Below are 72,089 nucleotides of genomic sequence, written 5' to 3'. Positions count from 1 at the left end.
CATCACACCTTCCAGAGCGATTTTGAAGAGTAGGCATGAGAGGCCATTACCTTGTCGCAGTCCCCGGCGAGATTCGAATGAACTAGATAGTTCACCCGAAACCCTTACGCAGTTTTGCACACCATCCATCGTTGCTTTAATCAGTCTAGTCAGCTTCCCAGGAAAGCCGTTTTCGTCCATGATTCTCCATGTTTCGTCCATGATAGCTCTGCGCGGTCGATACTGTCGTATGGCGCCTTGAAGTCAGTGAACAGATAATGTGTTGGGACCTGGTATTCACGGAATTTCTGGAGGATTTGCCGTACGGTAAAGATCTGGTCCGTTGTCGACCGGCCGTCGATGAAGCCGACTTGATAACTTCCCACGAACTCATTTGTTTTAGGTGACAGACGACGGAAGATGATCTGGGATAGCACTTTATAGGCAGCATTCAAAATAGTGATCGCCCTGAAGTTCTCACATTTCAAATGGTCGCCTTTCTTATGAATGGGGCAGATTACCCCTTCCTTCCACTCCTCCGGTAGCTGTTCGGTTTCCCAGATCCTGACTATTAGTCGATGCAGACAGGTGGCCAACTTTTCTGGGCCCATCTTGATGAGTTCAGCTGCGATACCATCCTTACCAGCTGCTTTGTTGGTTTTGAGCTGGTGAATGGCATCCTTAACTTCCCTCAGCGTGGGAGTTGGTTCATTTCCGTCCTCCGCTGCACTGGCGTCGTCGTTTCTTCCGTTGCCGTGGGCTCCCGTGTCTATGTTCTCCACGCCGTTCAGGTGCTGATCGAAGTGCTGCTTCCACCTTTCGATCACCTCACGTCCGTTCGTCAAGAGGCCTCCGTTTTTATCCCTGCATATTTCGGCTCGCGGCCGTTGCGGGATGCGTTGAGCTTCTGATAGAACTTCCGTGTTTCTTGGGAACGGCACAGCAGTTCCATTTCTTCACACTCCGCTTCTTCCAGGCGGCGCTTTTTCTCCCGAAAGAGGCGGGTCTGCTGTTTCCGCTTCTGTTTATAACGTTCCACGTTCTGTCGAGTCCCTAGCTGCAACATTACCGCCCTCGCTGCGTTCTTCTCCTCCAAAGCCGTTCTGCACTCTTCGTCGAACCATTCGTTCCGTCGATTCCTTTCCACGTACCCGATGGTGCTCTCGGCTGCATCGTTGATGGCTGCTTTCACTGTACTCCAGCAGTCCTCTAGAGGCGCCTCATCGAGCTCGCCCTCGTCTGGCAACGAGACTTCGAGGTTCTGCGCGTATGCTGAGGCGACATCCGGTTGCATCAGTCGCTCTAGGTTGTACCGTGGCGGTCGCCGGTACCGTACATTGTTGATGACGGAGAGTTTTGGGCGCAGTTTGACCATCACCAGATAGTGGTCGGAGTCGATGTTGGCGCCACGATAGGTCCTGACGTCGATAATGTCGGAGAAGTGCCGTCCGTCAATCAGAACGTGGTCGATTTGAGATTCCGTCTGCTGTGGTGATCTCCAGGTATAACGATAAGGGAGGCTGTGTTGGAAAAAGGTGCTAAGTATGGCCATATTTTTGGAGGCGGCGAAATCAATGAGTCGTAGGCCGTTTTCGTTCGTCTGCTGGTGGGCGCTGAACTTACCAATCGTCGGTCTGAATTCCTCCTCCTGGCCTACCTGAGCGTTCAAATCACCTTTGATGATCTTGACGTCGTGGCTTGGGCAGCGATCGTACTCGCGTTCGAGCTGCGCGTAAAATGCGTCCTTGTCATCATCAGTACTTCCGGAGTGTGGGCTGTGCACGTTTATTATGCTGAAGTTGAAGAATCAGCCCTTGATCCTCAACCTGCACATTCTTTCGTCGATCGGCCACCAACCGATCACGTGCCTCTGCATATCACCCATCACGATGAAAGCTGTTCCCAGCTCGCGTGTGTTGCCGCAGCTCTGGTAGATGGTATGATTACCTCTAAACGTTCGCACCATGGATCCTGTCCAACACACCTCCTGCAGCGCTACGATGCCAAACCCGCGGTCCTTCAGTAGATCGGCGAGTATGCGGGTGCTCCCAATGAAGTTGAGAGATCGGCAATTCCACGTACCGAGTTTCCAATCGCAAGTCCTTTTTGTTCACTGGGGTCGTTGCCGTTGGTATCCGTTCGTATTATTCTGTTGCTGATTTTCCGTTACAATGTTTTGCCTTTCTCGTACACCAAGGTGTACCGAAAGGCTATATGTTCACTCCAAAAACGAAAATTTGATAGAGCCCCCGGAGGGGTCAAGTGTTATATACCAATCGACTCAGCTCGACGAGTTGAGATGATGTCTGTGTGTATGTATGTGTGTGTGTATGTATGTGTGTGCGTGTGTATGTGTGTGTGTGTGTGTACAAAAAGGTCACCTCATTTTTAGATAGTAAATATGAACCGATTTCAACGATCGATGGTTCATTCGACGGGGTACATTGTCCCATTGTTTCCTATTGAAAATGGTTCAGATCGGTCCAGCCGTTCCGGAGTTATGGTCATTTAGGTGTTCCGGACCGGTACCCCAGGAAGGGGCCAGATATGAAAATGCAACAAACCGATTCATGCGACCCATCAAACCACGGCATTTTCAATTATCTGATGAACGGGATGAAGGAAAATAGTCTCTGACTATATCTGAACCGGTAGTGTTCCGGAACCGGCGCCGGGTGTCCCGCCGGAAGTGGCCAAATAAGAAAGTGAACATAACCCATGCATGCGACACGTCAAATAGCGGATTTTTCGATAACCAGTTGAATGGTAAGCAGGAAAATAGTTTCAGACCATGTTTGAACCGGTAGTATTCCGGAACCGGTTCCGGATGTCCTGCCGGAAGTGGCCAATTAAAAATGTGAACCAAACCCAGGCATGCGACACATCAAAGAGCGGCTTTTTCGATAACCAGATGAACGATAAGCAGGAAAATAGTTTCAGACCATGTTTGATCCGATTGTGTTCCAGAACCGGTTCCGGATGTCCTGTCGGAAGTGGCCAATTAAAAAAGTGAACCAAACCCAGGCATGCGACACATCAAAGAGCGGCTTTTTCGATAACCAGATGAACGGTAAGCAGGAAAATAGTTTCAGACCATGTTTGAACCGGTAGTGTTCCGGAACTGGTTCTGGATATCCTGCCGGAAGTGGTCAATTAAAAAAGTGAACCAAACCCAGGCATGTGACACATGGAAGAGCGGGGTTTTTCGATAACCAGATGAACGGTAAGCAAGAAAACAGTTTCATACCGTATCTAAACCGGTTGTGTTCCGGAACCGGTTCCAGGTGTCCCGTCGGATGTGACCAATTAAAAAACAAAACCAAACCCATGCATGCGAAACATCAAATCATCAAAAATGTTCGTTAACCAGTTACACGGGCAGCAAGAAAATAGTCTCTGACCACACTTAAGATTGCCGGCAGTGTTGCAGAATCAGGGTTGGATCCATTGCTGAAATTACGCAGGTGAACAAAATCGATGCAAGCGATTAATATGTGTAAAAGAACAAAATCTTGATAAAAATTTAAGCGATCTTGTCCAATTACATCATTTTAGATTCCTGAGGCGTCATTTTACAGTAGGATGGATCAACGAATAGAGGTAGAAAACTATAGAGGAAGAATGTCGCTGGCGTCGCTGCCGAAACATCTCTTGCTGGCGGAGATAGGCCGGGCTATAAGTGTCAAAGCGAAAAAGCATGCAGTTTGACAGATATATACCCGACATGTTTGCGAGCGAGAACAAAGGGAACAGCAGCGACATTCGTCCTCTATAGTTTATTAACTCTATTGATCAACGTTGTATGGAAAAATTTAAATTTTATAGCACCAATCCCCTTCTGCGTCTAAAATTACTGCGAACAATTTTGATGCAACTGGTTGAGTCCTCGCGCTCTGTAACACGGTAGAAATTTGAATGGGCTTTAATTGGGGAAATTTCGCTTGCTTGCACTTTTTGCCTTTCTCGTACACCAAGGTGTACCGAAAGGCTATATGTTCACTCCAAAAACGAAAATTAGATAGAGCCCTCGGAGGGGTCAAGTCTTATATACCAATCGACTCAGCTCGACGAGTTGAGATGATGTCTGTGTGTGTGTATGTGTGTGTGTATGTATGTGTGTGCGTATGTGCGTGTGTGTGTGTGTGTACAAAAAGGTCACCTCATTTTTAGATAGTAAATATCAACCGATTTCAACGACCGATGGTTCATTCGACAGGGCATTTTGTCCCATTGTTTCCTATTGAAAATGGTTCAGATCGGTCCAGCCGTTCCGGAGTTATGGCCATTTTGGTGTTCCGGATCGGCACCCCAGGAAGGGGCCAGATATGAAAACGCTACGAACCCATGCATGCGACACATCAAACCACGGCATTTTCGATAACCTGATGAACGGTAAGCAGGAAAATAGTCTCAGATCATATCTGAACCAGTAGTGTTCCGGAACCGGTTCCGGGTGTCCCACCGGAAGTGGCCAAATATGAAAGTGAACTAAACCCAAGCATGCGACACATCAAACAGCGGCTTTTTCAATAACCTGATGAACAGTAGACAGGAAAACATTCTCAGACCATATCTGAACTGGTAGTGTTCCGGAACCGGTTCCGGGTGTCCCGCCGGAAGTGGTCAAATATGAAAGTGAACCAAACCCATGCATGCGAGACATCAAACAGCGGCTTTTTCGATAACCTGATGAACAGTAGGCAGGAAAAATTCTCAGACCATATTTGAACCGGTAGTGTGCTGGAACCGGTTCCGGGTGTCCCGCCGGAAGTGGCCAAATATGAAAGTGAACCAAACCCAGGCATGCGACACATCAAATAGCGGCTTTTTCGATAACCTGATGAACAGTAGGCAGAAAAACATTCTCAGACAAGATCTGAACCGGTAGTGTTACAGAACCGGTTCCAGATGTCCCTCCGGAAGTAGCATAAAAATTAACCCAATCCTTAAATGCGACGCATCAAATCGCTGCTCTTTAGGTAAACTGATGAACGTTTAGCAAGAAAATAGTTTCGTACCATATTGGAAACCACCTATGTGGTCAAATATAGAAGAGAACAAAACCCGGCACATTAAACAGTGGCTTTTTAAATAACATGATGCACGATTAGCGAGAAAATAGGCTCAGACCACATCTAAGATCTTTTTAAAGACTACCGATAGTGTTCCGGATCTAGGGTATCCCACCGGAAGTGGCCAAATGCCAAAAGGAATCAAACCCATGCATGCGACACATCAGATAGCGGATTTTCCGATAACTTGATGAACAGTTAGCAAGAAAATAAGCTCGGACCACATTAAATAATATCGGTAGTGTTCCAGAACCGTTTAAGTTGTTACGCCGGAAGTGGACAAATGCAAAAATGAATTCATGGCTTTTTAGGGAACATGATGAACAGTTGCCAAGAAACTAGTCTCAAACCACATAAGGGACAATCGGTACTGTCCCGTAATCGGTTCCTGGTGTCCCGCCGAAAGTATGCAAATGAAAAAGTGATCCTAACCCATGCATGCGTTAGCAAGAAAATTGGCTCAGACCGCATTCAAAACTACCAGTAGTGCACCGGATTGGGTTTCTCGTATCCTACCGAATGTGGCAAAATACAAAAGTGAACCAAACCGCGGTTTTTTTAATAACCTGAGGAACGATTAGCAAGAAAATTGGCTCAGACCACATTAGAGGCTACCGATAGTGATGCAGAACCAGCATTGGGTGCTCGCAAAAACTACAAAAGTTAACAAAGTCAATACAAGCGATAAATATTTGTAAGAGAACAAAATCTTGACTGAACTAAGGCCACATAAAAACAGGCGTCTCACTATACTCACCCATAGTGCTTGTTTTCAACGGTTGAATCAAATAGGTATAAACTGTTTTTGTCCGTTTGACGTTTACTCACTATCGTTATCAAGCCAGCACCGCACCGGCTTATGAAACGCAACCTGATTAGCATTTGGCGATTATTGTTTCGTGACGAATAAAATAGCAATATGTTCCAAATGATATGTCTGTTTGTCTGTAAAAAAATCTCATCAAATCACACCAAGAGTCACACCATTTCAGATTCCTGAGGTGTAAAAATATATAGTAGGATGGGTCTACGTTACATTGAAAAATGAAAATTATCGCATCAACCCCGGACAAAGTTTTTTCAATCCTCTTTTGCGTCTAAAACTACTGGGAAAATTTTTTATGCTTTTATTATGTACTTGCATTTTTTGTCAAATCTTACAAGAATCTAGTAACCTAAAATAATGAAAGAAGAACCGTAACCGAAGACCGTAAAGTCATCTGTGATTGTGAAAGAAGTGATTCAGTGATAGTGAAGGTTCTCAAGCAGTCAACTGAAAATTATGATATTTTTCAGCTCTGTCTATACTGCCGTGAATCGCAAGTCAGTCCCATATGTAAAAAGTAGGCATTGAGAAAATGGCCTCTGAATTCGATTTCTATATGAAACTCGAAAAAGTCGCCATGAATTGGAAACTTCTGTGATCATCATGAAACTTTCACATATTGTTTCAAACGTGAAAACGTAACAGTGAAAAATAGAAAACTGGCTAAAATAGTGTTAGGTTTTGCACTGGAGGGTGCACAAGTTCGTATGGGGACTGACTTGCGATTACATTTCATTATAGGACAATCTGACTTGGTGTTGTTTTTCATTTGTACTGAACAAACTATATATTTGTTTGCACGCAGCTGAAAGATCATACGAAGAAATCTCGAAAACGACCAATAACTCATTTTTGCCCAAAATGCAGATGGGACTGACTTGCGATTCACGGCAGTATATGTTTAACATAACGTTGGAATATGTTCCATTAATAAGTTTCCCAATTATATTAAAATTATTGCTTTTCTAAATAAAGTATTCTCAGGATTCAGGAACAGTTCAGATTACGTCGATGGAAAGATCATGCTTCGGAATGATGGCTCATGCTCAGAAACTTGCTTAACAAAGCAATAGCGGAAGATTCCATAAACAGGGACCGAGTTCTAGACCACCCGATAGGTAGGAGATTGTCCTCAACACGACGGTTTCAAACCGAACGGACTCAATATATACCAAACTTTCCGTATGACATTTTTGGGTTCAGAAAAGCCATTTTTACTAGGAAACCTTGACCGATCGATCCCTTGAAAGGTCCCAAACGAACCGAAACGTCGGAAAAAATCATAAGCCAACATTCTGAAGCAAAATCATCCCAGTCGTATCCCAACTAAGGAAAGATCATGAGTACATGTTCGACGAGAAAGGCACTATCACCACTAGGTGGATTAATCTGGTTTTTTTTTTGTCAAATTATACATGAATCTTATAACTAATGATAATAAAATATAGGCTAAAGTTGTGCGCAGAAAAAAAATTGCCGAAATGTCTTGATAATGATCGGCATCCAGTGCTAGTGAAGGTGGTCAAGCAGTCAACTGAGAGATTTGATATTTTTCAGCTCGGCCTATATTACCCGTTGCAAGAAAATAGAGAGCGAAAATGGTGCAAAATCGTTAATAGTCCTCCGCTGGTATGTCTAATCGTTATGGTGTCTTCTACAATAAGTGCGCGAATTGGCCAAGGAATACTGCGCCGAAAACACCAAAATGATTTTTCTTACAGGCGGAGATGTATGGGCGCTTGCGCGTACAAATTTTCGCGCAACGCATAATACGTTTACGTTTAACATAGCGTCGGGATATGAGCCATCAATAAGTTTCCAAATTCAATTATGGCTTTGATAAAATTCTTGCTTTTCTGAATAAGGCTGACACAAATTTTGATTTTCTCTTAAGTCCAGAGGGGTCCCCCCTTGGAAATTTTGGTCGGAATTCAATATCTTGAAGAAGTGCACAAATAAATAAACCAATAGATTTATAAATTTTAAAGTGAAATTAGAGTCTTCCAGAAGTTTTTTTTAATCAAAACCGATGAGTTCAGGCGAAACTGGAAGCCTTTCCTCATTTTTTGGTTTTTGATGTACTATTAAATAACGAGGCAATATATTCAAAATCGGTTTTCGTGCACATGTAGAGTGTGGATCAGAGTATCTTCTGATTTTTTTACGCGGTATAAAATGTTTTTCGTTTTTGCAGAAACCATGTTTGAACAAAATTTCACAAAAAATGGTTTCTGCAAAAACGAAAAACATTTTATGCCGCGTAACCAAATCAGAATATACCCTGATCCATACTCAACATGTGCACGAAAACCGATTTTGAAAATATTGCTTCGTTATTTTATAAAAAATCAAAAACCAAAAAAATAGGAAATGCTTCCAGTTTCGCCTTAAGCGGTTTTGCTTATTTTTTTAAGAATTTTTTCATTTATCATTTATCAACTCCACCCCTCAATGACGAGTCAACGAGCACTGTGACAAAAGAAGAAAATGAGATTTATTCCGTTCTAGAGTATTCTCAGGATTCAGGAACACTTCGGCTTATGGCCGGAAAAAATGTTGAGTACATATTCGACGAGAAAGGCACTATCACCACTAGGTGGATTAACCTGGTTTTTTTTTTACGGCTGGCTCGTAGGGCCTGACACCAACCCCCTACTTTCCGGAGCACCATAGTGCACAGTTGAGCTTAGAGTCCTTCCCTGGCACTCGGACGTAGATCAGCCGCCCCTAACATGGGGATCAGACGCTGTTGTGAGCCGCTCCTCCTGGAGAACAGACGCTCAGGTTTACCGAATCAATGTTTCTTAGTTTAAGTTAGTAAATAAATTAGCTTAAGTCGCCTACATCTCACCTTCCCAATTTCAATATTTTGTAATCCTTAACCTCGGAACAGTCGCGAGTACTTGGGCGAGTATTTGAGGCAGTAAAAAACCGTTAGATGTTGAATTAATGTAAATAAAATGAACAAATGATTTTGGCTCAATTATGGCCATGTGGTGCTCGAGCCTTCCAAATAAACGAATAAGTAAAAACCCCGATCAATCAACCTAGTGGTGATAGTGCCTTTCTCGTCGAATCTGTATTCATGATCTTTCCGTCGACATACGCCGAGTTGTTCCTAAGTTATGGACTAGAAATCCAAGAATTTTATCAAAGCCATCATCGAATTGGGAAACTTACAAATAGCACATATTCCGACGTATTGTGCAAATCAGACATCTCAGTTGACTGCTTGACCACCTCCACTATCACTGGAGGCCGATCAATACCAAGACAAAAGTTCAGCTTATTAGACGCAGTGGCTGAATTTCTCCAACAGCGGGGAGGAAAAATATACCAAGACAATAATTACAATCCGTTATATGTATGTTTATTTTTCACAATATCAGATCACATGTCTATGTTTACCCTTTAAAGGCTTGTACCAGTTTGCTGGTGCATCGAAACGTACTGGAAAAAACTTGAGAATTAGAAGACACAGAATGTTGGCAAATTGAGAGATGAAATTGTGAAAAAACCCTAATTAATCCACCTAGCGGTGATGGTGCCTCCCTCGTGCTTTAATATAGCCTTACAACAAAACTCGAGCGACATGTTGATGAAATTGACATAAATACAAAATGAAAACTGCTTGCTAAATCTACTCAATATGGATACATTTTATATTTGCATAACATCCAATATTCAGAAAATATAAGACAACGATCCAAAACTCAAACCAAACAAATGTCATGAAGCCGCAAAATTTTGAATCGTCATTTTAGATTTTCCGGTCATCATTTTATGACTCCGGATATCTACCCCAACTAAACTAACCGCCATCTTGAACATTGAGACACCATCTTGGATGTTCTGGTATTCATTTTTGAACTATGCACTTAAAATTAAATAAAATAGTCACCATTGAATTTTGGCATGTCGTTTATGATTTTCTGGTTACCAGTTTTGGACGAAGACCGGCATTCTTCCCAATTCAAACTAAAGTCATATTGCAGACCTTGTGAAACAGCGCACAGCTTGGATTTTCTGATTACAAATTTTGAATTCTGGACATATTTTCATACAAAATATGCCCATAATGCAAGAATCAAAAATCCTATAAAATAGGCACTAACTTGAATACTGGGCCATTATCTTGGACTTTGGGACCGCTATCTTGGATACTCTGGTGGACTCCGAACATATTTCCCATACCAAACACACTTATTTTACATAGTTTTAGAGCTCAAAATTCCTTAAAACAGCCACCATCTTCTGTTGACGAGATCAAATTCTTATTTTTTCTATTCAACATTGACCCATCCTGCTATAAATTTACACCTTAAGGAATCTGAAATGGTACGATTTGATGAGATCGCTTTAGTTTTGTCTATATTTTGTTCTCATATATGAGAACTTAGACCTATTCGTCACTGTTGTTCATACCTAATGTTTATCAGGCCATTAAACAAAGCCATGATTTAATTTTTCACATGAACGTTGGTTCTGCTACACAACAGCGCTAGTCTCTAATGTGATCTAAGGCTATTTTCTTGCTAACCGTTCATTAGATTATCAAAAAATCTGCGATCTGATGTGTCGTATGTATGGGTTTGGTTCATTTTTATATTTGGTAATTTCCGGTGGGATAGCCGGATCTGATTCCATGAGTCATGGACCATGACACTACCGGTTGTCCCAATTATGGTCTGAAAATATTTTATTGCTATTTATTCACCTTTACCTAATCACCACAATTTGATATATCGCATGAATGGGTTTGCTTCACTTTTACTTCTAACCTGGGGGCTTCGTGGCCGTGCGGCTAGAGGCATCAGTCATCTAGACGTTTCGTAAGCCTCGGAGTGTGGGTTCGATTCCCGCTCCAGTCGGGGAAAACTTTTCGTCAAACGGAAAATTCTCCACTGGGCCACTGGGTGTTATGTGTGTTGTCCGTTGTCATATGTTAGTGCTTGCTCAGTCTGTACATTCTATGGTTGAAGACGGTGTAGTGTCTTTTTTTTAACCACTTTCGAAGCCACAGCTGAACCCGCAACACTACCGGGAATCTAATGTGGTCTTACCCTATTTTTCCATCAGGTTGTCGATAAGTCGTGATCAGTCTTGTTAGAGATCACAGTCATTTGAACCTTTTCGTCGATATTCGGCCTCCTTTGTCTCCGACATTAGCAACACAAGCAATCAAACTACTGTTCGAAACAAAAATGTCAAACGAATGCACTTCACCACGATAGCGGCTTCGGGAGACGGTTCGGCTTTTGTTATTCCTGTCTTCTTCCATAATAAAAGCTATGTTGCCCATCTGTGTGTCGTATTCAATGCAACATGCAATTATAAACTAATATTAACATTCATAATCGGAACTGGCTGGAAATCTATGCGTAAAGCTAGAATTGGACACATGTCATCGTGTCAGATGACATTGATTTGACCCTTTCTTATGTTTATTGATCTTCGTTCTACTGCTCGTGTTGTGTGTAGGTAAGAGGTAACGATAGCGCACGAATGTAACAAAGCCGACTGACACCCGACTGCGGCAACGAAATGAAGGTAGTAAAAAGTGTTGAATGTTTACAAGACTGGTCGTGATTTGATGTACCGCATCCATGGATTTGGTTAAATTTTACATTTTACTACCAGCTGAACCAAATATGGTCTAACATTATTGTCTTGTTAACTGCTCATCGGTTAAACAAAAACGCTGCAAATTGAAGGTGTCACATGCAGGGTTTGGCATAGAGATGGGAAAATGATTCAATTTTGAGTGTGAATCGCTCTCGATTCACTCTCAAAAAAGAGTCGACTCTTTTGATCGCCTCAGCAACTCATTTCCGGGATTTGAAGAAAATGTTGATTTTCGGTGTGAGCTCTCATTTTTGTACGGATCTACCCAGTTTTCGAGAAAATTTAATTGCATGGTATGAATATTGACGATCTGCACAAACATCTGAGCATAACGTAGTGAAATGCAAGATTCGTAGGTTTTCGTTAATTTCTCCGAAGAATCGAATCGCTGGTGCGAGCCGCCCTCATAATATAAGTATGAAAACAAAATTAATTGTCAAGGATTGCAATGTTCTGCGTCGAATCATCATTAGGTGCGCAGTCATACCAACTCTTTTAGCGATCGTAATGAACATCAGCGAATCGTAACTCTTTTGAAAAGAGTCATGGCTCACTCACTCGGTTTCGCGAATCGATTCTTTGAGTCGATTCGCGAGTGAGTTACCCATCTCTAGTTTGGCAATCTCGACGGGACTCTCGGAACCAATTCCGGAACACTACCAGTTGTCTTTAGTGCAAGGATGCCATATATACAGATTTTTCTGTATTATACAGATTTTTCAGCATCAATACAGATAGCGTTTATATGAAATACAGATTTTCTATTTGTACGGGATACAGATTTCTCACTCAAATTTTATATGGGTTACAGATTTTTGAACGAGTGATACAGAAAAACATCTGGCATCTCTGCTTTAGTGTGACGTAAGGCTATTTTCTAGCTAACTGTTCATCAGGTTATCGCAAAAGCCATGATTTGATGTGTCACATGCCTCAATTTGGTTTACTTTTACATTTGGCCTCTTCCGGCCACTCAAAACCGATTCCGAAACACTATTTGATGTGACGCATGTACGGGTTTGTTTCTCTTTCAGATTTAACCACTTCGGCGGGAACCCCGGAACGGGTTCCGGAACACTACTGGTTCAGATATGGTCTGAGATGGTTTCCCTGCTCATTGTCCATCAGGTCATCGAAAATGTCGTGGTTTGATGTGTCGCATGTATGGGTTTGGTTCAATTGTATATTTGGCCACTTCCAGCGGGACGCCCAGAACCGGTTCGGGAACACTACCGATTCAGATATGGTCTGAGACTATTTTCCTGCTTACCGCTCATCAGGTAATTTGATGTGTCTCATGCATGGGTTTGGTTCACTTGAATATTTGACACTTCCGGCGAGACACCCGAAACCGGTTCCGGAACACTACCGGTTCAGATATGGTCTTAGACTATTTTTCTGCTTACCGCTCATCAGGTTATCGAAAATGCCGTGGTTTGATGTGTCGCATGCATAGGTTTGATGCATTTTCATATCTGGTCCCTTCTTGGGGTACCGTTCCGGAACACCTAAATGGCCATATCTCCGGAACGGCTGAACCGATCCGAACCATTTTCAATAGGAAACAATGGGACCAGATTCCGCGTCGAATGAACCGTCGATCATTGAAATCGGATGAGGTTTACTGCCAAAAAGTGATGTGAGTTTTTTGTACACACACATACAGACACACACACACACGCACACACATACACACACACATACACACACACAGACATCACCTCAATTCGTCGAGCTGAGTCGATTGGTATATGTGTTTTGACCCTCCGGGCCTTCTATCAAAAAGTCATTTTTGGAGTGAACATATAGCCTTTCCAGTACACTTAGTGTACGAGAAAGGCAAAAACAGGAATGCAAATTGGAGAGTTAATCTCGTGTATATGTGTATGTGTGTGTGTGTGATATTAGATGAATAAGAAAAAGGATCAGCTTTCCAGTTACAGTTGAACCGACTATCACGTCTTTAGTCAGTACCACATGGTTGCAGCTAGAGGCAGAGATAATCTAGCAGCATGTACTTACAGCGCTTTCAGAGTTGAACACACAGAAATGAACCGCAATAGCTGTGAGAAACTGATAGGGCTAGTTCTTGCGAAGCGTCATTGAAATACATTGGCAAAAATCCAAAAAAAATCATTGCACTATCAACAATTTTACAGTCTTGACATGTGTAGAGCAATTTTCGCTATATGTGTTGTTTGGATGACGAATCCGTGCTTTCAGTATTTGAATGTCAGCCTTTATTTGGCCATATTTGGATTCGATGTTGTTAAAGGCACTGCTCTAATTCTTCAATGAAATTTGGCACAAACATCAAAAATACACCAAAGTGTTTACAGTCAATTTTCTGGCTAATTTTAACGATCCGTTGCAAAGTTACAGTCGTATTTCTTATCAGGGACGATTTCAAACAAGTTCTGGGTAGTTTCAGAGTTTTCAAATTTTTAGAGGTTTCATTGGACTTACAGGGCCGCTTCAAGAGGTTTTAAGAGCGTTGCTGGGTATGGCATCGACCCTGGGTTTTGAAGTGGGTGTCAAATGGACTTTAGGAGGAGTCAGGTAGCAAATTACGGTTCTAAAGACACTTCAGGGAATCTCAGAGGAATTCGAGGGCATTTCTGGGGACGGTTTTAGTGTTGTTCCCAGGGGTGTCTCATGGAATTTCAGGGGGTTTGTGGGGAAATTTTCGAATGTTTCTGGGTAGTTTAAGATACTTTTGTGGTATTTGAGGGTTTTTCAGGGTGTTTTTTGGGATGTCAGAAGCATTTCAGGAGATTTTCAGTGGCATGCTAAGGGGCTCCAGGATGCTTCTGGGGCTTTCAAAAGATTTAAGAGGCATTTTCAAGAGGTTTCAGGGGAGTTGCAGGGAGTCTCAGGGATATCTAGGGGGTTTTGGGCCCCTCCATGTGCCCCTCTAAACACCATTGAAATCTTCTGAAACTATCCAGAAATACCCCAAAGTGACCCAAAAACCTTATTAATTTACATTGGAGTCCCCTTTAAACGGCTCTGAAGCCCCCGGATATTCCTTCCTAACGGACTCTCTGGAAAATTCTGGAACCCTCCATAGACTGGAAACCACCTCGCAAATTGAATCCCGGTAACGATCTTAAGTCCATATAGCGTATCCTATTTTGATACACTTAACTCAAGACAGTGGTCCTCCAGTAATCATTAGCGTTAATAATCAATTCATATCAGCACTAGAAGTGCTATCACGCGTTAGTTCTGCATTATAAATGCAAATAAACACTTCTACAAATTAAGCAATCCGTTGTTAAGTTGTCTGAAAAAATAGTTATCAGAACCTGGTTGCAGGTAGAAGTAGAGACTTTGTAAGTTGAAGAGTTTACAGCAATCTGAAGAGCTTTCCATAGATTATGGTAGTAAAGTCTGGTCTGTAGACTTCAACTAGAGTATAAACTAGATGTCATTGGACATTTACGGCTTCCCGGAAGAAAAACTAGATGTTACTAAAGGTGGATAGTTCAATTTTATTCCACAGTGCCAAAGTCGACGACGAAACCTTGAAATGAGCTTGGTTTTTGTGTTATCGCTTCCACTTCCGATAGCAGAAGCAGAAGTTATATGATAGTTTTATGGAATGCCAAAGGTGCAAAGTAAAAAACTACCACATAAAACTAATGTAGAACAACTAGCTTTTTCACATGCTCGTATAAAACCAGGATAAAACATGAATAAACCTTCAAGGCATGCTGATTGTTACTTGGGATCCCTTCCCATCTGGATATCCTTGGTTGCACTGCGCCAAGAAGTGAAGTGCCCCACAATCTGTGCGGTTTATGCCAATGAAAGCTAATTACCATTGCAACGTACCGGATCTCGCAAACCCGGACAAAAAAACGCCAGGAAATCAATTTCCTGTCGGTGGAAAAAATGAATTTTCCATCGCCTGCCTGTGCGTTTTTGCCATGCTACGCGAATAGAATAATCAATGAACCCGGGCGTCTGCCTGAAATTTGAGTTCCCGATCAACTCAACTCCTGGGAAGAAACTTCCGTCGCCACTCGACATCCGAGCAGAAGAAAGGCAATAATCACCTTTCGGATAAAAGTCTGCGCTCGGATTCCGATAGAAGAACTCTACACTAACTCTCATTAGTGACACCCGGTCCCTGGGTGGAAGAGGTCTCGCATCTCGGGACAAACTTTTGCTCTCTGGTTCTAATGATTCCTCAATGGCGACACCCAACCTACGTCCGTTCTCCCTTAGTCTTGGGGGGATTGATTGCTGGTGAATGGCAAGAAATAAACGCTAAACAACTGCGGCAGTTGCTTGTCGCTTTGGTCACATGATTCCATAGTAACTTAGATTTGAGCATGTGAGTGGTCGTTCAGATACCACGTCGCACAAATTTGTATCGCATTAATGGTGCGTAAATTCATCATAAGAACGCATAATTTAACGTTATTATAACTCTGAAGATTTCTTAATAAGTACGTACAATCCTGATATGTAATATTTCATCGACTCCCGACGTCTGCAACAAACTATCGAAATAAACTTTCGGTTCAGCTCTTCAAGTTTCACCCTCGACTTTGGCGGAACGTGGCAGCAGCAAGTCACACAAAAAAAACGTTTCATTTGTACTGATTTATTTGAGACTGGGACTGGACTGGAGGAGAACCATCAGACTGGGAAAAAGCAACTCTAATCTAACCCTCATTAAGTTTTCTCCGCTCTCTTGGGAGTACACACCACAGCAGCCAGTAGTGGCATGCTGGTGGCAAAAAGCGAATCCTTCTGGGTGGAATGTTGTGGTCCGGCGAGGGATATTGGGAGGATTGGGAAGAAGTGGTGGTCTCACAAAATAAACTCTTTGGGAAGATTTGTTTTCCATGATTTGAACGTACTGGAGTTCTGCAAGAAGAAACAACAAGAACGAGAGCAGCTGAGAATTAACTCACCTTGGACAGAAAAGGCATTATTAGGAATTGTATGAGAAAATATAATAATGACGGTAACTATAGCAAAGGAAGGTTGCAAGAGATACTGGGAGGTCTCAGAGGCCTTTCAAGGGGGTCCCAGGGAGCTTCATGGGATCTCAGAAGTGTTTGTGGGGTTTCAGGATCGTCCCAGAGGGTTTCAGGCGGTTCCAGGGGTATTTTAAGGGGTTTTAGGAGTGCTTCAACCCTTTGAAGCCGGAATTTCTCCAAGCGTTATTATGGGTTTCTTTCTACGTTTTTCTGTAGTTTTGGTGGTCAATAGCATAAAAACGGTAGAGCATTATGAAGAATATTTTTTTCTGGATATCCTAGATCATCCAAAATATTCCTGAGTTTAGATCCTTAAGTCCATGGGTGTAACGGTAACTTCTTTCATTATACAAAGCAATGATTTGTAATTTATCATATCCAGTAAGTCTTCTGAAAGGTTAATAGACAGTATCAGAACAGCCGGTATTTCGTAGGTCATCCAAACTGTTCTTGAGTTGATCCAAAAGTCTATGGGTGTAACGGTAACTTCTATCATTATACAAAGCTATGATTTGTAATTTATCATATCCAGTAAGTCTTCTGAAAGGTAAATAGACAATATCAAATTAGTAGGGATATCCTAGGTCATCCAAACTGGTCTTGAGTTTAGATCCTAAAGTCTACGAGTGTAACGGTAACTTGTTTCATTATACAAAGCTACGATTTGTAATCTATCATGTGCAGTAAGTCTTCTGAAAGGTTAATGAACAATATCAGATCAGTAGGGATAACCTAGGTCATCCAAACTGGTCTTGAGTTTAGATCCTAAAGTCTACGAGTGTAACGGTAACTTCTTTCATTATACAAAGCTAGGATTTGTAATCTATCATGTCCAGTAAGTCTTCTGAAAGTTCAATAGACAGTATCAGATCAGTGGGGATATCCTAGGTCATCCAAACTGTTCTTGAGGTTGAACCTAAAGTCTACAGGTGTACCAGAAACTTCTTTCATTATACGAAGATACGGTTTGTAATCTATCATGTTTAGTAAGTCTTCTGAAAGTTACAGTGGTTGTTTTTATCAACTAAGCTCCATAACAGTGAGGAAGCTCAAAACAGCCCAACAACATATAACAACGCTTATTGTTCCTCTAACTGATTTGGTAAGTACAGTGGATACCATTTCATAACGTAGTGGCAAAAGCTATTATCACAAATGTAGACCTGATGATATGGTCTCCGGAGTAGTTTTGTTGATCTGGATTGTCTCAAAAATATCTTGAAATGACTCATGGTGTGCCGGAGAGATTACAGATAACAGTTTAAAATTCATTGTGAGATGAGCTACTATAACTATCAAGAGCTAAACTTCAGGATAGTTTGAATGACCCTCAATGTCCCAAAGGTTCATAATAATATATAGTAGACTTCAGACTGGTCCAGTCACCGCGATTGATTATGAAACGTCACTCAGTATGACAGATATAGCTGATGTTACGAGTGTAGACCTGAAGTTCTGAACTCAAAGACAGTTTGGCTAACCTGGAACAATCATATAGTGTCTCAAAATGACATTTGAGATTTCAAGAGCTTCACGGATCTCAACAGATCATGCTATGCTATAATGTATGGTGGAAACACATAAAGTTTGTCTTGTAGATTTGAAGGACTTCATTATAGAACAGTTTGGGCGAACCTGATTGTCCAAAGCTTTATAATAGAAAAGTAGACTTCAGATTTCTCCAGTAACTGCGGTTGATTCTGCATCGTTACTCAGTATAACAGATGTGGCTATTGTTACGAGTGTAAACCTGAAGTTCTGATCTCTAAGGTAGTTTTTTTTTTGTTTTTATTTATGTGTATCTCTAAGGTAGTTTGGCTGACCTGGAATATCCCAAATGTGTCTATAAATAACACTGAAGCTGTCAAGAGCTTCACGGATCCCAGTAGGTTATGCAATGCTATTATTTGTGGCGAAAATACATAAAATTATTCTTGTAGATTTGAAGGCCTTTACTAAAGGACAGTTTGGAGCACCTAGAACATCCCAGAATATAAAACACCTTTTGATATTCTTGACGAAGGCTAAATGAATACATACAAACGTAACCCACATACACGTTCAGCTTTTAGAGCAACTGGGACGTCAATTATTTCGTTTTTCCAAATTTCATGGTGTTCAGGATGTTCTAGGTTAATACAAATATTCTCAATTTAGAGGACCCAATTTGCAACAGCTTCGTCGAAGACTTTATTCTGTTTTATCGAATGGGTGATTTTATACAGCCGTTGGGGTTCTATGTTGGGGTCGTATATGACTCCTCCGTTTCCAAAGGGTTAAGAGTAAGTTCCACAGGGTTACAGAGGAGTGCCACAAGGTCTCAGGGGGTCGCAGGGGTTTCAGGGAGCATCAGTATACTTCAGGGGTGTTGCAAGGAGGTTGCATAACGCTTCAGATAGTACCAGGAGGTCTCAGGGACGTTTGAATGAGTCTCATGGGCGTTTCACGGCAGAGAGTGTCAGGGGGGGCCAAAAGGTTTCAGGGGAATGTCAGGGGGACTCAGGCGAATTTCAGGGGCCTCAAGGACGCTTGAAAGGATCTCTGGGGGTCTCAGGAGCGTTCCTGAGATCTCAGGAGCGTTTCAGAGAGTCACAGGGTATGCCAGGGGTCTTCCAGGGGGTCCCAAGGGCGTTTTAAGAGGTTTCTGGGTTTTCAGGAGGTACTTGAAGGCCTCAGGAGATAACAGGGGAGCTCCGTTGCGTCTCTGGGGTGGTTCAGAGATTTTCAATGGAGAATTCGAAGGTCTCATATAAGTTTCAGATTGTTTCAGGGGGTATGGGGGTCTTAGGGGCTTCAGGACGGTTCCACGATTTTACAGAGAGATTCCTGAAGCTCCCACGAGCTTCTCAGAGGATACCTGAAGGTCTAAGGGATGATTGCGGGGGTCTCAGACAATTTATGGGGGTTTCAGAGGGTATCTGTGCCATTTCAGGGGGTCTACGGATGTTTCAGGGGATTTGAGAAGTGTTACAGAGTGTTTCAGAGGATTTCAGGGGATACTAGGGGCTCTAAGGACACTTCGGGCGTTTCAGGGGATCCCGGAGTGTTCCAAAGGGTACCTGGGGTGCTTCAGAGGGTCTTAGGGGCGTTCCATAGAGTCTTAGGGACAATTTAGGGGTCTCAAGTGCATTTCACTTCCTTGAGCGAAAAATATTTTTTTATAGACTGTCCTTTCATTATATAAGGATGTGGAGTACTTACAGGGATTTCTTCTGGAGGATTCCATTACTGTTTCTCTTGTAGTCCAGGGTATTTTTGTGTGGCTTCGTGGCCGTGCGGCAGTGTCACCAAGCACTTAGTCGCATCGTGCTGAGGAGCGTGGGTTCGATTCCAGCCGCAGCTGCCAGGAAAAGTTTTCGGCTGTGCCACTGGGCGTTGCATGCTAGTCCGTTGTCTAGTGTCGTGCTTCCTTCAAAGAGCGAATAGCTCACTGGAAGCATTGAACGTGTCCGTGTCTTTTTGTTTTAGTTTCTAGGGATTTTACTAGGAGCTTCTCCAGCGATCGCTCTGGTAATTTTCCCGACGGTTCCTTCTTCTTGATGTTCCACTAGGTAAACATTCAGGAACATCTTCATTTAGTCCTAACAGAGGTTTTCCATGGAATTTCTCCAGGGATAACGCTTGGAGATTCTTCAGAAATTCCTTCAGCAATTGCTGCAAGGATTTTTCCATAAATGTTTACAAGAACTATTTCAGAAAATCCTCCGAAGTATTTCAGAAGTTCTCCAAGAATTTATTTAAATAAGAAGGCCCCCGATGATTCTAATCCTTGAATTATTTCAATGACTCCTTCAGCAATTTCTTTGAGAATGTTCCAGGAATTCCTCAAGAAGTTCTTCGAAGAGTTCCACCGACCGATTCCAGAAGGAATTTACTCAGGGATTTGTGCAACAAACACTTCAAATATTCGTTAGCGAATCAAAAAGTAATTATTCCAAGAATTCTCGCAAGATTTCCAGCGATGATTCATTCTGGTAAATTTGCAACAATTCCTTCAGCATAACTCCACGGATCCTTTTAAATATTTCTCCAACTATTCAATTAAATATAAATTCAAGAATCCATCTTAAATATTTCTTCAAAGATTTCCCAAGGAATTTCTCCAGGGAGTGTAAAGATTCCCTCAGAAATTTTCCAAAGAAAGTCTGGAAATTTTTCTATAGATTCCTTTAAGAATTTCAAGGGGGTCCCAGGGAGCTTCATGGGATCTCAGCAGTGTTTGAGGGGTCTCATGATCGTCCCAGAGGGTTTCAGTCGGTTCCAGGGGCATTTCAGGGGGTCTAAGAGGTGCTTCAAGAGTACTCAAGGGGTTCCAGAGAAGTTCCACAGGATCTCAGGGGGTTTCAGGGGGTGTCAGAGGGTTTCAGGGGGTATCAGGATATCTCAGGGGTGTAACAAAGGGGTTCCATGACGCTTCAGGTAATATCGAGAGACCTCAGAAGCATTAAAGGGGTCTCATGGTCGTCCATCTTAAATATTTCTTCAAAGATTTCCCAAGGAATTTCTCCAAGGAGTGTAAGGATTTCCTCAGAAATTTTCCAAAGAAAGTCTGGAAATTTTTCTATAGATTCCTTTAAGAATTCCACCTTCAGTAATTGCTCTAAGAATGCTAAACATCATCCAATGATTAATTCCGCAGTAACTGCATGGTATCAACCATGAATAAACCTCAGGATTCCTCAGGGAATTCTTCGAAGATTCCTTTAGGATTCCTCGAAAAACTCGATCAAGAATTTCTGTTAAGATTGCTGAAGAAATTTCTCCATGATTTCAGGAGTTCCTTCAATGATTTTTTTTAGAAAATCATCCAGTGTCCAGTGTCCAGTGTCCAGAAATGTCCTGATGGAATTTTTGAAAAAAAAAAATCTACGGGCGCCCCCTCAGAAAACTTTCAGGAGCTCCTCCAAGAATTCCTTCTGATATTTTTTCATGCTTTCCTCCTGGAAGGTCTCCAAAGATTGCCTTAGAAATTCCGGCAGTGATTGCTTCGGAAATTTCTTCAAGATTATTTCTGGATCACCTTGATCTATTTTATCAAGGATTCCTTCACGGAAAATTATAGGGATTCCTCCAAGAATTTCTCTAGAAACTCTTCCAAGAATTCATCCAAAAATTCCATCAGGCATAGCTGAATTTTTCAGGAAATCCTCCAAAAAATCCATTAGAAATATTCTCATGCATTCTTTAAAGAAATCTCCAAAGATGGCCGAAGTAATTTCTCTCAGTGTTTTTCTTTAAATATTCTCTGGGCAGAACGGACTACCTGCATGGGGTACGTTCACTGTTGACCAGCATGATTGTAATCACTTAATTTTGTGTGGTCCAAAGCACATAAACTCAAATTTTTCTAAGGTAATAGCCTTTCTTGAAAAGTATCTACTAGGCCTTATAGCTTTAGAGCAACCAAATAGTTTATGCAAGACTGTCAGATTTTTATTAGATTTCGGGGGCGTTCCAGCTCCAGGGGTATTCCAGATTGTCTAAGGGGATTTCAAGGGATTACAGGAAGTTTAAAGGGCATTCCAAGAGTATTACAAGGAGTTACATGGGTCTTCCAGGAGATTTACGGGTGATCCAGGGAGTTACAGGGGAGTTCCAGGGGATTTACGGGTGTTTTAGGGAGTTTCAGAGGCGTTCTTGGAGTTTAAATTAAATTTGAGGGACGTTCGAGGGACCTTTATGGCATTTTAACGGCATTTCAGGAGTTTCGAGGGTGCTCCAGAGATTCCAAGAAGTTTCAGGGTTCTTCCAGGATGTTTCAGGGGCGTTATAGGGAGCTTCAGGTGTGTTCCAGGTAGTTTCAAGTACGCTCCAGGGGATTTAAGGGGTTTTAAAGGGGTTTCGAGGGAGTTCTAGGGAATTTCAGTAGTGTTGCAGGAGCGCTCCATGTGGTTTTAGAGGCGTTCCAGAGGTTTTCAAGGAGTTTCAAAGGTGTTCCAGGGTGATTCACCGGCGATAAATGGGGTTTTCAAGGGACTTCAGGAGATTTTTTTATTACTTTTTATTCGTGAATTTTGGCTAATGCTAATTGTTCACACAGTTTCAAGACTGATCCAGAGGATTTAGGGTCGTTTTAGAGGTTTTCAAAGCGATTCAAGGGTCTTGCAGGTGTTTCAGGTGCATTCCAGGGGCTTCAATAGTTTTCAAGGGGTTTGAGGGGTATTCCAGGGGATTTCAATGGCGTTCAAAGGGGTTTTTTGAGGGGTTCCAGGGACGCTCCAGGGGTTTAAAGGGGTATCATAAATGTTCCAAGGGCGTTTCAGAGTCAATCCAAGCAATATCAGGGATGTTCCAGGGGAATTCAGGGAGTTTTCAAGAGGCTCCAGAGGTCTTCCAGGATGTTTCGGAGGCGTTACATGGAGCTTCACGAACGTTCCAGAGGATTTCAGCAGTGTTTCAGGGACTTTAGGGGCTTCAGGGCTGTTTCCGGGGATTTAATGTGCTTTCCATGAGCTTTTGGGGTTTTCAAGGAGTTACAGGGATATTCCAGAGAATTTCACGGGCATTCCAGGGGTTTTCACGAGGTTTCAAGGGTCTGCCTTGATGTTTTAGGGAGCTTCAGGGGCGTTCCAAAGAATTTCAGCGTTGTTCTAGTTTTTTCTTTTTATTCGTGAATTTTGACTTATGCTAATATTTCACACAGTTTCAGGACTGTCTCAGAGGATTTAGAGGTTTTTAATGATATTCAGGGGTCTTCCAGGTGTTTCAGGTGCATTCCAGTGGCTTCAGTAGTTTTCAAGGGATTGGAGGTGGAGGGGTGTTCCAAGGGATTTGTATGGCGTTCAAAGGGGGTTTTCGAGGGGTACCAGGGGCGCTCCAGGGGTTTAAAGGGGTATCAGAGATGTGCCAGATGATTTCCAAGGCGTTTCAGGGTCATTCCAACAACGGATATCAGGGATGTTCCACGGGATTTCAGAAGGTTTTTAAGAGGTTCCAGAGGTCTTCCAGGATGTTTCAGGGGCGTTCCAGAGGATTTCAGCAATGTTTCAGGGGCTTTAAGGGCTTCAGTGGTGTTTCCGGGGATTTAATGTGCTTTCTATGAGCTTTTGGGGTTTTCATGGTGTTACAGGGATGATTCAGAGGATTTCAGGGGCATTCTAGGGATTTGCAAGAGGTTTCAAAGGTCTGCCTTGATGCTTCAGTGGCGTTCCAGAGGATTTCAGCGTTGTTGTAGATTTTTTTTTTAATTTATTTTTATTTATTTATTTATTTATGTTAATGATCCATCCGACAAAAGTCTACATGAATAAGTTAGTTGGTAAAAAAAAAACAAGAAACAATACAATAAAACTTAACGAATTAAAAATTACATCTTCATCTTCTTCTTCGGAGAGCATTGCGTAGCTGGTTTGAACTTCTTCCAAACTCAAACACGGATTCTACCTCCAAAAACGCCCTAATCATCGCTGTCAGTGGCGCATGGTAACCATAGGCAGTACGATGGTACCTGATTTGCAGCAACGAAGAATTCCGTAACCACCTTTGAGGAACTCGGAAGTCCAATTGCGCAAGTATTTCCGGGCAATCTACTTCACCATTCAGGAGCTTTGCTACAAATGTTGCCTGTTGTATCGTCCTCCTACGCTCCAAAGAATCTAAATCCAATAGTAGGCATCTGTCCAAATATGGTGGCAAGTTTATCGGATCTCGCCAGGGAAGATTTCGCAAAGCCATTCTCAGAAATCGCTTTTGTACCCGTTCAAGTCGAAGAATCCACGTGACTTCATACGGACACCAGATAACAGATGCATTCTCAAGTATTGGCCGTACAAGCGAGCAGTAAAGCGACTTTAAGCAATGCGGGTCAGTAAAATCCTTTGCAATTTTTGAAATAAATCCAAGTTGTCGATTCGCTTTAGAAATTATCTCTTGATAGTGTAGACGGAAGTCCAGCTTTGGATCAAGGATGACGCCCAGATCTTTGACCCTGTCAACTCTCTGCAGCGAGACGCCATCAATGTTGTAGTCAAATATGATTGGGTTCTTGATACGATGAAACGTCATTACCACACATTTTGAAATACTGATGGTTAGCTTGTTCCGGCAACACCACTCGACGAACAGGTCCAATAAACGTTGCAATTGATGGCAATCCTCCAGAGTTGATACAACAATATAAAGCTTCAGGTCATCTGCATACACAAGTTTACATCTTGCTCCCAATAAGGCAGCAACATCATTGAAAAACAGAATGAAGAGCAAGGGACCCAAATTGCTCCCCTGAGGCACACCTGATGTACTGGAAAACGGCTCCGAAACACAGGAATCAAGTTGAACGCGTAGAGTTCTATCAGACAGGTATGACTGCAACCAGGCTTTAACTGTCGACGATGCTCCCAGACGAGAGAGCTTGCACAAGAGAATTTTGTGATCAATTTTGTCAAAAGCTGCTTTGAGGTCAGTATATATGACATCAACCTGTACGTTTTGCTCCATTGCAGTTATGCAAGTTTGTGTAAAGTCCAGCAAATTAGAAACTACCGATCTGCCAGGCATAAAACCGTGTTGATCTGAGGAGATGTAACTTCTAGAGCAGGCTAATACAGCTTGACTTATGATTACCGTCAAATGGGGTAACTTGCAACACTTTTCGACTTTGAAGCAATATCATTGAAAATCTAAACATTTCAAACATACTGTAAAGCATCGTGTACACTAATTACCACGAGTAGAATACTATGCAGAACTTCATTTACCAAAATACGTTGCCACCTAAACAGGAGGTGTGAAATACATGCTTGTTGCAAGTTACCCCATATGTGGGGTAACTTGCAACATATGTCATGAAACTAAGTTATCTACCATTTAACTGCACTAACGTTCTAGTTCTTGCTCATATCATAAGTTTTGAAAAATGCTTTGAAAAGATGCACAATAACCAATTTAAATATGATTTTTCATTAAAGGGTTGGTAGTTATCATAAGCGAGAGTATATCGTTTCACAGCAGGTCTTACGTCCCTCAAATATAAAATATTTATTGATCTCATCACTCAGTACAAGTTATAAAATATCAACAACGCTTAAATCAATTTGTTGGAAAGGTAAAGTGAGTCATCTTTAGGTAATTTTTGGTATGATGTGGTGTTTGGCCACTTCAGCTAAAATAACATGATTTAAACACCCATTCAACTATTTACAAAGTTTGAAGCCGTCAATTTTGGCCTTCTATTGGAATAATTTATACCATCTAGGTTCAGAATAGATGTTGGTGATTGTTTTAGAACGTTCATAAACTGAATTATCCTTTCATCAAGTTGAAACATGACTGAAGTTTCAAGATATGGAAGTCTTTTACAATGTTTGAAAATCACTTGCAAAAATGGTAAATTTGAGTTGAAATTTGAAAATGAACACGTCACGTAATTAATAAATGATTCATTTCGATTATTTCTATCCGAAATATCGTGAAATGAAAATAAATTATAGAAAGTTTTATTAATTTCAGCTGTTGCAAGTTACCCCATAGTGGTTGTCGAATATGAAAATGATTTTTTACATTACTTAGTCGATAAGTTTATCAAACTTTAATCGTTGAACTAAGCTTACTATTAGGTACCCTAACTGCAAGCAAGGTCAGCAGACTTATCACAATTACCATAGGAGAGAGGTAAAGCACGATTTTCATACTTGTTTTTATGGCATAAAATGAGCAAACCGTTTAAACAGTGTAACTGAACAATAAACAAAGAAACAAAACTGATTTTTTTGACTAAAATGATCTTTGGTACGCATAATTTTGATAACCGAAGTGGTGAAGCATACTAGCTTTCATTATTATGGGAAAATAGTTCACATTTAACGTATGTCATCGTGTTGCAAGTTACACCGCTGTTGCAAGTAACCCCGTTTGACGGTATCTCAAAAAGCTTAGAAGCTGCAGAAAGACTTGTTATTCCTCGATAGTTATGAACATCTCGACGATCACCGGATTTGAATACGGGAAACATATACGACTCCTTCCACAAAGTTGGAAATTTACCCTGGTTGAATGACCGAGTGAATATCACCGCAAGAGGTTTAGCCAAAGCAGCAGCGCAGTGCCGAAGTATCGCGGCAGGAATACAATCCGGACCAGGTGTGAAGGAGTTTTTCAGCTTCCTCGATGCAGCAATTATCATCTCTTCGGATACCACAAACGTAGTCAGATTTATGGAGTCCTGCGGTACATCACTTGCTGCAGACTGCGCTTCCTGGTCGCTAGTTCGACTCCGTTCGAAGACTGATGCGAAGTGTTCTGCAAATAACTCACATGCTTCCGCAGTACTGGTTGCCTCTCTATCACCAAGTCGCACATTAGAAGGAGTGCTAGAGTTTTTCCTTTTGCTGTTCACGAAACTCCAGAAGCTGCTTGGGTTGCGCCGCAAGTTCCACTGCACTCTGAGAACATGCGATTTATACAATGAACTGTTGAGTCTACAATAGACTGTACTCGCATGTTTGAAGTTCCGCTTATTGTCGGCTGTTTTGTTGTTCCTTAGTTTTCTCTGAGCCGAATTTCTATCTCGTTTCAGTCTACGAAGCAACAGGGTACTCCACGCCGGAGAAAAACGGCGCTTTTTACGTGGAACATTCGATTCCAGCCAATCCTTGATAATCCCACAAAACCGCATGGTCATGTCGTCTACATCAGTGCATTGAAGAACATCGTCCCAGTCTCGGTTAGAGAGGAATTGCGAGAAAATCGCGAAGTCAATCTTACGGAAGTCAAGAGGCCGGACTTCGATGTTCCGCTCAATTTGTGCTGGTTGTGCAAAAGTCGAAGACAGTGACAAAACCAAAGGAGGATGATGACTGTCGATAGGCAAGAGTGAAACCTCAGACTCGTCGATTTCCATGTCGTTTTCCACGCTGTAGAATACCAAATCCAGCGTGCGGCCGAGTTCGTTCCGAACTGCGTTACGTTGGAAATCCATTCCATCCAGAAGAACCGTACTAGCAGCATTGAGTGATGATGATTCGGCTACGCTCACCGAACAATCAGCGGCCGACCAATCCAACCGTGGTTGATTGTAGTCACCACATACCAAAACTCTGTCGGATCTTTCACACAACTCTCTAATGGATGCGATATGTAGTTCCATGGTACTACTATCCCGACTACGGTCAGGTGGGAGATATAAAGAAGCCAGATAGAGTCTACTGCCTTTAATAGTCGCTGAAACGCAGACTTGTTCGAGTTGATCACCATGTTCAACGTTCACAACGGAACTTGGAAAACGCTTTGCCACGGCGATAAGCACTCCACCAAAGCTAGCTTTGTTACTATTGAGGGCGTTGCGATCACAGCGAAAAACGTTGTAGTCCCCTCCGAAAAGCTGAAGAGAGTCGATGCTGCTATCCAGACCAGTTTCGGTTAGGAAGATTATGTCCATGCCGCAATCCGAAGAGGCGAGAAACAAATCATCAATTTTGGTTCGGAGACCCCTAACATTCTGATAATACGCCCAAATACGATCCTCAGACGGGTCAAGCTGCCGGTTTGCAGCCCGTGATGATGGCATATCACAAACATCAAAGCTGCGAATTGAACGGGATTCAGCGCACAAAGAGGCTCTATTATTTGTGTACTTGCCTGAGCGAGCAAGCTGGAAGCCCCCCTCACCGATTCCGAACACAGGAACGGAACGACTTGGATGGCCGGAACAGTCAGCGGATGAATAAAAGCGGCTGAGCTCGACTGTGTCGGGTGGCTTGGGGGCTTCCATCATGCTTCGTGGTGTGCGTTCCGTTGTTGACGACTGAAGACGTTTGCTGACGCTGCTGATGGTACCGTTCGCAGGGCATTCAGTTGGAAGATGGAAGTGAGTAGACATGGCGTGTGCGTTGTCATCATTTGTGCTGGGAATTGGACGGGATTCAACGGACGAAGGAACTCTATTATTTGGGTACTTGCCTGAGTGAGCAAGCTGGAAGCCCTCCTCGCCGATTTCGAACACAGGAACGGAACGACTTGGACGGCCGGAACAATCAGCACTTGAAGAGAAACGGCTGGGCTCGACTGTGTCGAATGGCTTGAGGGCTTCCATCATGCTTTGTGGTGAGCGTTCCGTTGCCGGTGATAAAGGTTGATCTGGACGTTCGCAGTTGATAATACGGTTCGTAGGGCATTCAGATGAACTTTGGAAGCAAGCAGATATGACTTGCGTGATGCCCTCACTTATGCTGGAAATTGAACGGGATTCAGCGGACGAAAAAACTCTATTGTTTCGGTACTTGCCTGAGCGAGCAAGCTGGAAGCCCCCCTCGCCGATTCCGAGCACAGGAACGGAACGACTTGGACGGCCGGAACAATCAACACTGGGAGAAAAGCGGCTGAGCTCGACTGTGTCGGATGGCTTGGGGGCTTCCATCATGCTTCGTGATGTGCGTTCCGTTGTCGAGGATTGAGGGCGTTCCGGATATTCGCTGCTGGTGCTGCTGGTAGTACTGTTTGTCGGGCATTCGGTTGAACATTGGAAGCAAGTAGATGTGGCTTGCGTGATGTCATCATGTGTGCTAAGAATTGGACGGGATTCAACGGACGAAGAAACTCTATTATTTGGATACTTGCCTGAGTGAGCAAGCTGGAAGCCCTCCTCGCCGATTTCGAACACAGGAACTGAACGACTTGGACGGCCGGAACAATCAGCACTTGAAGAAAAACGGCTGGGCTCGACTGTGTCGAATGGCTTGAGGGCTTCCATCATGCTTTATGATGTGCGTTCCGTTATAGGCGTAGTTTTTATTGCAAGGGTGTTGAACGATCGGGTGAAGAGGAGACGACCATCGGTGTCCCCGTAACCAATTGTATACCGTCGTCGATCCGAGGGATTTTCGCAGGTCCCCAAAAATCCCGTTCATTAGACACATTCTCAAATTCTCGGAAATATACTCCTTTTGGCCAAACAGTGGGGTCAAGAGCAGTATTCTTCAGCTTCACATCCACGCCTACTTTGAATGAAATGAACGCAAACTGTGCTAGATCAGCACCTTTGCGTACCAGTTTTCTTACTTCAATCGAGTCTTCGTGAAATGCTATTGTTCCTACAGTTTCAAAACTGTTCCAGAGGTTCAGGGGTCTTGCAGGTGATTCAGGTGCGTTCCACGGGCTCCGATAGTTTTCAAGGGATTGAAGGGGTATTCCAGCGGATTTCTATCATTCCAGGGGTGCTCCAGGGGTTGAAAAAGGTTTCAGGGGTTTTCAAAAGGATTCAGAGGTCTTCCAGGATGGCTCAGGGGCGTTTCAGAGGATTTAGGCGGGGTTTCTGGGGCTTCTTGCGGGTTTCGTGGGTTTCTTATGGGGTTACTGGGATGTTCCTGAGGATTTCAGGGGCATGTCAGGGGTTTTAAGAGGTTTCAAGGGTCTGCTTTTGTGTTTCGAATGCGTTAGTGGGTGCTTCAGGGCTATTCCAGAGGATCACACCGGTGTTCTTGGGTCTTCAGGGGTGTTCCCGAGGATTTAATGTAATTTATAGGAGCTTCAGGGGTTATCATGGGTTAACAGGGATGTTTCAGAGGATTTCAGGGGCATTCCAGGGGTTTTCAATAGGTTTCAAGGGTCTCCCTTAATGCTTTAGGAGCGTTATAGGAAGCTTTAAGGGCGTTCCACAGGATTTCAGGGGTGTTCTAGATTTTTTTATTTATTTTATTCGTAATTAGTAAAATTGCTGATTGTTTACGAAGACTGTTCCAGTGGATTTAGGAGTGTTTTAAAGGTTTTCATGGAGATTTAGGGGTCTTTCCGGTGTTTCAAAAGCGTTCCAGGGGCTTCAGTAGTTTTCAAGGGGTTTGAGGGGTATTCCAGGAGATTTATATGGCGTTCAAAAAGAGTTTTGAGGGGTTCCAGGGGGTTTTAGGAGTGTTCCAGAGGATTTAAGGGGCGTTTCAGGAGTTTTCAAGGAATTCCTGCGGTCTTCTAAGCGTGTCAGAGGTTTTTTAGGATTTTTAGGGTTTTCAGGGATGTTCCATGGGATTCCAGGGGTTTTGAAGAGGTTGCAGTGGTTTTTCCAGTTGTTTCAGGGGCGTTAGAGGGAGCTTCGGGGGCGTTCCAGGGGATTTCAGAATTGTTCTAGGGGCTTCAGCGGTGATCCAGGGGGTTTCAGGTGCTTTCCGGGGGGTTTAGGGGTTTTAATGGGGTTACAGGGTGTTCAAGGAGTTTCAAAGGTGTTCTAGGGTGTTTCAGAGGCGATAGATGGAGTTTTCAAGGGGTTTCAGGGATGTCATGAGGAAGTATCGTTTCAGGAGTTTTCAAGGAGTTTTAGAGGTCTTCTATACGTTTCAAAGGCATAACATGGGATCATAGGGGCGTTCTGGCGGCTGTTCAAGAGGTTTCAGGGGAGTTTCAGGAGATTTCAGCGTTGTTTCATGGGTTTTCATGGGGTTTCAACAGTGTTCAAATTCTTCTGTCATTTTCTTCTGCCAAGGTCGGGTTGTTAATCCATCCAGTTTTTTTTAAAGCAAGCCACTGTAATCCAAAACAACATCGATCACGTTAGCTTTACCTATACTAATACTTCTCATCAAGAAACATACTGGTTAGAGCGAACAGGGTAGTCCAGCTTCAAACCCACCCACTCCAAATAAACTGCTATTATTTGTTGTTCAATTTTTTCATCCCGGCTAGGAAGTTTCGTTTCTTCATTTTTCACAAACGCAAGCCATGCACAACACATAAGTACTTACTGAACCAAACTGAACTGGCTTGCTTTGCGGATCTGCGGAGCAAGGGATCATCCTTGGATGTAGCTTTTTTCTCACCCCATCCACCCGCTTTCTCTCTCTCTCGCTTTCGGACAATCATTCCGGCAAATAGAGCTTCCCTTGAGACAGGGACATCCCCAAGGCGGACGGCGGACAAACGGTCAGCCAGCACAAAACCAGTCCTAGTTGCCCATAAGCCATCATTCTTCTTTGGGGCGCGTTCGGGCCGCCAGACTGGACCGAACCGAAGAGGGCGAAGCAACGGAAGGGTGGTGGATTTTGGATTTGCTCGTTTTTCTTGACTGTTTCACATTGTTGCTGATTCGACTGAACTTTGACTGACCGGAGAGGTTTTGTTGGCTTACTGCACTACTGGATGTAGTGTGTTCTTTTTCGGAGTTGCGGACAGGGGTTCTCAAGTTTTTATGGGAAGAAGATCCTAACAAACATTTTTTGCTATTCGAGAGTGGAACAAACCACTCTTAAGCAAACTTTAACTTAAGAAACTGTTATTCAGCTAGTTCTGTGTTCTTGGGAACTTTCTCTACAACACTAACAGAGCTACTTATTGAGAATTCTGGTTTGAAATGATTTATGTATAGTTCAGTTTTTTTCTTTCACTTCAAATCTTAATTATCGATCAATTGAATAAGAAGTATCTCCACAATTTCTCAATATTCTGTGTGGATAAAAATAATAAAATATACAAATGTTTGATTGATACAATCATTATCAGGAAACGAAATAGTTGTTCAAGCCACAAGGAAATCTGCAAAACTTTACATTCAGAATTCTCCTAACAGAAACCGCGCAAAGAATAGAGAAAATGTACATCCGTATGTGGATGTGTATCCTAAATAACAAAAATAGCTGAATAATAGCTTATTAAGCTAAAAATTAACTTAAAAGCGGGTTTTCAACCATTATACAGCAACATATATCCGTAAGTGGATGTGCATCCTAAGTAACAAAAATAGCCTATTAAGCTAAAAAATAAAATTACACTTAAAAGCGGTTTATTCAACCATTATACAGCAACAATGTTTGTTGGGATGTGCGCGACTATTCGAGCAATCAAGTTTGAGAACCACTGAACTCCCAACCGGGCTTGAACCGGGCAAAAGCGGAAAACGATCTGCCCGGCAAGCATCCCTCTTCTGACACTGCACTGCAAACACTTTGCGGGCTTATCGGGCCGGCTGACTTGCTGGCCCGGCAGAAAAAGAAAAATCGACAATTTATCATAACACTTGTCAGAGTGCTGTCAATTAATAGCGCCTCATGGCGGAGCCACGAGACGAGTTCCCAGCTCTCGTTCGGTTGGTCTGGAGCGTGCTTTTTGTGCTTCCTTGTGTTTGCCCATTTCTCCTGACCGGTTAAGTTCAAACTCCTAGCAGCAGTTGTAAGAACATGTAGTCAAAGTCAACGGAAGTGACATACAATTCGTATCGGGTCTCATACAGGGGCAGTTTAACCTAGTGGAAGGGAGTGATTTATTGGTTGATTTACTTTGGCAGTTTACTTTTGAACAACTTTGAAATGGGGATTGGTTTCTTTGAGGTGAGGCGATCACTGCAGATTTACCAATACGACTTGACATCCAGAACAAAATTATGTTTTTGTAACAGTTTATGGAGGCTCGGAGTTACAAGCTCAGAACTAGAAGCTCTTAGCTAGATGCTCAGATCTAGAAGCTCAGAGCTACGAGCTCAGAGCTAGAAGCTGAGAGCTAGAAGCTCAGAGCCAGGAGCTCAGAGCTAGAAGCTCAGAGCTAGAAGCTCAGAGCTAGAAGCTCAGAGCTAGAAGCTCAGAGCTAGAAGCTCAGAGCTAGAAGCTCAGAGCTAGAAGCTCAGAGCTAGAAGCTCAGAGCTAGAAGCTCAGAGCTAGAAGCTCAGAGCTAGAAGCTCAGAGCTAGAAGCTCAGAGCTAGAAGCTCAGAGCTAGAAGCTCAGAGCTAGAAGCTCAGAGCTAGAAGCTCAGAGCTAGAAGCTCAGAGCTAGAAGCTCAGAGCTAGAAGCTCAGAGCTAGAAGCTCAGAGCTAGAAGCTCAGAGCTAGAAGCTCAGAGCTAGAAGCTCAGAGCTAGAAGCTCAGAGCTAGAAGCTCAGAGCTAGAAGCTCAGAGCTAGAAGCTCAGAGCTAGAAGCTCAGAGCTAGAAGCTCAGAGCTAGAAGCTTAGAGCTAGAAGCTTAGTCAGAGACGAACCAACCAAGGGTTGAAAGTCTCTTTAAGAAAGATATTAATTAATTAATTAGAAGCTTAGTGCTAGAAGCTCAGAGCTAGAAGCTCAGAGCTAGAAGCTCAGAGATAGAAGCTCAGAGCTAGAAGCTCAGAGCTAGAAGCTCAGAGCTAGAAGCTCAGAGCTAGAAGCTCAGAGCTAGAAGCTCAGAGCTAGAAGCTCAGAGCTAGAAGCTCAGAGCTAGAAGCTCAGAGCTAGAAGCTCAGAGCTAGAAGCTCAGAGCTAGAAGCTCAGAGCTAGAAGCTCAGAGCTAGAAGCTCAGAGCTAGAAGCTCAGAGCTAGAAGCTCAGAGCTAGAAGCTCAGAGCTAGAAGCTCAGAGCTAGAAGCTCAGAGCTAGAAGCTCAGAGCTAGAAGCTCAGAGCTAGAAGCTCAGAGCTAGAAGCTCAGAGCTAGAAGCTCAGAGCTAGAAGCTCAGAGCTAGAAGCTCAGAGCTAGAAGCTCAGAGCTAGAAGCTCAGAGCTAGAAGCTCAGAGCTAGAAGCTCAGAGCTAGAAGCTCAGAGCTAGAAGCTCAGAGCTAGAAGCTCAGAGCTAGAAGCTCAGAGCTAGAAGCTCAGAGCTAGAAGCTCAGAGCAGCTAGAAGCTCAGATCTAGAAGCTCAGAGCAGCTAGAAGCTGAGATCTAGAAGCTCAGAGCAGCCAGAAGCTCAGAGCTAGAAGCTCAGAGATAGAAGTTACAAGAGCTACAAGCTCAAAAATAGGAGCTCGCGACTTCAGCTCAAGGAAAAAACGTGGAGCTTGAAGCTCTGAACTAGTGATTCGGATATAACAGAGCTTGAGACTAAAATCAAGGAGTTACAAGCTCAGAACTAGAAGCTCTTAGCTAGATGCTCAGATCTAGAAGCTCAGAGCTACGAGCTCAGAGCTAGAAGCTGAGAGCTAGAAGCTCAGAGCCAGGAGCTCAGAGCTAGAAGCTCAGAGCTAGAAGCTCAGAGCTAGAAGCTCAGAGCTAGAAGCTCAGAGCAGCTAGAAGCTCAGATCTAGAAGCTCAGAGCAGCTAGAAGCTGAGATCTAGAAGCTCAGAGCAGCCAGAAGCTCAGAGCTAGAAGCTCAGAGATAGAAGTTACAAGAGCTACAAGCTCAAAAATAGGAGCTCGCGACTTCAGCTCAAGGAAAAAACGTGGAGCTTGAAGCTCTGAACTAGTGATTCGGATATAACAGAGCTTGAGACTAAAATCAGTTGCGCGAGCAACGATTTTACTTGCAGTACAAAATATTATCCGTCAGTGTACATAACTGACCACAATGTGCTAGTAACGGCAATATGTCATCGATTCGAAGAATTTTCCAATTTTCCGGTAATAAATCAGACCGACTTCATTGAACCAGAGCACTTCGGAAAACTTCTTCGCCTAAACGTGATTGAGTGCAAGTGGGCGGATACTAGCCGCAAAGCTACAAAGTCTTCGCCTCAGCAGCAAATGGTCTTGTCTCTAAAGCCGGACGACGAAAGCAAGTAAAGACGCAACAGGTTTCCTGTCAAACAACCGCACACGAAGATTGATGGCCCCCGACGACGATGGAATTTTTCGTTCGGAAAAGAATTTTTATTAACTCGATTAAATTGTCAGCTGATTGGAAAGGGCAATTACCATCACCGCCGCCACCAGACCAGCCATGCAAGCAAAACAAGGAATTCCAATCGCGGCAGCAGCTCCTTCCACTCCCCGTGAACAGGCTTCCGCTTGGAGGCTTCCGTCCGGGCCCAAGCAGGACGCGTACCAGATGAGATGTGCTATCAGATGCTGTTCGTAGAGCCCACTAAAAAGATGCGAGTACGGACCTCGGGCAAAAACGGCCACGTCATCGCCGCCATGCGTCTCGTCCTCGTAGGGCACCGCCGCCGGAAAAGTGAAAGCCGGATTGTGGGAATCCATGAAGAGGGGATTTGCCCGTCCTGCGGTTGTCTGCGAGAAGTGGTCGAAATAGCTCGGTCCGTTGGCATAGGTTAGGGTGAAGAACGGCATTCGGTCCAGACGGGAAAAATCCCCAGTCGCTAGGATGTTGTTCCCCCGCACAGGATACCCTCCCATGGTAAGGGTGTGGGAATGATCCGCCGTCACCACAATCAGCGTGTCATCCTCGCTGGTAAGGCGAGCTGCGTGCTGAACCGCCCGGTGGAACTCAACCGTTTCGTCCAAGGCCAATCGAGCCAAATTATCGTGATGGGCGTGGTCAATTCGGCCACCTAGAACGAAGGAAAAGAAAACATAATCTCCACGTGATAAAACCGTTCTCAATCGATCTAGTTTGGCCACACCGGAAAACATCCCATTGATTCCTTCCCACCCAATATAGTAAATGCAAAATCGTTCTAAGGTTCGTCCATCCCTAAGAATTCCAAGAACCATTCATCTCGAGCGCGTGTAACAAACGTACAGTGACTAGCGTTCGTGTTCATACTCAGCAATGATCAAAGCTAATGAAAAGCTGTCTTCTTCTATGCCACATTTTGTGTGTATGATCTCCGAAATGTACGGATTGTAGCACTTTCGTTAATGTTTCAGTATGATGCCAAGGCTACACAAAGCCGCGATTTATTACCAGTTTGAAATGTGAAAACAATGTCTTCTTCTTCTTTATGGCTCTACGTCCTCACTGGGACTTGGCCTGTCTCGCTTCAACTTAGTGTTCTCCACAGTTGTAATTGAAGAGCCTTGTTTGCCTGCCATTGCATGAATTTGTATATTGTGAGGCAAGTACAATGGTACACTATGCCCAGGGAGTCGAGAAAATATTCCCGACCGGAACGGGAATCGAACCCGCCGTCTCCGAATTGGCGATCCATAGTCTTAACCACTAGGCTAACTTGAGACCCCTAAAACAATGTGTTTTCCTTATATTTTACCCATGGTTAAAAATTTGAAGTCGGTATCTTCAACGGAGTTATTCAAACGGATGTGAATATATTCAAAAGAACTCTAGTAAGAAATTCTCTCACTTGATAGTGCTGAAGTTTAATTGATTTGATTTGACTGCATCCCTGACCAACAAAAAGATACAATTAGGAATAGGAACTAAGTCCGAGAATTCGAAATTATTTATTTATTTATTTTTCAACTAAAAAATTGGATTCCATCAGGTTAAACTGTGGTAGAAAAACTATTATTGCTAATATCTCGACTAAGGGAAGGAATAAAAAAACCTTTTTAACAATTCTGTCCAAGTGTACAAAATCCATGTGTCGAATAGATGGGCATTTTAAAATTACTGCACTACATAAAACTGATTCAACACGGAAACTTTGTTTATATTTGTTTGTTAAATAGACCTTAAAAAGGGGGAATTTTATGCACAAAAAATAAAGTTGATGTTGATTAAGCGCTTCTCTAGCTTATGCAAATCAGCCTTGATTTGAACAAAAGAACTGTAATGATTTGTTCAGCTCTTAAACATCCACCTTTGGAGATTTTATTCAGTCATGAGTTGATTTAAGCTCTCTATGTGGCTGAATTAATGTTGAAGAAGCGCTTATATCCAGGCAAACGCTATTTGAACCTTTATCCCGTAATTATCCAGCAAATGGGAATGATTTTTGCTTAATAGAACAGACAAGGAACAGGTGAAGCTTTTAGAGTCGCTTAATGATCTTAAGTTCAGCCATTTATTATCACTTGTGCAGCACTTAAAAAAATGTCCCACAGAATTTCAGCCAGAATTGCCAGGGCTCTTGGTCTAGATGTAGGATACAGTTCATAGTTGCTGAAATTGAAATATACAAATAATGATTATGATTGAGATTCGAACTTCGATGCATTGATTCACAGTCACTTACCTTAGCATCTGCTGAGTTGGTACGGGCTTTTAGTGATTTCTGTGAAAGAACAAGCTAGATACCGTCGTGAGGTTGCATAAGCATTTTAAGTGCTTGTTGTGTGAATTAGTTGTCTTTGTTTTGTTTACAATTCGGTACTCCTCAGTTTGGTAATTGAAAATCACCGGTGAAGTCAGGAGAATTTTTCGCAATACAGGTAAATTTTCAAAATTCAGATTCTAAGGCGTAGATAACAAGTAGGGTAAGTAATCATGAGTTGAACCAAATTGCGGCTTTCTGAAGCATCGGGAATTTTGACTGATTTTTTTCACCCACATAGAAATAGTTTACTACGGTAAAGTCTCAGGCATATGAAAGCCACGGGTAGCTTTTCGTAAAGTGGTAAAAAGTTCACATTTGCACCACATTTCATTGAAAAATTCAACTACTTGTCAATAATTATTTTATTCTTAATTTGAACCAATTTTAATCTAGATTTGAACTAGTGGCGGCCGCAGCTCGAGCAATTCCCACAACAGCCAATTTCATTCTAAACAACTAAAAATCACATGGATCTGCTAATTCTCATAACTATGTTTCATTAGGCAGTGGAATTTTAACTCAGAATGTTCGGAATTCTTCAGGAACTTGGAAACAAAATTTGGAATTTTCCATCCTTCAAGAGTAAACAAAGCAGCCACTAGCGCAGTCTGCAGGCCAACACTAGAAGCTCGCTTCCTCTCACTAGTTCAAACAATCCTCCAAGCCTTAATACCAGTAGCTTCCTTCTGGAAGGTCCTTGATGAAATTGCTTGTGTTCTGAGGAGTAACCGGTAGTGTATGGAAGGCAGATCATTATGTCAATATTGGTGTTTTATAATCCGTAAGAGATCTTTTGAGGGTTAATGCCTTATATTATGTTCAATTGCCCATTCCAGTCATGCTTGTCTTGGTCCTTCATTGTACAAGTTTTCACGGTTGAGCACCTCTGACATACGATCAATTTCTTCTTCTTCCGGCTCATAAGATAGCGAATCATTTATACCATATTCTTCAGTATCATAGTCTTTCCCCTGATAAATTTTCAACATAAGGGATATCGTTGAATCCTTTTAAATATTCAATTATAATATTTGATCAAGCAAAACTCAATAATTTACAAATTCCGTACATACATCCTTTCGATAATGTTATTTCTGCAGCAGATTCTTTCGCTATTTTTAAAATTTCGGTAATAAGTATTATTCTTTTTGAATGTTATTTTAAATTTACAATCCATTTTTGCGAATTATTGTGATCCAACTTTCTTACTGATGATTTGTTATTATACCATTAAAGGTCGAATAAAAGAGTGTTTCAGGGGATTTTAGTAGCTTTTAAGGGCGTTCTGGCAGAGTCCTTTAAAAGTTCTCCTGAAACGCATTAGAGACCTCCTCATACCTCTGTGAAATTCCTTGGGATCCCCTGAAACGCCATTGAACCTTCAGGTACCTGTCTTGGGAGCCCCTTAAACGCCCTTGAGATCCACTAAAGTGTCCTTGGATTCTCCTAGAATACTCAGGAGGCCTCCTGAGATCCCTTGAAGCCCCAGAAACCCCTGAGATCTCCAAGTACCCCATTGAAACCGGCTGAGATCCTCTGGAACGCCCTTGGGACTCCTGAAGCAGTATTGCGAAGTTCCCATATGAACTGTTATTTCAAGCTAAAATTGAGACAGGCAACCACGCATTTTTCTATTTACCATCGAGATATCAATTAACTCGCCTCTGATCATTCAATTGACACCAATGCCAGCATCAGTTAGGGTTCTTCGTTGACAGATGACCGGCACATACAGGAGATAGGCAAAATGATCGGGACAGGCAAAATTTTCACTTGCCAAAATATGGTCAGCTAGCCGTAAATTTTCGAAAAGTGCATCAAAAACTCTCATTTTTTTACTGTGAGTTGGTCAACTAGTTTTATAACAATGCACGGCGTGTCCCCGTTCCGTGAGAAGTGTCATCGAGCAAATAATCTCCAGTCTGATAGTGAAAACCTTTGCAGAAGAATGTGTTTGCTCTCTTACTTCCTGCTACTCGAAACCGCCTGTTTTTAACTTAAAGCAGCGCGTCGTTTGCAGGGTTTGCAAAGTGAAATGTTTAGAAAGTGACTATGATTATGATTTTCGTGATAAAAAACGTGTTTTACTATATTAACGAGGGTTTTCAGTAGATTGCGAGTGATTCAAGCAGGCCCCAAGTGTTGTTGGGAAAACATTAGTAGCGGTATCGAATATGGAAAAATCCACCATGAACAAGCTGCAGGAAGCCTTTCGGATAACGCTGGAGGATTCTCCAATACTGAGGGATTGCCGTTTCCTGCCAAATTGGTGACTGAAAGCCGAAATCCCCGAGAATTAAGTCAACTTCCCAGTCGAACCTCTACAAGTTTCAAGCAACGTTTTCCATTAAGCAAGGACATATTTTTTTAAGCAATCAAAGGATAAATTGGTCAATTTACATCTAAATTAACGACTCACGCAAAGTATTACGTCCCAAAAAATGACCACGTGGTTTATGGACAGCCCCTTACTATATGATCATTTCCTACCAGAGACCAGAGACCAGAAACACCGACGCTCTATCAACGACGGAACTAGAGGAGGCTCGTGAAACTTGCCCAGCAAGATTCTTTTGCGGAAGATCTACGTTCAATTCGCGCCACCTGCCAAGTGAAGACTTCGTCCAAACTGAGAGCCGATGCATTCAGGTGGCGCGTCCACGCAGCGTGCACGCAAGTGCGTCCTGAGTTACACACAATCAAATGGGAGCATGCACACGAGAACGCAATGCTGCCGCACCGCAAGCGCGCCGCACCGTGTGCGGCACGCAATGTCAACGCATGCCCCACAGGAACGCTGCGGCGACGCAGCGTGAATTCACGCAGCGTCAATTAACGCTCGTGTGCATCGGCTCTGAAAGCGCTCTCTCCGGTACTCGTTGATGGAGTTCTACGAACCCGAGGACGCCTCAGCAACGCAGGCATATCTTTCGCTCAAAAGCAGCCAATGATTCTGGACAACAAGCATCCGTTCACTCTACTGGTCGTGCGATACTATCACCTGAATCGGCTGCTCATAGATCCCACGTTTCTCACCGCTACCATTCGCTTAAAATTCTGGCCTCTCCGACTAAGAAGCCTCGTGCGCAAGGTAACGCACGAATGCGTCAACTGTTTTCGCAGCCGACCCAGCTTAAGTGAGCAAATTATGGCAGATCTGCCATCGGTTCGAGTAACGCCAACTTTACCGTTCCTGAACACCGGAGTGGACTTTTGCGGTCCGTTCTATCTCCGGCCAGTTTCGAGAAAGGCTGCCCCACAGAAGGTTTTTGTAGCAGTTTTTGTTTGCCTATCAACCAAGGCAATATATTTGGAGTTGGTTGGCAACCTATCCACGGATTCGTTCATCGCTTCCTTGAAGAGATTCGCTGCTCGTCGAGGGGTGCCGAAAACCATATCTTGCGACAACGGCACAAATTTCGTCGGCGCTCAACGAACACTCAACGAATTTCTACAGCTGTTCCGATCTCAGCAGAGCCGCTTGGACATAACTCGACAATGCTCTGCCGAGGGCATTCAGTTTTTCTTCATTCCTCCTCGATCGCCGCACTTCGGCGGTATCTGGTAAACCGCGGTTAAATCCTTAAAAACGCACCTCCGTCGCACACTGGTCAACGCCTTGGTCACCATCGAGCAATTCCAGACGCTCCTTACGCAAATAGAGGCACTGCTCAACTCTCGGCCGCTGACGCAGCTGAGCAATTCGTCGCCGGAGGACTTGGATGTTCTCACTCCAGGTCATTTCTTGATACGCCGACATCTATCGGCAATTCCCGAACCATCCTACGAAGAGCTACCCAGCAATCGGCTTTCGCAGTGGCAGCAGAATCAGGAATATCTCCGTCGTCTATGGAAACGATGGTCGACGGAATATTTATCAGGGCACCAACAACGAACCCGTTGGACACGGGAACGAGCCAACGTCCACATTGAAACGATGATGCTAACCTCACGGCAGCAGAAGTGGCGTTATGGTCGGGTTGTTGAAGTTTCCCGGGCACCGATGGACTCATCAGAGTTGTCAGCGTTCGCACCAAGGATGGAATCTACAAACGGGCAATCGCACGAGCTTGTGTCTTGCCGATTCCGGATAACCACCCGGACTACGATGCTGCAGCGTTCCAGTCGTTCCAGGTGCCAGCAACACAAGCGACGTCGGATGGGAAGGGACGTCGAGGGACCCCAAGTACAAATTTGGGCTCGATTGGTAAATCTTTCATGAAGCTAGAACCGTTCTCGTAAAACACTATTTTTCAAACAGCTTATTTCTGAACTGTCATATCTCAGGAACAGTGAACCGAATTGAATGAAAATTTGAACGTTTATCAACAATATATTGATACTTCATGCGACATCATAAAATGTAATATTTTCTCACGAATGAATAAAATTATACCGGTTTGACATTTTCATCCATATTGAGGACAATAAGTTAAACTTACAATACTACACAAAAATTACTAAATGTGTTCTCTCCTCAATCCAAATAGGCTCATTGGAGATTTCTTGAGAACAGAAGTTAAATTTCTTTGGATGTCGAAACTAAAATTGAATGACATTGCACAATAATCCACGAACCAGATTTACGAGGAAAGATGCATTCAGCGCCTTCAAATGATGTTTTAGACAATTATGGTCTTCTACAAAGCTGTTCCTAAAAATAAAGACTTCTTTTCAATTTACATTAAAATTAATGTGGTCCATATTTTCAAATAATTTGAAAACTAAACTTTTTTATTTACAAAAATAACTATATACATTCTTAGAAAAAGTTGTAGATCTATCAATTTTGAGCAAGTTTGCTGAAGACAGCTTTAAAATTGACCGATCTAGAGATATTTTTCTGAATAAGCTTAGGGTGGTTCAAAAAAATGGGTTTTCTGGCATTAACTTGTTCAGTTTTAATTTTTCATCAAAGTCGCCCAAGAAACACTTGTAGAGCATTTGGAGACGCTTTGTTTCGTGCGCTGAGAAGGTCGTTATCTCATTTGATTCAATAGTTACAGGTGTTTTTCGTAAAAAATCATAGTTTTTTGAAAAGGTGATATGATGGGTTGGGGCAAACATAAAAAATATCTTTTGCCTGCATTCAAAAGAAGAAATGTTGTTATAAAACACATAAAAAAATAAAGGGGTGTTATTTTTGTAACTCAAGTGAAAAATACTTAAAAAGTGTCTTTTTTCTAGAAAATCATCAATATCTTTTGAACGGAATGACGTAGCAAAATTCTCAGCGCACGAAAATGCGCGTTTTTGGATGCTCTCAAAGTGGTTCTTTAACTACTTTGACGAGAAATTTGAAACAAAAAAGATAAAGCAGTAAAACGATTTGCCCCCGAGATGAACTAGCCAAGGGCTAAAAATCTCGTTAATACAGATAAAAAAAAAAGTAAAACGATTTGTTTTAGCGTCACCCTATGAAAACTATGGGAAAATGCTCAAAATTTGGTCAAAACAGTTTAAACGCTTTATCTCTTTTGTTTCAAATTTCTCATCAAAGTTGTCTAAGAACCACTTTTAGAGCTAAAAAAACGCACATTTTCGTGCGCTGAAAATGTGCGGGCAAAAGATATTTTTTATGTTTGCCCCAACCCACCATATCACCTTTTCAAAAAACTATGATTTTTTACGAAAAACACCTGTAACTATTGAACCAAAAGAGATAACGACTATCTCAGCGCACGAAACGACGCGTCTTCAAATGCCCTACAAGTGTTTCTTGGGCAACTTTGATGAAAAATCACAACTGAAATAGTTAATGCCAGAAAACTGATTTTTCTTGAACCACCCTAAGCTTATTCAGAAAAATATCTCTAGATCGGTCAATTTCAAAGCTACATAAAAACTGTCTTCAGCAAACTTGCTCAAAATTGATAGATCTACAACTTTTGCGAAGAATGTATATAGTTATTCTTGCAAATAAAAAAGTTTCGTTTCCAATTTATTTGAAAATATGGACCACCCTAATTTTCATGTACATTGAAAAGAAGGCCTTATTTTTAGGAACAGCTTTGTAGAAGACCATATTTGTCTAAAAAATCATTTGAAGGCACTGAATGCATCTTTCCTCGTAAATCTGGTTCGTGGACCACCGTGCATTGATGTTAAAAAATTACATTTTTTCGAGAAAAATCCAAAAAATGTCAATCAATGATGACTTTAAATGTTTAAAAAGTACCTACAGCTGTGTTCAAAAAAAAATAGCAGTGCTGTATCACTCATGACAGTTTCACACATTTCTCATGGTATTGCTTCCACATCTCCCCAACTGATCATGTGTATTTGTAGTAGTGCCATCTTCCATCCGAAGCATACCACTTTTGTTGTCGTTTGTTCTCTTTATGTTTACATATCTAGCCAAACCTGTTCGTGCGTCCATCTTTGGCCGATCAAAAAAATAGCAGTAGAAAAAGTTATCTCGGAAATTTTGTTGCCATTCGTGTTTTTGCGGAAGTTTGAGCATATATGCGATTGGTAAGTAATCGAATAAGAAGTAGTAGAAAAATAAGTAATTTGGTATAAATCCATTACAGAAAAATGGGTCGCGGTAAGCATTGTTCCGAGGAACAGCGAAGTTTGATCAAAATGCTAATAAAGGATGGAAAATCATACAGAGAAGTGCAAGAATCAGTGGGATGTTCAGCCAAAATGATTCGAAATGCCTTGAAATGGAGGTCAAAAGCAGAAACTCGCGGCCGGAAACGGAAAACTTCCCAAAGAATCGACCGAAAGATTGCGCGACTGGTGTGAATGGACCCAACCATAACGTCAGACAAAGTCAAAGAAGAGCTGGAGCTACCTGTGAGTACGGTTACAGTTAGGCGCCGATTGGTTGAAGCTAAGTTGCTCGCACATAGCCCGCGGAAGGTACCATTGTTGACGAAACGCCATGTCTCAAAAGAAAAATGGTGAAATGTTCTGTGGACTGATGAATCTAAAATAGTGTTGTTTGGATCAAAAGGTCGTCGTCTGTATGTAAGACGTCCACCTTGCGCAGAATACCAACCAAAGTATACACTGAAGACGGTGAAGCATGGTGGAGCGAAAATCATGGTGTGGGGTTGTTTCTCCTACAATGGTGTGGGGCCGATTTACCGGGTACCAGGAATCATGGATCAGCATGAGTACATCAAAATACTCAATGAAGTTATGCTACCGTATGCCGAGGAAGAGATGCCGCTGAAATGGGTGTTTCAGCAAGACAATGACCCGAAGCACACGAGTAAACGTGCAAAGGCATGGTTCACTGAGAAGAAAATTGAGGTTAAGGAGTGGCCGGCACAATCTCCCGATCTCAATCCAATTAAGAACCAGTGGGCAGATGTGAAATAGGCTGTTTCTGAAGCAAACCCGAAAAATGCGAACGACCTATGGAGTGTAGTTCGCACTTCGTGAGCTTCAATTCCTGTCTCACGGTGTCAAGCGCTTGTGGACTCAATGCCGAAACGCTGTGCTGCTGTTATCAAGAATAAAGGATATGCTACAAAGTACTAAAACAAGTACAAAAGACGCAAAAACTTTTAATGAGAAATAATCATTTTCAATCATTAAACATGATTACAATGAGCTCGAATACTGCTATTTTTTTGAACACCGACTTTTGTATGTTTTTTTTTAAATTTAAAGAATAAATATATGAATTCGCTCAAACAAAATATGTGTACTAATTTGTTAGAAGTTTTAATAAAGAATGACAAAAAAAAAAAGAATCCCAAAGTTTTGCATTTGTTTTGATTTTTTCTACTTTTTTAATTTTTTGATCAGCCACTGCTATTATTTTGAACACAACTGTATGTTTTAATAAATTGTGTAATACCAATATATTGCTGATAAACATTCAAAATTTCATTCAATTCGGTTGACTGGTTTCTGAGATATGACAGTTCAAAAATTAGCAGTTTGATAAATAGTGTTTTACGAAAAGGGTTCTAGCTTCACGAAAGATTAACCAATCGGGCTCAAATTTGTATATGATGCACATATAATAGGTTGATAAACAGTCAAAATTTTATGAAAAGTTAGGGGCCGTACACAAATTACGTCACGCTTTTAGGGGGAGGGGGGGGTTTTGCAGAGCGTGACGGCTCTTACAAAAAATATTGAGGTCCCATACAAAAAGTGTGACATAGGGGGGAGGGGGGGTTGGAAAAGGCCGATTTTGGCGTGACATAATTTGTGTATCACCCCTTACAGCATGTTGAACTTTTTTTGTGAGAGGAAAAAAAGTTGCCTATCCCAAACATTTTGGCCTCCTCCTGTAGTAGGAAAAGAACGGGCCAGGGATTGAACCCAGGACCTTCTGCATAGGAATCAAAAACGGTTGCCACTAGACCAACACTTCTGGCATTCCACCAGAGATTCTTCCAATAATTCCTACTTTTGATCCTATTTGTATTGCGTCTGCTTGTCTGTGTTTTCAGTGACATCAAAGACAAATTGACGAAACCCTGACAAAATTTCCTTCCCATGTCTGTATGCATCCTGGTTAATTAGAGAGCAGTTGTCTTTGACAAAACTATTTGACATCTGGTGAGCACGTTCCATGAAATATATTTTGAATTCTTAAGATGTAGTAGACTGCTTGAGGGTTAACTGCTGGATCGTATTTAGGAAAGCTCTCATTGGATTTTAAGCTGTTCGAATATGACAGTGACTCACTGTAGGACTACCCTCAATCCAAATTGATGGGAAAAAATGAACGTCCGAGTTGGAGCAATCCGACCGTGGGTTTTCCTATTTTTCCCACACATCCCATGTCCGAACGAAGGACGATTTATAGAGTTGTTAAAACCTCTTTCGATTGCCATTCTTTCAATCGTTCGTTGAGTCGCTTTCTTGAGTAGTGGAAAAAGGGATGTAAGTTTTTTTTTATCCCTCATTCTTGAATTCAGTATCCCGTCCACCGTCCGTCCTTGAGGTGATTGATGCTGGATGACTTCCTCTCCACCGTGCGTCACTGTGCGAAATTTGGTTCATTTCGCGGAAGGTCACCCTTGTGGATTTGAGGGTGGTGGAGGAGGTGTGGTTGTTTGTGGCATGTTGGGGAGTATGGGATGTGAAATCCTGAATGAAATGAGGAAACACACTGTGGAAAAGGGATTGCTAGATCCGTTAGATTGTTGCAAGTTCAGCGTGGGAACCTCGTGAAGATGCGAAGAATGAAAGAATCTTACAGAAAAGGGTCTATTTCAAAATCGATTGATTTAATGAAGGAGAACGGATGCTATTTTCGGTTTGAACGATCGATTTGAAACATCTTACTCTGGGTATGATTATTTTAGGATTAAGCATCTAGTTTTCTTGAATACATATCGTATTTTGAGTATTTTGTCAAATCATCAGTGTTTGTTGAGGAACCGTTCGCTAAAAAATCTATACGGAGTCTTCTGAATTCCTTGAACTGAACTTTCTTAACGGTTTCGGTAGTCCTTAGGAAGGATGCTTTGCGGCTTTCTTGTTGAACTTTCCAAATTAAGCTATCATTCGATCGTCCGGATTCTCTGATGAATCGTTCGAAACTCCGAATTTCTTGTGAAAGCGGCAAAAGTTCCCTAAGAAAATGTTCGTCCTACATTAGGAATTATCCAAATTCCTAAAGTAACTGTCTTTTCTTTGAGGAACCGCACGGATGCTTTGTAATACCGTTCAGATTATTTGAGTAATGGTGCAGATTTTTTAAAGAATCGAATAAGTTCATGGTAGAATCGGAAAGGAGAGAATTTTGTGCAAACATTAAGTTAGGGCTTCCATGAGGAAATCTAGTTCGCGAGAGCAGGTATTCCTTCAGAGTATTTGAAATGGGGCCAAAAGAGTTTGGTTCAAGTTCCCAGAGAGTCTAAAAGAGGGGATTCAAATAGGCTACAGTGACGTTTCAGGGGTTTTGATCATTTCAGGGGCATTTTAAGGGTGTTCCGTTAGGTTTCGCTGGGGTTTCAGATTTCAGAGAGTTCTCAGAACCCTTCAAAGGATTTCCAGTAGTTTCAGGGGCGTTTCAAGGCATTTCAAAGACATTTCTGAGAGTTTCAGTGGATTTTAGGAACGTTTCAATGGCGTTCTGAGAGGATTTAGAAGTGTTTGATAGGCTGTTTCAGGGGCGTTTAAAGGGGTTTTCAGGTATGTTTCAAGAAATACCTGGAGTCTTTTAAAGGTGTTCCAATGGGGTTCAGGGGCATTTCGAATTGATTAGAGTGATTTCAAAGGCCTTTCAGTGGGATAATGGGGGTTTCAGGGGCGTTTCAAGCAGTTTCAAGAGTTTTTGTAAGGTGCTCTCAGGAGTTGAAAGGGTATTTCATAGGGATTGCAGGTATTTTAGTGGGATAATGGGGGTTTCAGGGGCGTTTCAAGCAGTTTCAAGAGCTTTTGTAAGGTGCTCTCAGGAGTTGAAAGGGTATTTCATAGGGATTGCAGGTATTTTAGGGCGTATCAATAGTGTGAAACGCTGTAGAGACCCCGTGGAACCACCATCTCCTACCCCAATCCCGTTGGACCCCTGAAACACTGTGAGATCGCTTGAAACGCCCATGAGACCTCCAGGTCCCCTGAGATCCCCTAAACAGGCCGAAACCCCATAAACGCCCCTAAATGACCCCCTGGAAGCTCCTTGAGACCCTCAAAGACACCGTGAAACACCCGTGAGATCCCTGGAACCCCATGAAGTCAATGATCCAAAATTCACTGTCAAAAACTGTTGTTTATATGACAATCATGATCTTGACTATCATACAACAAAAACAAAAATGCAAACAGGATATGCGGATAACTAAAGAATCGGAAGTGTGCGGAAGTGAAGACTTTAACTTTCTGACAGTGTTTTCATGGTAAAATTAGAGCTGATTACTCAAAATTTCCACATCTCAGCGCTCCTTATACTGCTAAGCTCCCACAGCAATTACTTCAGATAACGGATTTTTTCACGACTTTTTTTTCTGTAATTATTGCGAGAGGAGCATTCTTGCAGGTATTCCTTCTGTAAGTTAAGCAATAGTTCTTCTGAAGAATCCTTCAAAAATTATTTTAGAATTTATTCTTTCCCTTTGTACTGTTCAAGAATTTTCTCCATGATACCGGAATTCCTTTAGGGATTCTTAAAAGATTTATAGAAAAAAAAAAAATACGGAATTTCTGAAGAATCGAATCGAAGATTCTAGCAGGAGTTCCTAGAATGGTTCAAGCAAGATACGTTCAGAAATTCTTCTTGGTATTTTTTGGCGATCATATAAGAAAATTCCTTCAAGGATTGCTACGTAAGTTTGTGCATGTATTCTTTCATGTGCTTCTTCAAATATTTCTGTAAGAATTTTCCATAAAAAAATCTTCTTGAAATTTCTCAAGAATATGGAATTTTTCTAAGGTTTCTCTACGAGTTGCTCTAGAGACATGTCTATAGATTTCTTCAAAAGATGCAATTCCAGGAACAACATTGACAGGAATTTGGAGATTATTTCAGAGATTCATTCAAAAATGTCTCACATTTTTCCTAACACTCTCATAGGAATTCTTGTTGAAATTTCTCCAGAGTTTCCTGATATCTTAGTCCATATATTCACAGGAAAATTTTCAAGAGATTCTAAAAGACGCTTCAGTTTCTCCAAGTGTTCCTCCAGGGTTTGTTAAGGGTTTATTCAGATCTTATTTCAGGTATTCTTTCATAAAAGGAGTTTTTATAAAAAAAACTTTCTTCTATGAATACAAGCAGATTGTTCTTCTGTTCTTGCAGGTCTTTGAAAAATTCTTTCAAAAAAAATCATTTTTTTTTCAGAAATTCATTTAGAAGTTTTCTAAAACTTTTTTTTATGATGTTTATTGTTTCGGCAGGATTTTCTTGTAATTATCCCTTGAGAAAAATTTTGAGAATTTTATCTATGAATTCCTCCAGAGATAACTCCAGGAGTTCTTCCAATAATTCCTCCAGGAATTCACCCAGGGATCCGTTAGAAATGTATTGATTGATTTACAAAAGATTTTCATCACTACCTTTGCCTGCAATTTCTGCATGAATTTTGGTAGATAATTTGAATAGATTCCTTCAAAAATAACTCTACGGATATCTGCAGCACTCCTCTCAAACATATCTTAAGCAAATTGTCCTTGAAATAACTTTCAGAATTCCTTAGTAACTTTCTCATGATTTTTTTTTCTAGGATTTGAGAAGCTATGGATAAAGAGTTTCTTCAAGTACTTTCCCAGGCATTTTAGTGAAAGAATTTTTTTCTAGGAATCTTCAGAGTTATAACAAGAAGTTTTTTTTCAGAATGAATACCTGCAGAAAATCATCATCATCAGAGTTCGACACGAATGCACAATTGTGTAAAGTGTCGATAATAAACAAACAAACAACAAACAAACATCATCATCAGAGATTCTTTCAAGAATTCTTTCAAGCATTCTTCCAGGTATTTTTGTGAAATTTCTGGAAAAACTTTTGTAGAAAAATTCCTGGAGATATTTCCGATGGAGCCACAGGAGCAATGTTTGAAATAAATACGTGTAAGAATTTCTCAGTGAATTCTTATAGGATCAAGTAGGAGAATTTCCAAATTAATATTTGTAGGATTTTTTAAAAGATATGTTTCGATGAATTTCCCCAAAATTTCATGACATAGCTGTTTATGAAACCCCGCATTGAAATTCCTGAAGAAGTCTCTGAAGATATTTATTAATGAACTCCTGACGGAATATCAGAAGAAATTCAAGCGGGAGTTTCTGAAAGGATCTTTGAAGGAATTTTTCAAGAAATCTTCGGAAAAATTTCCGTAACAATCTCAGGAAGAAATTTCGAATGAATCTCCAGAGGAATATACAAAAATACGCCTGGGAAGTTTTTGACGGAATCCTGGATAAATTCCTCGGAAGAGCCTTGGGCGGAATTCTCAGTACATTTTATTAGGTAAACTTTAAGAAAATTTCTGATAAAGATAAATCAATCAATAAATAAAATTTCTTAACGAGTATGTGAAGATTTTCTTAAGAAATCCATGCATAAATTTCCGGAAGAATTTTGAACTTTTGATTTTATGAAGGAATTGCTAAAATCATTTCTGAAAGCATTTCTGAAGCAATTTGTGGACATATTTCTGAAGGAACTCTGTAGGAATACTTAACAAAGACGCCTAGATAAGCTTCTGTAAAAAAAATCATAGAAAAAACTCGAGATATTTTCAAACAAATTTTTGAAACAAACCTTAGGAATCATTTCTGAGTAAATTTCTCCATGAATTTGCAGAAAAAATCTTAGAGTTAATTTTTAAGGAAATTGCGGAGGATTTTTTTGGAAACACATGAAGATATATCTATTTTCTGTAGTAATCTCTTTGTCTCCTGGAGGAAATCCTGCGGAATTTTCTGGAAGAATCTCCGTAGAAGTTCCTAGACAAATTATAGCAGGAATTTTCATTGGAATTGTTGGAGAAATTGCTGAACAAATCTCTGTTGTACTTCTTGGATGAATTTCTAATTGAATATTTGGATTTTTTTTTTCTAAGGAGCCACTTGCCGGAGCTTCAGAACAAACCATAGAAGATTTCTTGATAGAATCCTTGGACAAATTTATAAAGGTATCACATAAAAAATTACTTGAGAAATCTCCAGAAAAATTTCTTAAGGAATCCCTGCAAGAATTCATGAAGAAAACTTTGGAAGAATTTCCAAAGCAGTCTGTGTAAGTTTTGCTAGAGTAGTTCGTGGAAAAAAATTGAAGGAATGTTGAGCTTTTGATTTTCTGAAGGAATTGCTGGAAGCTTTTGTACAGAAATCCGATGATTATTTTCTGAAATCAAGAATATACAATCTAGAATACTCACAACATATTAATATGGTCGCACCTGGTTTAGTGAGTTTATGTCAGAATCCGATAACTTACGCCATTTCTGATTCCAAGATGCCAATCTCCAGTTTGTGAACATTTTTTATTAACCTTTGTACTATAGATATTTTTGGAAAGGTGAGTTACTTGAGGTTTTCGAAGGCTTTACAGGAGTACTGCTGGAACCCCGAAACCTGAGGCCCCATGTAACACTTATGAAATCTGCTGAAAATCCTCTGAAACCCCCTAAATTGACTCCGAAATCCCTTTAAAACCCCCAAGGACTCCATGAAACGCACTTGAGACTTTCCGAAACCACCGAAAATCTACTTGTAACGCTTCTGAAGCTTCCTGACATGCCTCAGAAATCTCCCTAAAATCCCCTCAGACCCATAAAACGCACCTGGCACCTACCGAATCTCCAGAAAACGCTTGCATAACGCCTCTGAAATCCGCAAAAGAAAAATCCTCAGAAACTTCTTGAAACGTCCCTTAGACCTACTGGAGCTCTCTTGGAACCCCCTAAGATCTCTTGAAGCATCCCTGAGGCCACCTGGAGACCTCAGAGACCCCCTAAAACGCTCCTGAAACTTCCTGAAGCACCCCTGAGACCCCTTGGAACTCCCTTTAGCCCCCTGAGAGGACCCTGAGATCCCTTGAAACGTCCTTGAGATCTCTTGGGACCTCCTGAAATGCCCCTGCATCCTCCCTTTGCTCTGCTCTTTAAACTTCGCTTAGTCGTCGCTGCCATAATTGCCGTATTTATTACTTTTTGCCTTTCTCGTACACTAAGTATACTGGAAAGGCTATATGTTCACTCCTTCCAAAAATGACTTTTTGATAGAAGGCCCGGAGGGTCGAGTCACATATACCAATCAACTCAGCTCGACGAATTGAGGTGATGTCTGTGTGTATGTATGTGTGTGTGTATGTATGTGTGTATGTGTGGATGTGTGTGTACAAAAAACTCACATCACTTTTTGGCAGTAAACCTCAACCGATTTTAATGACCGACGGTTCATTCGACGCGGAATCTGGTCCCATTGTTTACTATTGAAAATGGTTCAGATCGGTCCAGCCGTTCCGGAGTTATGGCCATTTAGGTGTTCCGGACCGGTACCCCAGGAAGGGGCCAGATATGAAAATGCTACAACCCTATGCATGCGACACATAAAACCGCGGCATTTTCCATAACCTGATGAACGGTATGCAGGAAAATACTCTCAGACCATATCTGAACCGGTAGTGTTCCTAAACGAGTTCCGGGTGTCCCGCCGGAAGTGGCCAAATAAAAAAGTGAACCAAATCCATGCATGCGACACATCAAATAGCGGCTTTTTAGATAACCTGATTAACGGTATGCAGGAAAATAGTCTCAGATCATATCTGAACCGGTAGTATTCCAGAACCGGTTCCTGGTGTCCCGCCGGAAGTGGCTAAATATTAAAGTGGAGCAAACCTATGCACGCGACACATCAAATCGCGGCTTTCTCGATAACCTGATAAACGGTTAGCAAGAAAATAGGCTCACACCGTATTAGAAACTACAGGTAATGTTCCGGAACCGGTTCCGAGTGTCGCGCCGGAATTGGCCAATTACAAAAGTGAACCAAACCCATGCAAGCGACACACTTAATTGCGGCTTTTCTGATAACCTGATGAACGGTAAGCAGGAAAAGAGTCTTAGACCATTTCTGAACCGGTGGTGTTCCGGAATCGATTCCGAGTGTCCCGCCGGAAGTGGCCAAATACATAAGTGAACCAAAGTAATGCATGCAACACATCAAATTGCGGCTTTTTTGAAAACCCGATGAACGATTAGCAAGAAAATAGAACCAGACTACATTAGAAACTACCGGTAGTGTTCCGGAATCGGTTGCAGTTGTCCCGCCAGAAGTGGTCAAATGTAAAAGAGAACCAAACCCATGCATGTGACACATCAAATCGCAGCTTTTAAGGTAATCCGATGAGCGGTTAACAAAAAATCTCAGACCACATTAGGGAAAACCAGTAGTGCACCAGAACCGATTCCGGGTGTCTCGCTGGAAGTGGACGAATGTGGAAGGAAACCAAACACATGCGTGCGGCTCATTAAATACCGGCTTTTTCGATAACCTGAAGAACGATCAGCAAGAAAATAGTCTCAGATCACATTAGAGACTACCGGTAGTGTTCCAGAACCGGTTCCGGGTGTCCTGTTGGAATTGGTAAAATGTTAAAATGATCCAAACCCATGCATGTGACACATCAATTCGTGGCTTTCTAGGAAATCGGGTGAACAGTTAGAGGAAACTAGTTTCATGCCATATTTGGGACAATTGGTACTGTTCTGGTTCCAGATGTCTCGCCGTAAATGGCAATATGTAAAATTTAACCAAACTCATGCATTCGGTGCATCAAATCACGGCCTTTTCGATTACCTGATGAACGGTTAGTAAGAAAATAGGCACAGACTACATAAGTTATTACCGGTAGTGTTTGTGGTTCCGGGTGTCCCGCCGGAAGTGGCCATATACAAAAGTTAACCAAGTTAATGCATGCCACACGTCAAATCGCGGCTTTTTTTGATAACCTGATTACCAGTTAGCAAGAACATTGGAGACTACCAGCAGTATTACAGAACCAACTTTGGGTGCTTTGCCGGTACTACGAAAGTGAGCAAAATTATAGCAAGCGATAGATATGTGTGATTGTTCTCTTCATCATGACAAAACTAAAGTGATCTCAGAACTCATCAAATCACACCATTTCAGATTCCTACTCATCCTTACAGTCAACGTTGTATGGGAAAATTAAAATTTAATCGCAACAACCCTGAACATTTTTTTCAATCCCCTTTTGCGTCCAAAGTTACTACACAAAATTCTGATGTGACTGGTTGCGCCCTCACGCTCTGTAATGTGGTTGAAATTTTATTGCGATTTAGTTTGGGAAATTTCACTTGCTTGCATTTTTTTGTTCAATTTTACATGGATCTTGTAATCAGCGATAATAAAATATAGCCTGAAGTGTACAGAAAAAACTTTGTCGGCGACCCCAAAGTGATCTGTGGTTGTGAAAAAGGTTATATCTTGGCTTGTAATCATCGTCTTTATATTGATTGGCCTCCAATGACAGTGAAGGTGGTCAAGCAGTCAACTGAGAGCTCTGATATGTTTAAGCTCTGCCTATACGTTGAACATAACGTCGGAATATGCGTCATCAATAAGTTTTTCTATTCGATAATGGCTTTGATAAAATTCTTGCTTTTCTCAATAAAGTATTCTCAGGATTCAGGAACACTTCGGCTTACGTCGACATCATGAGTAAATATTCGACGAGAAAGGCACTATCACCACTAGGTGGATTAATCAGGGTTTTTTATGAATAATATTGGCTCTGAATAGTTCACCCTCTTTCTATACACGGCATAAAAAGGTGCATAAATCAAAAGCACATAAAAATAACCTTAAAAAATAACGGACATAATTCTGGTAGGGGAGTTTGAAATGACTAAAACAATTCTACGTAGTTTATGGACAGCGCCCAACCGGCCCAACCACAGCAAACCCCAACAGGCCACAGCTTGACCCAGGCAGTGCAATAAAATCCATTTCCTATCGATTTCGGGTATTGCTTTCAGCTTCAGCAACACACAAATGCACTCTACACAATTTCCGGCTTCCGAACCGTCGTTCGTCCGTCGCCGTCGGTCGTCGCCCAGCCAACGAGCACCGTCGTCCAGTCTGGTGCTATTGAAGCGTAAAGCGAACGCCCCCCTCAACCCTCCCGTAGTTCCCGTTCCTGTTCCGCCTCCTGACTCATGACCTAAACACAGAACTGCCGGTCAGACGGTCGGTCGGTCGGTGGTGGTCGAATCAATTTTTCATTCGATTGAAAAATAGCCATCAACGGTGTGTTCTTTTTTGGCTTCCTTCTAAGAAATTGATTTGTTCTTGTGGAGCTCGGTTTCGAAAACATGTACGGCATGAGTGGCTCTTTGCTAGAAGCGAGCTGACGAGCGTGACGAAACAATCAATTCGTCATACTTCTTCAAAAGTTTAAAAAAGCGGACGAAAACAGCAATAACTCACCTTCAACGAGCAACACGTAACCTTTGTCATTTTTGGACAGCAACTCCAGCGCTTTGGCAGTCATCTCTTCCAGCGTTGGTTCGTCGGGCGCGTGTTCCAGTCGATAACTCATGTGATTTCCAGCAAACAGCCCGAGCAATCGATCAACTTTGCCAACGTCTACATTAGCCAGCTCTCGTCTATCGCTGACATACGCAGCTCGGTCTCCCTGCCGATCAGCTAGTTGCAGCCACTCGCTCACCAAGTACCGCCCATCGCGTCTCCTCCCAACCGATCCATGCTCCTCAATTGCCACTCCCGCCGGAAAGAAATGCCTCGAACCTCCTCCCAAAACAACGGTCAAATTTTGTCCAACATCTCCGTAAACCAGCTGCCTAGCGATATCCACGCACTCCCCCGGAACATCTTCGTCATCTTCCCAGTACCGAGCCCCGGACACGGCATACCCAACCGCCGGCGTAGCGTGCGTAATCCTCGTATTGGTCACGATCCCCGTCGAACGGCCACTCAGCTGGGCGTACTTCAGAATCGACGTCAACCGGTTCTCCTCCTCCAAACTTCGCTCACAGTTCATCAGCGGAACGTGTCCACTCACAGCTATCGTGCCGTAGTTGTTCTTCACCCCGGTCAGAATGGCCGCAGCCGTGCAACCCGAGTCCGACACCTGGTAGTTGATGCAGTACGTCTTGGCCAAGCCCGCGTACGGAAACTCCTCGAAGGATAGCGCCAGCTGTTCACCGCCCATGTAGACCCTGGTAGCTGATTGGGTGGTAATGGACATGCCATCCGCTATGAAGATGATCACGTTCTTCGCCAGGTTGAGGTTCGGGTGATTTTTGGATAGCTGGTCTGCGACCAGCCGTTGACCGGAGTTGATCCAGAACTTCTGATCCAGTTCGTGGTAGGGTCCCTGCGGTGGTACCCATTCGGGGTCATCCATCGGATGCGTTGGGTATGGGGTTGGAGCAGGAGTTAGCTCCGGCTCGATTGGAAACGCGAAGATGCAGTTGGCGAAGGTGGCGAGAGCTATGAGACACTTTGCACGACACATTTTCATTCTGTAACTAGTTTGGAAGCAAGCAGCTCACTGCGCTGGGTTTATCCACAGTGGTTCAGACGAGTCGTCGTCGGTCGTTGTCGTTGTCCGTGTTATCAATGCAGTTGATATCCGAACAAAAAAGAAAATGGGTTGATAACGACTTGATCAACGCAATGCTCGCTAAGCTCATGTGGATAAATTACATAGATAACCCTTCAAAAAATTGGGAAATTAGGTTTTATTTTTAAATTAAGAACGGCTTATCTTCGGTATCTATGCAGGATGGATAATGTGACGAGCAAAACCGCTTGTTCAGTTAAGTGTGGTCATGCCTTATGTCAGTGCTCAGAGTTTATCAATACCATATTACAACGGATGTACGTTCAGTGCATTCATTCATAAATAGATAAACAGAGGAAGAAAATGAAGATATGATAATCGTTTTTGTCGTTCATACAGAGCCAGATAAACCCCAAACAGTTTTGAATCACCGAAAATGCATTATTATGATTGGGGTTTAGAGTTATTTACAGGCAATCTTCGATACAACGTACCCTCGATACAGCCTACCCTCGGTGTTCTAATTTTGCCTGCACATAATCATTTCCAGATACGCTACGAAATCACTTAGCATTAGTTGTGCTATATTAACAAAAATTGGAAAAAAAATATGAGCGTACAGCTCTAGGAAATGGATAAATTTCCTAAATAAAATCACTTCAATATCTGAATTGACTACGAAGTGGCAGGAGGATGAGTCTCTAGAAGATGTCAAGGGTTATCATGAGGAGTTTCGATCGAAAGGTTACAAGATAGTCCCCGGGTGTTTCAAAGGGCGCTTTAAACGCAAACTCACTCCAGTAGTCTCAAGGGAGTTTGGGAGTGATTTCAGAGAAATGCAGGAGCTTTCAGAGTAGTTTCCGAAAACTTCATGGAGATTCCGGGTGTCTTATGACGTTTCAGTGAGATCCTGGAGTTTTCAGGTCATTTCGGAGCTCCAGGGGGTTTCAATCTGCTTTTTGTGGTTTCAGTGAGTAACATGAGGGTATGTCGGCTGACTTCAGGACAGTTCCGAGGGGTTTCAAGGGGGCATCCGAGGGTTCAAATGAACATACTTGATGTCCTCGAGGGGTTTTAGAGAAATCTCAGGGGTTTTGATGAGGTATCAGGATATCTCAGCGGGATATAGGAGAGTTCCGTGGTCTCGAATAGGTTTTCAGAGATGTATCAATAAGATTCAAATGGTTTCTGGACATTACATGAGAACTTCATGTTGATTAAGATAGGTTTCAATGTTTCTATTGTCACAGCTGTAAAGGCGTCGGTGTTCAGCATACTGAGAGTGACGGCTTAGATTCCCGGTCAGTCCTGGAGCTTTTTGTAAAAATAAATTTTCTTGACTTCACACGATATGCACATGCAAAATAATCATTGGCAGAGTAAGCTCTCAGTTAATAATTGAGGAAGTGCTCATGGAACACAAATCCGAAAAGCAGGCTTTGTCCCAGTTGGGACATTCAGTAGGTCGGCTCTAGAGGCACGTTCTCCTCCATTCGGGAAATTTGTGCCATTACGCCAAACAGAAGACCAGGGGATGGTCAAAATAATTGGAACAGATAAAATATCTACTTTTCAAAAAATGTTCAACTAGCTGTAACTTTTTGAAAAAGGCATCAAATATTCTCAAATTTTTACTTTAAGTTCATCAACTGCGTGTTTCAGTGGTCCAAATTTGGAAAAGGTCGGGTTATTTTACATGTATAAGTCTATGTGAGTGTCAACCTTATTTGTAGTACTGCAAGACCATGCAATCTGGGTATATTTGGTATGGCAAAGATGTCTGGAGTTCAAATATTCTAGGGGGTAGAATGAAGAGTTGGGGTAGAGGGTACGGCAGAAAGTAGGGTAGAGGATAGAGTAGATGGAAGGGCGGACGGTAGGGTTGAGCGTTAGGTAGAGCTTCGAATAGAGGGTAGGGATAGAGGGCAGGGATCACGGTAAGGTAGAGAGTAGAAAGTAGGGTGATAAAATGAGATGAGTTCAGATGAGATGAGATTATCTCGATGTACCTTCAGGAAAGCTTCCGGGATTTCTTCAAGTATTCCTCTCGAGAATATTACAAGCATTCTTATCGGGATTCCTCCAGATATCCATTCCGGAGTTCCAGTAACGATTGCTTCTGAGATCTCTCAGGGATTTCTGCAAGGATTGTTCCAGAAAAACTTAAAAGATTTCTCCCGAAAATGAATATGAAAGTATAGACATTACTTCAGGAAGTCCTGGATTTTTTAAAGTTTTCGTGCCGGAATTTCTTAAAGGATTCCTTCGAATATTCTTCTTTAGTTTTTATCTGGGATTTTTTCAATAGTTCCTTCAAGGAATTCTTCTATGATTTTTTCTGGGATTCCTGCTCAACATCATCAGTTACGCTTGTAGATTCGACATTTAAAGGAGTTCTTGGAGATCTTTAACAGTCGTTGAACTTACCACATGTTTAAATATAATTCCATGAGCATGACTGAAAATGAACACTGTTCTTCAGTGTTACGAATAATCACTTTAAGCCATCCATTAAGTACGTCATGTTAACAGTGGGGTTCTCGAAAGTCTGAAAAGCAGTTTAGTACCTGTATCGCTCTCAATCCCTGACACGACAGTATCGAATTCAGGAGGGGGGGGGGGGGGTCTGAGAGACCTTTGAAGGGCGTTACGAGGGAATTCAGAAGCATTTCCGACGTGATTGTAGAGTTTTCAGAGGCGGCTCAAGGCATTTCAAGGGCATTTCAGGGGTTTCAAGGGTTTTTGTGAAGGGGTGGCTGAAAATCCTCTGAAACGTCCTGAAATGAGTCCAACATCCCTCTAAAACCTGAGACTCTCATAAACCACCGGAAACGCACCTGTACGGCCTGACCAAAACTGAAACCCTTTGCAATGCCAACACTTCCGGTTCACGAGTTACCCACATGTCTTTTTCGCAGTTTAAGGAACCACTGGAACTACAGGTCTACATATTGCGAAGCTGTCATTGCATATCTTGATTTATATTACAATCATTCAGATCCCGTGTGGAGCCCCCTGGAACCCTTTGAGGCCCCCTGAGACGCCATTGAAACCTTCTTATACGCCCCTGAAGCCTCCTGTTACCCCACTGAAATGCACCAAATTCCCTCTAGAAAACACTTTGAACCCCCTCAGAACCATTGAAGAGCCACTGAGGCCCCCTGAAAAATCACTAACATCCCCCTCAACACCCCCAGAGAACCCCGAAACCAACTTAAACGCACCTGAGTCCTCCTGGTGTCTCACTGAAACCTCTTGAGACCCCCTTGTTATGTCCCTGAGATACCCTGACCACAGCGCGAGTCTGGACTTAGTCACAGAGTCGGCGCGCTAACGGGCAACCAGAGGGGCTATGCGGATCAATTTGGGCCTTCAAACACTCAAATAAAATACACTAAAGCGGCTTAAAATTAACGGTGTACCCAGTTGTCTACTGTTCTGCAGTTGGTTATCTGAATTCGGAATAACCTAAGCACACCTCACTATTGGTCCAATCACTGACTTTGTTCATTCCACTATTTAACTTTACGCGTCTGATCTACACGCTGACCTGTTTCAAAGTCGACGATGGCCGCTCACCGAAAGCTCTTTGAACACTTGAGCTAGCTCCTAGTTCCGTGACGTCATCATGTTGTGATTCTATAAACGTCATATTTAGCTGTAACTCATGATTGTAGCCCAGTGCACTAAGAGCCAGGATCGCAATCTAGTGGGACAAAATTAATTACTCCGAAACGAAGAACATGGGCACATGATGTCTTCGAGAACGTTTTTTGTTATGATAAGAGGCATTAGTTGCCATGAAATTTGTAGTTCACAACTTATCCGCATAGATGGCGCCACCATCGAACTTTTTAGTTTTTTTTAGTTTTAGTTTGTTCATTTTGACAAAACTCCATTGGCGTTTTTTTTTTCTAAAAACGCATGAATTTAAAATATTTTCTGATGCAGATGTGGTGAATTATAACTTTTGGACTGCAGTTGGTTGAATATTAACATTGAAAACTGAAGAAAAAAATGAGAAAAATGGTGTAATTTTCAAATGATATCACACAAAACGCAAAAAATCGCAACCTATATTTTTAGCAAACACACATTAAAACTCTACGGGATGAATGACCCATAAAAGGTTAAAACTCCTGTTAATAAATAAGCAACAACATTAATACTTTGCAAATATACTGTCAAAAATTTGAAGAGGTATATTTTGGTGTTTTTGAGATATTTGATCTTTTGTAATAGTATCAGTAAAGGTGGCGTAGGATCGAACTTTTAACCGTGACACTATAGAGAGTTGGTTTCTTCGAAAAAGTTGTATGTTCTCACAAAAAAACATCTCTTCCATAGACTAGAGATGGGAAAATTGATTCAATTTTGAGAGTGAATCGCCTCCGATTCACTCTCAAAAAAAAATCGAGTCTTTTGATCGATTCAGTAACTCATTTCCGAGATTTGAAGATAAATGTCGATTTTTTTATGTGAGCCGACTCCTTTTCGTACATTCCTGCTTTGTTTTCAAGAAATTCTGGTTTCATGGCACCGACGTTGACGATATACACAAATGCCTAAGCATGACGTTAGTAAAATGCAGAAAACACAGATTTTCCTTCATTCCATCAAAGAATCGATTCTTTCGTTCGAGTCGGCCACACAATATAAGAATAAAAAAAAAAATCAATTAATAAAGATTGCGGTGTTCTGCGTCGAATCATCATTAAGAGCGCTGCCAATCTAACTTTTTTGGCAACTTGTTGGAATCGTAATGAACATAAGTGAATCGTAACTCTTTTGAAAAGAATCATGGTTCACTCACTCGGTTTCGCGAATCGATTCTTTGAGTCGATTCGCGAGTGAGTTACCCATGTCTACCATAGACGTCAAAATTCCATGACCTACTATTTTCGGGTTATATGTAGTAAGAAAAGCATTATTTATGTTGTTGAGGAGTATATGTTCAGAATAAACTACATATGTAACCTTGGAGGGTTTTTTTTTAATCTCTGAAAAAACAGCTACATAAGCTTTGTGAGAACATGTATAGAAATCTATCAAAGATTTTAAAGAGATATCCCTGGAAGAAGTTCTATAAATCGCTGGAGAAGTTTCTGAAATAATTCGTGAAAAATTTTCCAAAAAAACCAGTTTAGGCAACTTCTGAAGGGGGATGGCTTTTTAATATCCAAAGCGAGGTTATTTTAAAGGAATCCATAGATAAATAATTTTTGGAAATCCTTGGAATGTTTTCTCAAAAAAATCCTAGATTAATTTTTTGGTCAAATCTCAGATGGAATTCATGAAGCAAATTATGGAAAAAAAAATCTCTCAGGAATTTTCTGATCCTTTTAAGGATCCCGTCCGTGGAATTTCTGAAAAAAATCATGGAATTAATACTAAAAGAATTTTTTGTGAAACACCTGAAGCAATTTTTTGAATAACTTCTGAAGGAAGGAAAAAACTTAAGAAATTCATGGAGAAACTTCTGAAGTTATCCATGCTTAATTTTCTTGAAAAAATGCAAATTAAGAATTCGTGAGCATGTTTTTTGAAAAATATTCTGAAAAAAACCACCGAAGGAATTTCCGAATGAATTGCTGATGCATTTCTTAAAACATAGCCAAGAGTAGCTTCAATAATATCAATAAATTTCTATAGGAATTTCTGAAGCAATCGTTGAAAAGAAATTAGCCACCCCCATGGCCATTCCTTGAAGGAATTTCTGAAAAAAATCATGGAATTTTTTTTATTAATGATTCATATGCAAGATTTCTTAAGAGATTTTTTTTTTCATGTTGTCAAGTGTCTAGTGGATTTTTAAAGAAATTTCTGGAGAAAATGATCATGCAATTTCTGAATTGAAGAAAAACGAATGAATTCACCGGAGATTTTGTGAAAGAATCCGTGACGGAAGTTTTTTTTTTTTTTTACTTATTCGTTTATTTGGAAGGCTCGGGCGCCACATGGGCATAACTGAGCCGAAATCTTTTGTTTTTACATTGATTTTACATTTTACAATTTATTACTGCCTTAAGACTATGTTAGTTTGGGAAGCCGAAGTACTCGCGGCTGTTTCGAGGTTAAGGATTGAAAAAAAAAAAATAAAAATAAAATTGGGAAGGACGGGTTTATGGGTTTAAAACTAAATTATTTGCTAACTTATACTAAAAACATTGATGGGACAAATTGTCCATATCTGTTACGGAACCAAAAAGAAAGGACTTTATTGGTAGACAACGACAAGAAGAGGACAAACGGAAGGGGGGCGACGACAGACAGGGTCGAACAACAAAACCAAAAGGCAGACAACGAAAACAAGGAACGTACTACATCAAACTCTTACATCAACACGTTTCAAAAACTGGTAAATCAGGTTCATGTATTCCAAATCAAGTCCTGCCAACACTTCTCTAACGGGTTTCTGTTGTTTTCCTCGGACCCGGAGAATTTCATGCAGCTCAGATCTGACCTCACGATACTCATCGCATCCCCACACGACATGTTCGATATCCTGGTAAGCCACGCCACAGACACAGAGATTGCTTTCTGAGAGCCCAATACGGAAGGTATGTGCATTCAACAAATAGTGGTTGGATATCAGCCGACACATTACACGAATGAAATCGCGGCCTAAATCCAACCCTTTGAACCATGGTTTCTTCGACACCTGTGGAATGATGGAGTGCAACCATCTACCCATCTCTCCATCTCTCCATTTGTGTTGCCAGCTGATCAAGGTCTCCTGACGGGCCAATGCAAAAAATTCGTCGAAGGCGATTTGACGCTCGTAAATATCGCCTCCGCTAGCGCCCACCTTAGCCAGAGAGTCCGCTTTCTCATTGCCCGGAATTGAGCAATGTGAAGGGACCCAAGCTATGGTGATGATGTATGAGCGTTTGGACAAAGCACTCAAGACTTGGCGTATTCCTTTCAGGAAGTACGCTGAGTGCTTCATCGGTTTCATTGACCGAACAGCCTCCAGAGAGCTTAGACTGTCGGTAAAAATGAAGTAGTGCTCAGGTGGAAGAGTGCGAATGTACTCTAAGGTGTAGTATATAGCCGCTAGCTCAGCAATGTATACCGAACATGGCTTTTGAAGCATGTAGGTGGCGCTATGAAATTCGTTGTAGACACCGAAACCACTCGAATCATCGGTTTTCGAACCGTCTGTGAAGAACTGTCTGTCCCCGCTAACATGCCCGAACTTACTTGCAAAGATCTGTGGAATACCTACGGAACGAAAAGATTCCGGAATACCGGTGATCTCCTCCTTCATAGAGAGATCAAAATCCACTGAGGAGCTGTCGAAGTTTGAGAAGTTGTCACGATTGGTGTTAACCGGAGATGGGCTTACCTCCAGCGTCATGTACCAGTAGTACACACTCATAAAACGAGTTTGAGGGTTCTGTTCGAGCAGCTTTTCGAAATTTTCTATGACCAATGGATTCACAACCTCGCATCGGATGAGGAACCGGAACGATAACTCCGCAAAGCGGTCTGTCAGAGGCTGTACGCCAGCGAGTACCTCTAAACTCATAGTGTGAGTTGAGTTCATGCAACCTAACGCGATCCGAAGACAACGGTACTGAACCCGTTGAAGCTTCAGCAAGTGTGTTTTCGCCGCGGATTGAAAACAGAAGCTACCGTATTCTAAAACCGATAGAATGGTTGTTTGGTACAGCCTGATCAGATCTTCCGGGTGTGCTCCCCACCATGTTCCGGTAATAGTTCGCATAAAGTTGATTCGCTTTTGGCATTTCTGTATCAGATACACAATGTGCTTCCCCCAGGTGCATTTGGAGTCGAACCAGACGCCGAGATATTGAGAAGACATGCTATGAGTGATTGTCTTACCCATCAGATGGAGCGGAAACTTTGCCGGTTTGTGTTTTTTAGAAAAGACAACCATCTCAGTTTTCTCCGGAGAGAATTCGATACCCAGCTTGAGAGCCCAAGTAGACAAATTGTCCAAAGTATCCTGTAGTGGTCCTTGCAGATCGACTGCTATTGATCCCGTTATAGAAACAACACAGTCATCCGCAAGCTGTCTTAACGTGCAATTTTCCATGAGACAATCATCTATGTCTCTAACATAAAAATTGTAAAGAAGGGGGCTAAGACATGAACCCTGGGGGAGACCCATGTAGCTAATTCGTGAAACTGTCAAGTCGCCATGAGCAAAACTCATCTGCTTCTCAAACAGCAAATTATACAAAAAGTTGTTCAAAATTGGTGAAAGGCCACTTCCGTGTAGTTTGTCGGAGAGAACATCGACACAAACTGAATCAAAAGCTCCCTTAATATCCAAAAACACTGAGCCCATTTGCTGTTTTTGAGCAAAGGCAAGCTGAATTTCTGAAGAAAGTAACGCAAGACAGTCGTTCGTTCCTTTGCCTCTGCGGAAACCAAATTGTGTATCAGACAACATGCCATTCGATTCAACCCATTTGTCCAGGCGAAAGAGAATCATCTTCTCCAACAACTTCCGTAGACAAGACAACATCGCGATTGGACGGTACGAATTATGATCCGACGCGGGTTTCCCGGGTTTTTGAATAGCTATCACTCTCACTTGCCTCCAATCATCCGGAATGATGTTGTTATCCAGGAACTGATTGAACAAGTTCAACAAGCGCCTCTTAGCGACGTCGGGGAGGTTTTTAAGCAAGTTGAACTTAATGCGATCCATTCCTGGAGCGGAATTGTTACATGAAAGAAGAGCAAGTGAGAATTCAACCATCGAAAACGGCCTATCCATATCGCCCCTATCCTCGGAAACATCACGAATTATTCGCTCCACGGGTACGGAATCTGGACAAACTTTTTTTGCGAACTTGAGAATCCACCGAGGAGAGCTTTCTCGATCCTCGTTTACCGACGACGCGTTACGCATTCTTCTCCCGACGTTCCAAAGAGTTCTCATTGATGTCTCGCGCGATAAACCCTCGACGAACCGACGCCAGTAACCGCTTTTCTTCGCTTTGATCAAGTTCTTAAACTTGCCTTCAAGGGCAGTGTACCGCTTGAAGTTTTCGACCGAACCGCGTTTCCGAAACTCTTTGAACGCAGCGGACTTCTCTCGATAGATTTCTGTACACTCGCTATCCCACCATGGATTGGGGGGTTTCCTGCGAACCGACGGACCTGGAACTGGCCGACGTTGTGCCTGAAGCGCGCTACTGATGATCAGTTCTGATAGAAACTGATACTCTTCCCGCGGTGGAAGAATTTCTACTGATTGCTCACCGTCGATAATTGCTTCCGCGTACTTTCCCCAGTCAATGTGTTTCGTGAGGTCGTAGGAAATGTCGATAGATAGAGGTTGACGTGAACCATTGGAAATAGAAACAACGATCGGAAGGTGATCACTACCATGGGGATCCTGGATAACCTTCCATGTACACTCCAGCGATAGTGAGCTCGAACAGATTGAGAGGTCTAATCGGCTGTTTCTAGGGCTGCCATCTTTAGCTGGAGGTGCCACTCGCGTAACTTCTCCGGTGTTCAAAATTGTCATGTTGAAGTCGTCGCAGAGGTCATATATCAAAGTTGAACGGCTGTCATCGTACAGTTCCCCCCAGCCTGTACCATGGGAGTTGAAATCCCCCATGAGCAGCCGTGGCTCAGGCATAACCGAGCAGATGTGGGCGAGATCCCTGCGAGATATCGCAGTTCTCGGTGGAAGATATATGGAGGCAACACTGAGGGTTTTACCTCGGATAGTCACCTCACATGCGACGGCTTCGATGCCTGTCATCGGTTGAAAATCGACTCTGTAAAATGAGTGCTGCTTTTTGATCCCTAAAAGCACCCCTCCGTACGAGTCGGACCGATCAAGACGGATAATGTTGAAATCGGAAAAAGGTAAGGTTACATCGGGTGTCAGCCATGTTTCGGATAGCGCAAAAACATCGCATTGTAAATTGTTAACTAAAAACTCGAAAGCGTCTAATTTTGGTACGATACTACGACAGTTCCAGTGTAGCACAGAAATCATATCTTCGACCTCGGTGATTAAATTAGCCATCGAAAGATACGAATGTCGCAAGGAGGGGCATTTTAGAAGCCAACTGCTTCAAAAGAGGAGACACACAAGGAAGAAGTGCTTTGACAATGCTCTTCACTGAGTCAGAAGCATTAAAGAAGTTAAGGACGATGTCTACGATGCCAGAAAGCGTGAACATCGGAGCACCAAGGGGTTGTTCCTGGTTCTCCGAATGCTGTCCCTCTGGCTGAGAAGTCGAAAAAATTGGGACATCTGGGATTTTTGATGTTCCCGGGAGCGAAGGAAAGTCTCGTTCATCTTGGATTTTGAATCCAGGAGGTGAACGTTTGGCGCCTTTCTTAACACTCTTAGAATTTGTCACGGTGGGTTGGGGGACACTGCTAGGCAGATTCCGAGGTTTTTTGGTGGGTCTCTGGAGCCTCACCCGTTTCCTCGTTTCACCCTTAAAACAAAGGGAACCCCGTCCCCGACCTCAGAGTCAGAGCCCTGATCATCGAGAGACAAAGACGAGTAGATGTTGCGTGATTCAACGACCGGAGCAGCTTGTCTCAGCATTTCGGCGTAGTTTCGCCTTGAACGCTGCTGCAACGATCGTTTTTGATGTTGTTTTCGCTGTATGTACTTCGGGCAAACATTGAGATCGTGTGGACGGTCGCTACCACAATAAACACACTTGGGCGGCGTTTTACACGCACCGTCTACATGTCTCTCCCCGCATGTTGCACAGCGAGGTTTATTGCTGCAGTACTGGGCGGTGTGGCCCAGCTGCTTGCAATTGATGCAATTCATTACCTTCGGTACATACAGCCTCACAGGTAGCCGAAGTTTGCCAATCACCAGCAGATCTGGTAATGCAGATCCGGAGAAGGTCACACAAAATTCTTCAGATGGTGTGTAAACCTTCTTCTCGCCCTCCTGGGATACCGAATGCAGTTGCCGGCAATCCAGTATCTGGACAGGAGGTAGAGAAGGGTTATGGAAACGACCACAGCCTTGCATGATCGTTTCGCAGGTCAAAGATGCGTCGGCGACCTTCCCCGAAATCTCTATCGACGCGCTCGGAAGGTAAACGAAGTACTCAAGTGTAAACAACTCGCAGGCCACAATCTCATTAGCGTGTTTTCGGTCGCCTACTGTCACCCGAAGCTTAGCTGTACCGACCATGTCAATGGAGACAACGGAAGAATACCGCTTAGTCAGATCCTTGCTGATTTGAACGGTGTTCAAACGTTTGCCTTTGGGTCGGAAGAAAACAACATATGGCCCGCCAAAGTCGGGAGGGTAGGCCTTGAGGCGGGGGGACGTGGAAACAGATTTGCTGTTGGTGTCCATTGGAGAAGCAGCAGGGTGAAGGGAGACAAAGGGGTTAGCATTTATATCGCCTTGTTGGCTCGAGCAATCCGATGCCAATAACAAAGCTTCGCTGATGTGGTACGACGTACCCCCGCCATCATTGTCATCGCCCATTGTGGCAGCTAACTACCACCACGGGGCACTCAAAAATCTTAAACTAACACTATCACTGGGACGAGAAATAATCAAAAAACAAGGGACAAAATTAACTGTACAGGGAAAGTGAGGAAAAACAAAGAAAAAAAACTGCTTATATACCAAATTAAATCTAATCAAAGAGACAGTGGAGAGGAGGGAACAACGAGGGGTAACTTTGAATACTTAGCTTTGTGCTCTAAAACAGAGGCTCGACGACGACAGGTCCAAGCGATGGGATCGCCCGCACTGGGAGGAGGCGCGCGGTTGAACGCTCTCTGCTCTTCTCTCGGTGGGCTGCTGCTGTCGACGACGATGAGCTTGGGTACTCACTGGAAGAACCCGATCACGGCCGCGCGAGCGGCGCGGTATGCGGGGGCTGCTGCACTGTTGTGCTCGATAAAATATCAATGCGCCACGTGATATAATGAAAACGTGAACTTTACTCAAACCAAACGAACTTTTGCGGCAAAATTTGTGGCCTAGCCAACCGCACGCGTCCCACTAGGGATTATCACTTAATAACTTGATCACTCGGAAACACTAGCACGAAAAAAGCCACCGAACTGAAAAGTATCGGGAGACAAACCGGACGAACGAAAAGATGCGACTGTCTCGCACGAACGCTCGCCAAAGAGTGTGACGGAAGTTCTGCGGGAATTCCTGGGTAAATCTACGGAGAAAGTTTTCAAGGTTTCTTTAGAGAAATTCTGAAGGAATCTTTGAGAGATTAAAAAAACGTTAGAATACTGAAAAATGTAATTGGATGATCAGTATTTTTCAAGCACAACAGCAAATGTGGTGAATGTCAGTAAAAGGTACCCAACTAACATTTTCAGCGCTATAAGCTTCAGGCATTTGCTTTCTGTTGTGTAACCATCGAGTAAAAGCAGTCAACGCTGAATAAAAGGAAAGCTAGTCAAATATAAATCATAAGCTAATACACGACTGCAAAACAAGCACCATAAGCTACCAAAATCGGTTTTCAGAAATCCATTGCTTGTCACTGGGGCTGCCTTTACTCCACCATATTCCAACTCCGGGAGATTTCCCGGAAGATGAACACATCGAATAGGAGTCCCCACTAACAAAACAGCTGCTACTATACAGTACAATTCATTATACTGACAAATCCCCAAACCAGCAGCGCTTTAAAGGCCATTATGCGATTTCATTACGGCTAGAAGCTGTAATGAGAAACTGTTGGTTTACCAACACGGCTTGTCGGATATAAACATTATTGTCAAAACAAACTTTAAGCGGGATATATAGCTACTACACCAATTCTTTACAGCTATCCATGTATGTGCTGTGAAATTTTTTGGGTTGCTTTTATTGCACTTTAATTCAATGCCGGAAAATTTGCCGGAAGATGTGCAAATCGAGTAAGAGTCCCAGCCACTACAACAGCTGCTTTTATACAGTACGTTTTGTAATGTTGCCAAAACACAAAACAGCAGCGCTTCGTAGCCGTTTAAAGAACACTCTTTCAGCTAGAAGCTGTGAAGAAGAATCTGTTGGTGCAACCACACAGCTTGTTCAATGTAAACATTATTGCGTTTGACGTTTCACAAGCTTTTACAGCAAGATAAAGTTGGGCTAGGTTCTTTATGAAGCCTTGTCTGGAGTAAAACAAAACGGGCTATTTTCTAAGTTATTTATATATAGCAGTGTGGCAGCGAGGACATCATCGGGACCAGTGGATACGGAGATCGGGAGTTCGATTCCAAGTAGCGGCAAGTACTTTAATTATTCAATTTTAAAAGTGATAATTCCAGTTCCACATGTATTGCGTCACGGTATCCATAACCTAATTATATTTAATCGTTTAATTTGGATATACCGTAAAACTAAAGTGGCGAATCCTGGTCGTTTTGACAGGTCTTCTGCTCGATTGGAACTATGGGGATGACATTAAATCGACTGTTCCAATTTTGACGTTTCTCCTCTTTGTTTTATCCAGGCTCGTTACGTAAAACTATTATTTAACAACTGCGAAAAGGCTGAAAAAGCGCCTTTTCAAGATGTTATTCAGTTAGTGGTTACATAGGAGCCGAGAAAAGAGCTATGACTAGGTGGCATAGAAGCTGATCGCACAGCATGTACAAGCTGATTAAGTTCGCCAGATTCATTGGTATAGGGCTTGCATAGAAGCTTCCGTCCATATGTACAACACAGTAACTCAGCATCAAGCCGTATTAAGGACGCTTTGTTGACGTTTACATTCACAATACATGTTAGTTGGGTAACATATAGGGGATGGCCAAAATGTTTGGGATAGGCAATTTTTTTTCTCTCACAAAAAAGTTCAACATGCTGTAACTTTTCATAGAGTGCATCAAAAAATTTCTTATTTTGACTGTTTGTTAACCTATTATATATGCATCATTGGAACAATTTTGAGCCCCATTGGTTAACCTTTCGCGAAGCTAGAACCGTTTTCGTAAAACGCTATTTTTCAGACAGTTTATTTTTCAACTGTTATATTTCAGAAATCAGTAAACTGAATTGAATGAAAATTTGAACATTTATCAACAATATATTAGTGCTTTACAAGTTATTGAAACATTGGTACTTTTTAAATATTTATAAAAGTTATCATGGATTGAAACTTTTTGGGTCTTTCTCGAAAAAATGTAATTTTTTTACATCAATATCATTACATTTTAGTTTTGATATCCAAAGATTTTCTCATTCTGCTCTCAAGATATCTCTAATAAGATATATAAGAGTCTATTTGGATTCAAGGAAGAACACATTTAGTATTTTTCGTATGGTATTGTAAATTTGACTTATTTTCTTCTATATGGGTGAAAATGACAAACCGATATAACTTTATTCGTCGTAAGAAAATATGACATTATATAATGTCGCATCAAGTATCAACACATTGTTGATAAACGTTCGAAATTTCATTCGCTTCGGTTCACTGGTTTCTGAGACATGACATTTCAAAAATTGGTTGTCTAAAAAATTGTGTTTCACGAGAACGGTTCTAGCTTCGCGAAAGATTACCCAATCAGGCCCAAATTTGTACCAATGATGCACATATAAGGGGATGACAAACAACCAAAATTTGAGAATTTTTGATGCACTTTTTTAAAAGTTACATCATGTTGAACTTTTTTGTGAGAGAAAAAAAAGTTGCCTATCCCAAACATTTTGACCACCCCCTGTATATCAGTGCACCACCTGTTGAATTTCTGAAGAAATTTGTGAAGAGTTTTCTGAAGGAATATATGGAGAAGTTTATGGATGAATCTTTGCAGAAATTAAAAAAAAAAACTGGAAAAAGAAAATCATGGAGGAACTTCTAAAGCAATCCATGTCAGACTCTCAAAAAGAAAACTTTTGTGTATTTTCTGAAGGAATCCTGGGGGAATGTCTAAAGCTGTTTTCGAAGAAATGTTTTTAATGAATCTTAGGCATTTTTTTTAAAGACAAATATAAGAAATTTCTGTAAAAATCGTTGAAGAAATTCACAAAGGAATCCCTGGATGAATTAAAAAAAAAACAAAATGGAAATTTTACTGCAATTCCGGAATTATTTCTTTAGAAATTTCTGAATGATTTTTTGTGCATATTCTGGACGTGAAGCTAATGAAATTTCTAAGGGAACACCTTAAGTCATTTTATAAGCAATTCCTGAGGAAAATTTCCAAATTATCCCTCGAGTAATTTGTTTTAACCTGCAAAAGGAATCATATACAGGGTGTTAGGTTTCTGAGTGCAAACTTTTTAAAGGGTGATAGAGGACCATGAATGGTGAAAAAAATTGTTCTACGCTTATGGTCAAATCTCAAACGTTACGTAGTTATTGAACTTCCCATGTTGTTGACTCTTATTGCCTTATCTGGCTATAACTTGAAAATGGTCAAACTTATCGCTGTTTTTCTACCCTTATTCGAAAAATAATTGAATTTTCTATCAAATGGCAACTTTGATTCGATTGGTTTAGTTACTAACTAAGTTTTCTATAGCAAATAGCTCAAAAGTAATGTGTTTTAATTTGTTTTTGTTAATTATCTTTGAAAAATGCGTAATAAGTTTAAAATCCTTTCTTAGGCAAGGCTGTGACCCTTGTTCCACTCTACAATTCGTTCTTTGACATCAAACATCTATCTCTTATCGTTTTCTTGCAATTTTGATTTAAACATCGCATTTCAGATCATACAACGCGACTTTCAGGGTAAGCACTTTTTTGCGCACTGTGCCGCACATTTAAATTAAAATTGCAAGAAAACGATAGGAGCTAGACATTTTTTGTCAAAGAACGAATTGTAGAGGGGAACATGGGCTACAACTTTGTCTAAGACAGAACTTTAATTTATAACGCATTTTTTCAAAAATAATTGACAA

The 72,089-nt window shown here is 42.0% G+C and overlaps 1 protein-coding gene across 1 annotated transcript; it reads right to left on the bottom strand.

Annotated features, from left to right (window-relative positions):
• Positions 1–34,972: 34,972 nt before the first annotated feature.
• On the bottom strand, positions 34,973–56,194 carry LOC115266514 (alkaline phosphatase, tissue-nonspecific isozyme). The gene is made up of 2 exons (XM_062843864.1): positions 55,144–56,194; positions 34,973–35,601 (listed from the first exon to the last, which is right to left on the bottom strand). The coding sequence occupies exons 1-2, from the start codon at positions 56,192–56,194 to the stop codon at positions 34,973–34,975; spliced, it is 1,680 nt and encodes a 559-aa protein (XP_062699848.1).
• Between the last annotated feature and the right edge of the window lie 15,895 nt (positions 56,195–72,089).

Source organism: Aedes albopictus, unplaced genomic scaffold (assembly GCF_035046485.1).
Source record: "Aedes albopictus strain Foshan unplaced genomic scaffold, AalbF5 HiC_scaffold_6, whole genome shotgun sequence".
In the NCBI taxonomy this organism is placed as follows: Eukaryota; Metazoa; Arthropoda; class Insecta; order Diptera; family Culicidae; genus Aedes; species Aedes albopictus.
This window is presented reverse-complemented; position numbering and strand designations above follow the sequence as displayed.

What these genes read in the sequence shown, in the direction of transcription:
- LOC115266514 (XM_062843864.1), bottom strand. Translation starts at nt 56,194, where the DNA reads ATGTGTCGTGCAAAGTGTCTCATAGCTCTCGCCACCTTCGCCAACTGC. An exon ending in TTACGTGTTGCTCGTTGAAG is followed by an intron (nt 35,602 to 55,143) that starts GTGAGTTATTGC and finishes CCTTCGTTCTAG; the next exon opens with GTGGCCGAATTGACCACGCC.